General features: G+C 40.8%; 2 protein-coding genes, 1 long non-coding RNA gene and 1 pseudogene across 6 annotated transcripts; 2 read left to right on the forward strand and 2 right to left on the reverse strand.

Annotated features, from left to right (window-relative positions):
* The first annotated feature begins 18,120 nt into the window (after positions 1-18,120).
* Positions 18,121-19,754, forward strand: LOC112190876 (annotated as a pseudogene).
* A 1,071-nt stretch (positions 19,755-20,825) lies between these two features.
* LOC112183912 (elongator complex protein 4) lies at positions 20,826-22,489 on the reverse strand. Its single transcript, XM_040513306.1, has 5 exons — positions 22,323-22,489; positions 21,548-21,626; positions 21,206-21,365; positions 21,008-21,099; positions 20,826-20,918 (listed from the first exon to the last, which is right to left on the reverse strand). The coding sequence occupies exons 1-5, from the start codon at positions 22,487-22,489 to the stop codon at positions 20,826-20,828; spliced, it is 591 nt and encodes a 196-aa protein (XP_040369240.1).
* Positions 22,490-38,374: 15,885 nt separating this feature from the next.
* LOC112186412 (probable mannitol dehydrogenase) lies at positions 38,375-41,561 on the forward strand. 4 transcript variants are annotated; one of them, XM_024324843.2, is made up of 5 exons: positions 38,375-38,534; positions 38,623-38,736; positions 39,964-40,486; positions 40,864-41,017; positions 41,110-41,561. In XM_024324843.2, the coding sequence occupies exons 1-5, from the start codon at positions 38,437-38,439 to the stop codon at positions 41,316-41,318; spliced, it is 1,098 nt and encodes a 365-aa protein (XP_024180611.1). In that variant the 5' UTR covers positions 38,375-38,436; the 3' UTR covers positions 41,319-41,561. The 4 variants fall into 4 exon arrangements, with proteins under 4 accessions (XP_024180611.1, XP_040370415.1, XP_024180612.1 ...); XM_040514481.1 differs by lacking the exon at positions 38,375-38,534 and having other exon boundaries at positions 39,351-40,486; XM_024324844.2 differs by lacking the exons at positions 38,375-38,534; positions 38,623-38,736 and adding an exon at positions 39,139-39,276.
* Positions 41,562-42,804: 1,243 nt separating this feature from the next.
* On the reverse strand, positions 42,805-45,976 carry LOC112186413. The gene is made up of 5 exons (XR_002930784.2): positions 45,962-45,976; positions 45,013-45,073; positions 44,465-44,512; positions 44,150-44,227; positions 42,805-43,098 (listed from the first exon to the last, which is right to left on the reverse strand). It is a non-coding gene; the product is annotated as an uncharacterized LOC112186413 (long non-coding RNA).
* Between the last annotated feature and the right edge of the window lie 26,113 nt (positions 45,977-72,089).

Below are 72,089 nucleotides of genomic sequence, written 5' to 3' on the forward strand. Positions count from 1 at the left end.
ACGTGTACGGTTGTGGTGCGATGTCATTTTTTCAACGGATGGCCGAGATTAACTTGATGTGGACATAAAATGGGGGGAAATCCGTAGGTTTGATACTTTGTGACTTTTGCTTGTTATCGTCGTCTTCAAGCTTGGCCCTGTGTTTTGAGAAGCAGACTGCCAGTACGTCGTGAAATTGTCGATCGTCGAAGCACGAAAGTTATCTGAGGTAGAGATACCTTTTACTTCGCCACAGTCTTCATCTCTAAGGTTGGTACTCCGAATCTCACCCCTATTCCATTGAATCTGTGTTTTGTTTCGTCGATCGATTTTTTTTTTTGGATTTCGATTTTGGGGTGCTCTGTTGTTTTTGACATGATATGAGGGTGTGAGGTGGGTTTTGGGGCTGATTTTTGGTGTTTGATAGAGAGATGGGGTTTTAGGGATTTCCTGGGTGGTGGAATCTGGGCTATGTGCGAATGTGTTGTGTTCTTGTTTTGGTAGCTTCTGGGAAATTGTTCTTGATGTTCTTGGGTATAACTGACAAGGGGATGGCCTAGATCTTGTATACACTGACTGGCTGTGGGTTTTAGGGATTAGGATGGCTAGCGTCATAGAGATTTCGAGCAGTGAGGATTTCGGGTCTGACGTGTCGCTCGACGTGGCGGCTAGGGTGTTTATTGACTCGTTGCGTCCATCTACCCCTGCAGGAATCTCACTGTCCGAACCGCTAGACATCGTCCCGCTGCAGACCATACCCCGGGAAGTTGGCATGGGTCGCGCTGGTCGCCCCGAGAGTTCTAGGGTGAGAGAGGATGTCGCCGAGCATGACAGGCGGGAAGAGAGGCTGGCGAGCAACAGTGCTGCGAGCGGTTCCGGTGGTGGGATGAAGGAAACTGGTGAAGAAGTTGAGTCTGCGTGGGTTCTCAGTGACGGCACAGCAGTCGATGAGGCTGGAGGACCGATGACTGTGGCCGCCGTCGACAGCGTGAAGCGGGTGTTCCGTTTGCCTGTTGTGGTGAAGCTGCGTCCACCGCTGAAGGATGAGCGAGTGTAGATCCTAACTGCGGGGCATGCCGCCGTACACGAGGTAATCTTCCGCCAGGGTGTGACATTCCCGCTATTGCCCAACCTCCAAATCCTGGTTTGCGAGTTTGGCCTCGCTTTTGGGCAGATTTTCCCTAACATGTGGCGGTTGCTGTTGGCGCTCAACTCGCTATAGATCCTGAGTGGTTGCGAGGGTCCTACTGTGGCGGAGGTGCTGCACTTCTATGAGTTGGTGTATGTGAGGAGTCAAGGATGCAGCGGGCAAGTGAATCTGAGCTGCCGCCAGGGGGCGCCGAAGCTAATCGAGAATTTAAGGGATACCATGTCGCCCTAGCGGGGGACTTAGTGTGTTGCCACCGTCGGATGGGAATACCAGGCTGGGGCCAACGATGGAGAGCCGACCTTTAAGATTAAGTCAGAATTCCAACCTATCCGAGGTTGTAAGTCTGTCAGTGGCTATAGTTTATTTTGTTTGTGTAAGTGTTGTACTGACCACTTGAGTTTTTTTGTGTAGCGGGGCTGCGCTACAATCTGACGCGCGAAGAGGAATGTCGCTTGGCAAGGATCCGCGGCTGCTGGCAGAACCGTAACTTGCTAGATTTCTGCCTACTTACTGGTTGGGAGTTGCTGGTCGATCAACAATTGACATGAGCCCTTGGTAAGTAGCTTTCGCTGACAAGTGTTTTAGTCTGGTTACCGTCAGGCTGACTTGCCTTTCTTTTTTTTTTTTTTTTTTTTTTTTAGATTTTTCGCCAGGCAATAGAGCTAGTCGCGAGGCGTTCGAGACAGCCATGGACCGTGCTGAGATCAATAATTTTCTGGAGAGCATGTATCCCTCTGGGCTGGCGGCCCAACATATAGTTGTGGATCCAGAGACATTGGCGGTGAGCCAGTCCGAGACGTCGGTGGTTCTACCGATACCGCTTCACTCCCACCTCGGCCCGAACGGCTCGCCCGTGGTGCAAGCGGGAGCCTATGGAAGCAATGTCTCTGTTGCGCCAGTGCAGCAGGAGAGGATGCCAACCACTAGGCGTGGGTTGCGGAAGGAGAGGGTGGCGCCCTACGAGGAGCCAATGACCATTGCGGGGCTGGAGCCGCAGGTGGGAGATATCCATGTAGCCTTCGGTGTGACACGATTGATACCGCTAGGGAAGCGGCGGCAAAACGACCCGGTCGACGTGGATGAGGCAGCCGATGAGGATACCCTTGGGGTCCGCCAGCGGAAGAAGGCAAGGCAGGCCCTCCTGAAGGCAACTGTGGCTGCTGGGCCGGAGGTGCAAGCGAGTGACCTCGACTCGTTTGCCGCATATGCCGAATTCCTGATGGAGGCTGAGCGGGAGTTCATCTTTGATCTCTGCCAGCGGTTGGGTTTCGGCGGACTAGAGGGGATCGTACGCTCCACCGCCATTGAACAGTCATCCTACAACTCAGCCTTCGGGCACCTGTCGGTTGGGCTACATGAGATGTTGTTGGCAACCTCCAAGAAACCCCTGGTGGAGCGGCAGCTTAGGGAGGAGATGGCGGGTCTCCAGAGGGAGAGGGAGCTGGCGGAGACTAAGGACAGCTTGGCGGACGCGGAGCGGTGCCTGACCAAGGTAGAATGTGATGCCGCTGATGCTCGCGGCAAGCTCTCTTTGGCCGTTGCGCGGGACGTGGAGCGGAATGACCATGTCTCCAAGCTAGAGCAAGACATGGCCCTGTTGAAGGATCATGTAGCGGCCAAGGCAAAGAAAGTTGAGATCCTTCAGCGGGAATCTCCCGCCAAGTCTGCTGAGTTGAAAAAGTTAGAGGGTGAGGTTGGCCGTCTGCGGGCGGAGGGGAAGCGTGCTACTTCTGCGGCTGTGGAACAGTTCAAGCAGTTGGCAGAATATAAGAAAGCCATGACCGAGGCGGCGAAGGCCAGCGCCATGGCCAACGTGGAGCTGCTGAATCAGAAGGGTGCTATCAACTGGGTCAAGGCATCCCAGCCTGCCGGACCGCCAAGTCGTGATGCACCGCCCGCGAGGGATGTGGTTCCCGCTGAGGCTGAAGGTGCTTGCTCGGGTAGCGGTGAAAGTGGTATGCATCCGGCGGAAGATTCTCAGCGGACTCCTCCTACTCTGTCCGAGGTCTCCCGCGCTGGCTTTTTGGCTACCCACACTCGAGAAGACGGTACCGTTTTTACGCTGAGTCTTACTGCCCGTGGGTCCGACCAGACTAGTCGTCAGTCCGTGCAACAGCCGCCGGAGGGCGAGACTGTCGCTGAAGCCCCTAAGGAATGAAGATGACTTCCCCACCCGGAGTATTGCCGCTGAGGCCTTTGTCTTGCCCCCTATTTATATATATATATATATATATATATATATATATATATATATATGTTGCTACGGCTTATTGTAATTGAACAATATTTTTGGACGGGTAGTTCCGACCTCTAATACAATTTGTATTTTGCAAAGTGTGGATGTGTTTGCTGATTGCAATGTTTGCATTTGTTCGAACCGCTAAAGTGTTGACTGTTGTTTTGTGGCTCACTGAAACATTAAAGGGATTAAAATTGTTCCAAGTACACGTCGTAGCGGACGTAGTCTGCCGAATATTGTTGGCGTTGCCAGTTGATTCTTGTGTTTGGACTTGGCAACAATGGTTTGAATAATTCCTCGTTTCATTGATAGCTGATATGTCAACGTTTACAAAAAGCGGGGTTGTACCCGTTGGGTAGCTTCCCTCAGCTAAATATTTTGTCAAAAATTTAGCTAAGTCAAGATGCTCTAGGGTAGCGGTATGACTATTTATAGTAATACCGAAGGTGTTCGGTATTCCAAGGGTGGGTCGTTGTGACGCCATCCTTGTCCATCAGGTAGAATGTGCCGGGGCTAGCGATTTCCACTATATTGTATGGACCCTCCTAAGTTGGGCGGAGTGCCGTTGGCGGTGGAATGACTTCCTTCATTACCCAGTCCCCAGTTGGAGGTTCCGGGCCTTGACCTTGGCTTTATAGAAACGTGATACCCGCTGCTTGTTTTGCAAATTGTGCAGATGGGCCTTGTGTCATTTTTCCTCTAGGAGGTCTCTGTCAAGGTCGACTCCTTCGCCGTTGGTCTCGGGGCAGTAGCCTTCGACTCTAGCGGTGGGTTGAGTTACGGCCTCAGTTCCGAACATCATGCAGAATGGTGTTTCACCAGTGGCGGAAGTTGGGGTGGTTCTGATGGCCCATAACACTTCCGGCAGTTTTTTCGCCCATAATCCCTTAGCGTCGTTGAGCTTCTTTTTTAGCAATTTTTTGATTATTTTATTTGCTGCTTCGACCTGGCCTTTAGTTTAGGGGTGAGCGACAGATGCAAAACTCATCTTGGTGCCCAAGTTAGCGGTGAAAGATATAAGTTCTCTGTTGTTGAACTGCGTGCCGTTGTCTGTGATGATGGTGTGAGGGACACCATAGCGGCAGTAGATGTTCTTCCAGAGGAAGTGAGTTACCTTGGCGGTGGTTATTGCCGTTAGTGGTTCTGCCTCGATCCACTTGTTATTGTAGTCAATGGTAACAATGATATATTTGAACTGGCCTTTGGCAGTTTGGAATTTGCCCATCAAGTCAAGGTCCCAGGTCGAGTGGATCCATGGGCCGATGATGATCGACAGTGGTTCTGCTGGGGCGTGTGGGAGATCAGCATATTGTTGACATTTGTGGCAAGATTTTGATATCCTCCTGGCGTCGTCGCTGAGTGTAGGCCAAAAGTAGCCTTGTCACATTATGCAGTTGGCCAAGGACCTGGCGCCTGAGTGGTTGCCGCACTCTTCGCCGTGTATCCTTGTCAGCACGACCTTTCCCTCCTCTGGGGTTAGACACCGGAGGTTGGGGTGGGTGAACCCCTGGCGGTAAAACTTGTCATTTTGGATGTTGTAGCAGGTTGCTCTCCGCTTGAGCTGTCGGGCTTCGATCTTGTCTTCTGGCAATGTTCCATTACGTTTGTACTCGATGATCTCTTTCATCCAACCGGGATTGACCTCAATGTTGAAGATTTCCGCTAGGGTTTTTGTTATGCTAGGCCTGTCAAGATACTCCACCCTTGTGTCCGCCGGACTCTGGTGTGGTTGAGCGGTTGCTAGTCTTGCCAGTGAATCAGCCGTGGCGTTCTTTTCCCTGGGGATCTGTGTGATGGTGTGAAATTTGAATTTTTTTAGGAGCGTCTTGACGTATTCCAAATATGCCGCCAACTGTTGGACCTTGGCCTGGAAACTGTCGTTGACTTGGTTAACGACAAGCTGAGAGTTGTTGAATATATTAACACTGTCAGCTCCCGAGTCTATGGCGAGGAGTAAGCCGGCAATGAGGGCTTCATACTCCGTCATGTTGTTTGAGGCTTTGAAATTGAACTTCAACGCGTACTCCACGTCTAGCCCCCCGGTCCTGTCAGGATAACTCCGGCGCCGCTGGCCTTGGTGCAGGCGGAGCCGTCCACGTGTAGGTTCTAGTTTGATTGCTGGGGGGCTGGCTCCTCGGCGATTATCATTGCTGTGCTGGGCTGTGCTTCTATGTTGGGATCATCCTGCCGCTCAGTGAAGCCAGCAATGAAGTCCGCCACTGCTTGGCCCTTCATGGCGGCTCTTGGTTTGTAGTCAATGTCGAACTCGTTGAGCTAGATGGCCCATTTGCTGAGGCGCCCCGAGTGCTCCGGGTTCTGCATTACCTGCCTCAGCGGCTGGTTCGTTAAGACATGAATTGTGTGAACCTGAAAATACTGGCGGAGGCGCCTAGCTGTCGTGATGAGTGCAAGAGCGAGCTGTTCCAGGGGTGGATATCTTGTTTCGGCCTCATTCATGCCTCTGCCGGGGTAGAATACGGGGAGCTCATCCTGGCCTTCCCGCCTAACAATGGCGCAGCTTTCCGTTGTCTGTGATACCGCTAGGTATATGTATAGTGTCTCCCCCCGTACAGGAATGGAGAGGAGTGGTACTGCCACCAAGTACTCTTTCAAGCTCTGGAACGCCGCCTCACAGTTTGGGTTCCAGTCGATGACTTTCTTGTAGGTTGTTTTTAGGACTTTGAAAAATGAGAGACATCTGTCAGTGAATCTGGAGAAAACTGAGAGAGAGCGGTTAGCTTGCCCTGGAGACTCTGAACGTGCTTCTTCCATTCTGGAGCCTTCATGTTGAGGATGGCTTGTACCTTGTCAGGGTTAGCCTCTATGCCCCGCTCACTGACTATGTAACCTAGAAATTTACTTGCGGTGAAGCCGAAGAAGAATTTTTCTGGGTTGAGGCGCATACCGTAGGCCAAGAGAATGGCGAATATAATTCTGAGGTTTGCTACGTGTCCGCTGGCCTTTATGCTTTTCACTAGCATATCATCCACGTAGACCTCAATGATTTTGCCCAGATGTTCCGCAAACATAGCATTCATCAGCCGCTGGTAAGTTGCCCCAGCGTTCTTCAATCTGAATGGCATGACATTGTAGCAGTATAGGCCTTTGTCAGTAGTGAAGGATGTGTGCTCTTGGTCACCAGGGTGCATCTTGATCTGATTATAGCCGGAGAAGTCATCCATCATACTGAGTAGTTCGTGGCCAGCGGTTGCATCGACCAGTTGGTCTATGCGGGGTAGTGGCAAACTGTCCTTGGGGCATGCCTTGTTAAGGCCCTTAAAGTCGACACACATTCGCCACTTTCCGCTGGGTTTTTTTACCATGACCAAGTTGGAAATCCACTGCGGGTAATTTACCTGGCGGATGAATCCAATGGTTTGGAGATTGGCAACCTCCTTTCCTATAGCACTGTATCTTTCTTTATCAAAGGTCCTCCGCCGCTGCTTGGTAGGGTAGGCGGATGGTTTGATACTTAATTTATGAGTGATGATCTCGGGGGAGATGCCTGGCATGTCAGCGTAGGACCATGCAAAGACGGTGGCGTTGTCATGTAGAAACTGGGTGAGTTCAGCCGCTACCTCTGGGTCGAGCTGAGCACCGATGCGGACTGTTCGTTCAGGGTGCTCATCAGAGATGCTGATAACCCTTAAAGATGTCTCCGGGTTGACAGGCTCCTTTTTGACATACTTCTTCTCTTCGTCTCTGGGGTCCTCGAAGATGTCTGGCGCCGCTGCATGATTTCTCAATGTTAAGATTTTATGGTGGCGCGCTGATCGTGCTACGGTTGTGGAATAGCACTCTCGTGCCAGCTGTTGGCTTCCCCTTACACAGTCTGTTCCTTTGGGAGTGGGGAACTTCATGAGGAGCATGTACCCGGCGATGATGTACTTGAGCTTGTTAAGTGTCGATCGCCCGATGATGGCATTGTATGAGCTGAAACAATCCACAATGATGAATTCCGTGTGGATCTCTGCCGTTCGTGGACTGGCACGGATACAATGGTTGTGTGACGTCACCGGAGAAGCTAAGCAATGGCTCATGATCCTGCAGTAATTTTCTGCTCCGTTGGAGTTTGTTGTAGCACCTGTTGAAGATGACATTTACAACGGACAAGGATCCTCCCTACCGACCATCTATCGAGTATGGCGTCGATCAAGAGTGGATCGTCGTGGGGCAGATGTACTCCGCGTTCCTCCTCCTCTGAGAAGATAATGGGCTCCCAACCAGATTTGGGGAGCTTAGCGGATCTCTCATAGCGGATATTGCACACCTCCTTGGGGTGGTTGGCACGTGCGTAACGCTTCTTTGCCCTGTGAGACATATTGGTGATTGGAGCACCACCGTCGATGGTGTTGATGCGGCCCAAGGGGTCAATGTTAGCGATCACAAGTGGTGGCTGGTGTACCTTGAATTGCTCCATTTTACCGTCTTGATACAAGGTTTCAATGGCTGTTTTGAGGGCGTTACAATTGTTGGTGTTGTGGCCGCTGTCCTCGTGATATTTGCACCATTTGCCGGTATTTCTGGGCTTTCCCACCCGTGGGTATTTTCTTGGGGGTGGTGGCGGAATCTGGTCCTTGCACTGATCGTATATTTCCTCGTATGCGGCCTTGAGGACAGTGAACTCTGTGTACCGCTGGGATGACTCCGTTGGTTTATTACGGTTATCTCCCTAGAATGAGCGGTTACCCTTGGTGTAATGCTGATCCTTCTGCCGCTTGCTATGGCGGCTGCTCTGTTGCCACTCCCTCTTCTTATCAGTTGGCGGAGCAGCAGAGGTTTTGTTAGCGGTTTCCTGATGGCTGGCGGAGGGTTGGGTGGATTTTACAGGTGTTGGTGGTGATGGGAGGGTTTCTCCATATGTGATGAATTCTGCCTGTGCATGGATGACAGCCTCGCTCATGACATGGTCGTAAGCGGCGTTGGGATGGTTGTAATTGAGGTGATAGAGAAATAACCCCCTAAGGAGTCCCTGCTTGAAAGCTGCCAGCGCCATTGTTTTGTAGAGATCGCGGAACTGGGATGTTGTCTCTCGCCACCTGGTGACAAACGCCTTCAATGTTTCCTCTGCCCCCTGTTTGAGGCTGAAAAGCTGAGTTGTGTTGTGGTGGCCGGCAGCCAATAGGATTAACCGCGAAAGGAAAGCATTTTATAGGGCATGAAATGAGTCGATGGATCCCGGCGGACACTCAAAAAACCAACTCATCTCCTCATTATCAAGCGTTTCGCTGAACAAGTGACAGAGGGTGGCGTCATCGAACCCCTTGTTATTGGTGAATTTTTTGAAGGTGTCCATATGGATAAAGGGGTCAGTCATGCCGCCGTAATGGGACATCTTTGGTGTTTTTGCTTGTGCCGGACGGATGGCATGAAGGATCCTGGCGGTGAGTGGTCCTAGCCTGGATGCAAAGAGTGGATTTGTTATTGGCGCTGGGGCGCCTGCCTCGGCCCAGATTAGCCTTTGTTCTAATTGTTGCATTCGCTCTAGTATTATAGCGGTTGCGTCTCCATTGGGTCCCTTTTGGATGCTTCGCTCAACCAGCTCTCGCCTAGGGACAGGCATATTACCCTTGGTTCTGGGCCTGATTGTTGAGCAGTTGGTATGCTGTTATGACTCCGCCTCCTGCTCCAGCATTAGTCGGGGTTCAGGAGGTGGTCCCATTCCCCGTAGCTCTGGTGGGTTCAACGGTACTTGCATCTGCACTATTGGTCCGTGTACCAATCCGCCGGTGGTGGGCTGACTGCGCCTAGTGCTCCGCGACTGCTCGCTTTGCGCTGGGTTAGCGTTCTCCTCCAGCGCCTTTTTTAGTTCATCAAATTTTGACATCAACGTGGCTACCTGCTTTTGGGCCTCGGCCTTTTCTCTGCGTTCATGCTCGCGTTCTTTATTTCCCTTGTGAAGGTCCACTAGTGCCAGTTCATACATAGCGGCGAAGTCCTGTACCGCGGGACGGCTGCCACTCGGCTGAGCTTCCGCTGTAGTTTGAGTTAGTGGGGTCAGGTAACTGGCCTGGGGTTCCCCGCTGGGGTTGACTGGTGTGTTGAATAGTGCACGGTTAACGTTAATCGCTGGATTAACGCTGATCGTGGGGTTGGTGGTGTGGGGATTGGCAGGTTGGTTCGCTTGCTCCTCAGCGTTTCCCCCGCTACCGTTAGTCATGGTGGATGTGGTGGGATGGCCTTCTGTTCAAGGATTCCCACAGACGGCGCCAATGTTAACGTTCAATGTTCAACGGTAGCTAAACCTTTACTAACGCTGGTCCGATGGGCGGACCGCTATCAAGGATACTCCAAGTTCCCGCTACCTATCAAGTAAAATACAGAGGGCGTCAGAGGGGAGACCGCGTTGGGGGGTCTTCTCTTCTCCGATGCCTAAGTTAGTCAATGTATTTATGTTGACAAAGTAACAGTAGGTAAGTATTAATTGCGTAATCAATGAGGAGAGAGGAGAGAACCTTTTATAGGTGAAGAAGGAGTTGATCTTCTTCATGTTTTCGATGTGGGACTGAACATGCTTCAGTCCCCAGCTTCTGGAGCTTCTGATGCTATCTTGGCGTGGCGTGTGACGACGCGTTAGCGGTGATCTGGGGGCAAGCCGGGGCTCAGGCGGTAGCCTGCTTGGCTGTGTTCCCATAGGTCACTCCTTTGGCGGGAGTTGGTACAGCTAGTGATAGCATGAGCGTGGCTTATTATAGCTAATTATGCTTGCAAATGCCTATGTAAGTACACTTATCAAAGACCCAAGGTTGCATTCTATATCGCCTACGAAATATGTTTGGTTCATACCTACACGGATCCGTGAAGTATTGAGCTTTGAGTCGAAGATCCATAAGCTCTCGATCTCTGGCCTTATAAGTACGACCTTCCGAGGAACCACCCCATTCTGAATCTTCATCTTCCAGTTCTTGGATTTGCAAGGCAGCGGCAGACATCATCATGGCTCTTCGACGGTTTCTTGTGACGGCCACTTCTTGATCTTCCTGCAACCATTTCGTCAAACGATTTATTTCAGAAACGGTTTAACAAAATCAAAACGAAAAGAATATGGAGATTTGTAGGCTTCAGATATGAGAAGGTTTGTGAATTTGTGAGAGATGAGGATGACAATGACCTCATATTTATGGACGGTTTGAAATGATGTCATCAGATAAGATATGACACGTGGCGGTCAAAGACTCAACCGAAATTTGGACTGCCAATTAGGGATTGACACGTGGCTCATGAAATCACATCCAAATTCGATTGTTTGTCATATATGCCGACACAACACATCAAAATATCTTCTAAATAGTTCGCTCGTTTGTCATACATGCCGACACAACACGACAAAAATATTTATTAGGAATGTTTTTAAAAAAATAATAATTAAATGATAAGAATAATTTTTACATTTTATGATAAAAATTAAATTAAGATTTTTACCTTATTTAATTATTAACATATTTTTAATATAATATTCATAAACATTATAATCATATACTATTTTAATCAAGAATAGTGAAAATAACATCTCATATAGCACCTCATTGTTGGAGATGAGAATGAGTCTTATATGAATAGTACAAGAAGGGGGTGCTAAAATGAGAATAGCACCCCCAAATAGAACCTCCTTGTTGAAGTTGCCCTTATGTGAGAAAAAAATATTTGGTGGCCCTATGACTAAAAAAACATTCAAAAATGGCCTTACATGTAATTGGCCCTTGCGCATAACACCCCTTCCTTCTTCTCTTTCCTCTATTTGAATCCACTGCTCCACCTCAATCAAACCCACTTCAAATTCATATTAAGAGCATCAAAGCCACCGTCTTGGTCACATTCTTTGGTATAAATGCAATAGAGTAAAGCTTGAAAGTAGTCCACATACAAGATAAAGATCCAGATAGTCAAGTTGCAAATCTGGCAAAGTTTTATCAAATGCCTTTGGTACATCTTCTGGTTCATGATGAGTACACCTGCAAATAATCACAATTCTAACATCAGATAATCTTCCGCTTTCCATAAAGTAAGAAATTTCAATAAATTTTGGATGCTAGAAAATCTAAACAGAGTTTTACACCATTCTCTAAGTGTAAACAGACCAGAGTTTGGAAGTGACCCATAATTCCTCACGCTTCACTATCCCACCATTACATAGCTTCTTCAAAGCATCACCAATCTACAAAAACCAGAAACTGTCTGGGAACAATCAATATGGCGATATCCAATCTGCCCACAAAAAGGAACGAACCCAAATAAAGCCCAGCATTTCCTCAAAGCCTCTCAATACACAATCTGTATTGTCCAAGAGCCTCTCAATACAACCCATACTCTGTATTGTCCCAGATCTGAAAAACCCAATACCAATACCAATTCATAAACCAGTCAATACCCAGATCATTTACATCTAAATATCAACACTTAAGCTCCAAAATCTCTTATCAAAACTGATACAGTAATTTCTTCTCCTTCTTTCTCATTTTTTCTCTTTGTAATTTTTGGACTTAGTTTCCAAAAGGGGATTTGGGTTCGGATATGGATTCGTGGGTTTGGGACTTTGGGCGAGAGAGGGCTTTAGAGCGACGGCTCAATAGGGATTTGAAGTCACCGGCGAGGCACATCCCGGACGCGGTGCAGGTTTCCTCTGTGAAGCGAAATTGCCGCCATTTTTCTCAGTCGGGTTCTACTTCTCTGATTTGGGTTTCTGCGTTTTGTGGTTTTTTCAAATTTTTGTAAGTAAGAGAGAGAGAGAATTTGATATAAAAGGAAAAGAGAAATGAGGAGGAAGAAGAAGATAGAAATATAAAAAACTAAAATAGAAAGGTTATTTTGGTTATGTGTGCGGCTATTGCCATCCTACTAACTATTTTCTTTACCATACATTCTCTTCTCACCTTACATATATTTTTTTAATTTCAAGTTTACTTAGCTCACTCGTTTACAGTATCCAAAATACCATTTTCCAGTGTATGGTTTAACTTGAATTTTTTTTCTATTCTTCCACGCTTCGAATTCTTTTTGTTAGCATAACATGAGAACTATTGAAGATGATGAATGTTGAGAAAGCGTTAAGATTTAACAATCGATGAATGAAGAGATTAAGAATAAAGTTTAAGTACGTATTCTGTAGAGTTAAATAAGATAAACAAATTGTAATTTATATTAAAATATTGTTCTTTATTGTAATTTTATATTAGGATATTTTAGTCTTTTAATAAATCAGAAATATATAGGGTGACTACTTTCTTAGGGTGGCAATAGCCGCACCCTTTGGTTATTTGTTCTTTTTTCTCATCTTCACATCTTGCCACGTCATATTTTTAACGGAGCAGTAACGGAAAGTGAACGGAAGCATGTTATTGATATCAAAATATGAGTTCAGGTATCACATTGGTAGAGTTGTGAGTATGAGTATCAAATTAACCCCTTAGCACCTAAGTTCAGACACTAATAGCAAATTTTTCTCTTATATTTATACATCCATCAATTGATCAATTCTTGCATATTACTCCAAACCATTTGCTCTATATAGCAGCATATATAGTTTGTCGACTGATCAAAATCTCTCTCATTACTATTCCACTATCACCGATCTGTTGCTATATATCTCACTGATTGCCTCTTCTACACATTTGAAAACAAAACAAGTGAGACAATTTTATCATTTGCAGAGGGAGTGCAGGCATATGGCCCACTACTACAAAACTGAGCTATGAACACCATTGTGGATGGTGTGTATTGAAGTTAAAGACGACCATGATTGGTGTCTACTAGCAATAGGCACCCTCTTAGACACTAATTAAAGAATTGTTGGCTTTGCTGGCGTGACATATACTCAAAAAGGCACTATCACTTTTTTGGTGACTTTCAAACTGTGGGCCCCATCACCAGAAAACACACTTTCTAACAATGATGACTGTAATATTTCAAATTATAAAAAATTAAAGTTAATATACAAATTCAATGGTTCTTATCAAACATTCAAACCAAAGAAAAATTTTTGGCAGCCTTAATTCTAGGCATGATAGTGCAATTTCCTCTTCTCCTCCATGGATGACTACATTACATAAAATGAAAGCAATATTTAGAAAATATAAGACTTACATAGCCAAAATATAAAATATCAACTAAATATTTTTGTTGTGGAACAATTAAAATTCTGAACACACAAGCTTAAGGAAATGATTATATGATTACCTTATAATGTCTGATTTCCAGAAGAAACTGTCAAGCAAGTAATCTGTCCATGTGACAAAGTATGCTACCATACCATTTGCCTGCAAAATTCACAGGTTATATTAGAACATGAAACTTCGAATATACAAGTGCAACTATAGTACTAAAGTATGGCAGTCAAGTCAAACAAAGGAGAGCTCATGGCCTAGTCTCCTTGATTTTCCTGCACCAACAAATCGTTAAACTACTCAAGCATGCAAGAAAACACCAACTTCAATACACAGCTCCACTAGATTAAATAGAAAGCAATAGAACAGAATGGAGTCCCTAGCAGTAACGTGCATAATTCTATATAGGCACATGTGTGTTTTTTCTTGACTATTGCTTCAGAGTCAGAGCTTGAGGTCAGAACATACTAGAATTGCAAAACAACTCTCTTGCTTGTGTTTCCAAGAATTAGATAATTGAAAGTTTATAGTTAATACTTATCTTAATAATTCCACAACAAAAGATGATAAACAAGACTATGAGTTAAACATTTTGAAATCTATTGGCTTGTATAAAGGTAAAAAGTGTGAAGGCAAAGGTAAGAAATAAGGATTTTTGTAATCACTTTAGCAAAGCAATTTGAGAAAGGAATCAAGTGTCCAGCACCTTGTAGACAGGCCGATTCCCAGCCGGAAATATTGGAAAAGAGAGCCAACAACATGTACCATTATATACCATCTGCATCAGGTACAGAAAATTCCAATCAACATATAATAAGTTCTTTACTGAGTCAACTAATCGAAGTACAACACTTGATGTTTGAAGTCTAATTCTTTGCCAGCATTTTCTCATCAACCAAACACAGCATTTGAAAACAACATAAAATGAAACAAAAAGCCATCAAGTTCTCAATGGATCTGCATGAGACATAAGCTTCATATACAATTACAAGAATTTCTATAATCGAAACAGTAAACCATAAATTAAAGAGAGCATAATATCATCAAGGACGTATAAGCAAGAAATCCTGTCAACTTCAATCACATAAACTGTATCTTTCAATACCCAAATGCTGAATGGCATATAGTAGAATTCCCAGCTTATAGCACCTAATTGATTCATTCATCTTGTATTCATTTTAAAAGTTACAATCTCTAGTGCAGTAGATCTACCCACATATGAGCACATAACTCTGTAGACAACCCAAAATTGTCAAAGCAAATAGACATCTCAGAGAACTGAACTCACCACGTCAACAACATCAAAGGCTTTGCGGTAGCTATCAATAGAATTCTCAACATTGTCATGCCTGAAACAGCAGTAACAAGGTTAAGCAACCAAATCAATCTACGACGAATCACCACCATTCCTATATGTCTGGCGTGTTTAATATATTTAAATATAAATTTCACAGCTATTCAGTACAGAATCGTATTTCTCACTACTAGATAATTGAAAATAAAGACGTCATTGCAGGCAAAGAAGTTTATACAAATCTAGCACTGTCAAAAATAGAAGAAAGCTTAAATTACTCGGCTTAATATGTAAAAGAGATTAAAGATATAAAAGAGCTTATTCACCTTGTTTAGATTAATGAAAGCACATAAAACAACCAAGGTAACAATTTTGAATATTAGTTCTTCACATATTGTACATACATGTACATTTGCAAGCATAATTAGCTATAATGGGCCACGCTCATTGTACCGCCAGAGGTACTAATTCCAACCAAAGGAATGACATGCAAACACACTGCCAGACGGGCTACAGCCTCAACGTCGAACCACCTCCAGATCGCCGCCGACGCGCCGCCACGCGCCGCGCCAAGATGGCATCAGAGGCTTCTGAAAAGGGGAACTGAAGCATATCAGTCCCACATCGAAAACAAAGAGAAGGTCAACCTCTTCCTCACCCATAAAAGGTTCTCTCCTCTCTCCTCATTAATTAAGCATTCCACATTTACCTATTGTTACTCTGTCAACATAAATACATGGACTAACTTAGGCATCGGAGAGTCGAAGACCGCCCAGCGCGGTCTCCCTCTGACGTCCCAGTGTGTTTTATTTGGCAGATAGCGAAAGCTTTAAGAACATCGCAGGTATCGACCCGCCAGTCGGATCAGCGTTAACGAAGGTTCAGCTACCGCCGAACTTTTAGACATTAACACATATGTTGCACCCTCTGAGAATTATAAAAAGAAAGAAGAAAGATCAGGACCTGATACAACTGTGCTAGGCCAAATTGTTGAACATCCTCAATTATAATGGTGTTTGCATTATGAATGTCAAGCCCACTTTCTACTATATTAGTGCATGTGAGAATCTTGATTTCACCTTGTGAAAATGTCTCCATGGTTTCCTCTAGCTGCTTTGAATATTGCTGCAAAAAGACACATCTATGAATACAAACTGTAGAGAAAGAAACCCCATCTGATGGATCCCACCCTAAGTTAATGATGCATAACAGATTACATATAGCTTTCCTTTTTAGATCTCGATGCTCCCTCGATTTCCTGACAATTTTACAAAGTAATTTATAACTCATGGCACCAGGCTATCTAGAATACAGAGCACCAAGAAATCACAGGAGTGCTACGGGAAAACTAGTTCCTCCAGCAAGCTGTACAACAGTAATGGAATTTCTGTTGTCCTACTGACATACAGCATAACAGGTAGATGACCATGCATATAATTCCCCATTCATTTTTAAGCCTCAAAAACGTGTTACATACATTCGATTAGACTCAAAATGTATCTAACTGCAAAACTAATGCTACCAAGGAAACAACATGAGTACATGACAAAAGACTCTGCTTAACTTTTGTATAAATAACATATATAGTATATATCAATCAGAACACAAATTTCAATACTCAAACAACACAAGTCATCACAATTGAAGTTGTTGTAACACAAATTGCCTATTCACGACCCAGTAGCAATTCTCATGTTCTTGGAAAACCCAACACGAACATCTACTTTTTAAGAGAGTGAAGAATACTGATGAACCTATTATTTGATCCTGATAAATAATCTATTGCAGAAAGCAAAGGAGTTTAAGAATTGAAATGTAATTAGACACCAATAAGTTTGAGAAAAAATAAATAAATAAATAAAGCCAACCTAGAACAATTCCAATTTAAATCTAAGTAGATTGATAGATGAGCACTGCAACAACAATAGAATAGAGAGCTACCACAACAAACTTACCCAAGGCAAGTTGAGAGAGAACGAACATGCAAAGACAAAAAGAACTAGATCCAATTGTAAATTGACTTACCAATCGACGACGACATCCAGAACTATCGATCATAGCTGATCGAGTAACGCGCGTGTATAGTTTGTAGATCGTTGATTCCTACGGCAGATGGTCGGAGACCATAGTACCGGTAAAAGAGAAGGGATGAGAAGGGGAGAGAGAGTTCATCTCAACTTTCATTTTTATTCCTTAGGCCACGGCTTTGCCCTTGTTTTGATAGAGTCTAATACATAGAAGCCTGCACCAAATCCCTAAAGAAGGGCTTAAACCCAACCTAAACCACTATTAGTTTCGATGCTATGACTCGAAGATCAAAATTTCACAAGGTTAGAATTATATCCTGTCTATAATGCCCACTGAAACACAAATGATATATCAAGTAAATAGAAAAAGGAAACAAATTTAACGAGGACCAGTGGAAACTGTTGTATGGCGTCAAAATTGGGATTGGACAATTATGATACTACAGACACCCAAAAGTGGGAAAAGTTTCGGTTGAAGCTTTCATCTCCCATTCTCATTGTAATCTTCGTTTTTATTAATGAAGTTCTTATTCGATAAAAAAAAGAAAAAAAGATGAACACAGAAAATTGTGACCTAACTAGTGATGCTAGATCAGTAAGTACTGTGTACGAAAGAAGTTTCATCTCTTTTCTTCTCAATCGGAGTGAAGTCTGACCACCAAGTCAGCACCCTAATTTTCCAAACTACCCTCACCGCACCAACCACTACCACTACCGCCACACTCCGCGTCCTCCTCCACCCTACCCCCCACAGCTCTTCCCAAAATCCCCCTCCTCCGCCACCCTAGCCCTCACAGCTCTGCCTACCAATCACCGTCCGCCACCTCTCGATTCCGACCTGCCACGTCATCGCCTGTACCTCGATTCCGGTTAGGATTATCGGGACCGGTCCAGGATGGGAGCCTGGGAGGAGATATGAGGCGTATGAGATTCAAAATGGGATCTTGAGAGGCCCCAATCGGAGGCAAATTTGTACGATCCTTTGGAATTGGTACTATCTAACAAAATAGCCCAACAAGACCAGAAAACACAAGGAAGGACCCCTCTACAGTCCTACAGAGGCCAGATATATTATACTTGTTGTGAAAGCATAGTCACATTCAACAACCAAATTTTATTTCATCACTCCTCCAGTCCTCCTACCATTCTGTTGACCGCTGACGTCAGTTGAATCTCTTGAATTTTTTATTTGCTCACCCAATACGTCACCATCTCTTCCACAGTTCGACCTTCTATTTTCCTCACCCAGTACGTCACCCCAGCCCAGACCTAATTAAAATCTCCTCCCTTTATGTATAGCATTTAACTCCATTGAAGCTATCCATATCTGTATGTCTGTCACCTTTTACTACTCGGACTGCATTAAGCTTCAACACCAAAACCATCAGTTAAGAATCTGCAACAAAGAAAATAGTGATGTCTAACGAGCAAGAACGCCCCAGGATGGCATTTGGATGGGCTGCAAGAGATTCATCTGGTGTTCTCTCTCCCTTCAGTTTCTCCAGAAGGTAGATATATTGTCAACTAGTACAACACTTCTCTATTCTTCCTCTTCAGATTAAACCATAGTACATGCTTGTTTTATATATAGTTCTAAAGTTCAACGGATTTGACTGCAGGGAATCCGGAGACAAAGACGTGACATTCAAAGTGTTGTACTGTGGGATTTGCCATTCGGACCTTCACATGGTCAAGAATGAATGGGGCTTCTCTACCTATCCTCTGGTTCCCGGGTACGTTCGACCTTTTCCTGCACACTCTTTACTAGTATAACTAGTAAAGTTGTTTACCATTTTATTAATGCTTGAACCCTCTTCAGTAATCTAATATGAACACAATTTGCCAATGCAGGCATGAGATTGTCGGTGAAGTAACGGAAGTAGGGAGCAATGTACAAAAATTCAAAGTTGGAGACAAAGTCGATGTTGGAGGCATAGTGGGAGCTTGTCGATCTTGTGATAGCTGTACCGACCATATTGAGAACTACTGCCCCAAACTAATACTCACGTACAGTGCCAAGTACTATGACGGAACCACCACATATGGCGGTTACTCTGACATTATGGTTGCAGATGAACACTTCGTAGTCCGTATCCCGGACAACCTACCCCTTGATTGTGCTGCTCCTCTCCTATGTGCCGGAATCACAACCTACAGCCCGTTGAGATATTTTGGACTTGACAAGCCTGGCATGCATGTGGGCGTGGTTGGCCTAGGTGGTTTAGGCCACGTCGCAGTGAAGTTTGCCAAGGCAATGGGAGTGAAGGTTACAGTGATCAGTACGTCCCCTAATAAGAAGGAGGAAGCAGTTAAACACCTAGGAGCTGATTCGTTTTTGGTTAGTCGTGACCAAGATCAAATGCAGGTAATTGTTTGAACAAGTTACACCTTTTACGTCTTTTAAGTGGATTATTCAATGAACAAGTTACTTAATGTTTGTTTCATTGATTAATTTGTAGGCTGCCATTGGTACCATGGATGGGATCATTGACACATTCTGCCCAACATCCTCTCTTGCCTTTGATTGGTTTGTTGAAGTCTCATGGAAAGCTTGTTATGCTTGGTGTACCAGAAAAGCCTCTTGAGCTTCCGGTTTTTCCTCTACTCATGGGTAAGCATGTAACTACGAGTAGTTGGCTTTACCTGTTATCTTTTGGATTGTAGGGTTAATAAACAGAGTTAATGTTCGATTTAACAGGAAGGAAGATGGTAGCTAGTAGCGGCGGTGGACGTATGAAGGAGACACAAGAGATGATTGATTTTGCAGCCAAGCACAACATAACAGCAGACATCGAGGTTATCCCAATTGACTACTTGAACACTGCCATGGAGCGCCTTGCCAAAGCAGACGTCAGATACCGTTTTGTCATTGACATTGGAAACACACTGAAGGCTAGCTCTTAAATTCTCCAACCCAGACTGTATCACCGAAGCCCAGACTGATCTGGTGTCATAATTATTGTTGTTCTTTGGCCAGAGCATTTTTAGTTGTTCACAACATTCATTCTTTTTCTTCTTTTAAACTCTCTTATCCTCATCAGATTATAAGCAGAATGTAATGTGATGATTCGAAATAAATGATTACATGAATAATGTACTGCCTTCTTTAATGATTTGATATAAATGAATATTTGAATAATGTTATTTTGCTATATAATCACTTCAAAGTGTTTTGCTATATCTCTGATCCCTACTGCTAATGCAAATTCATCAAAAACCAAAATTAAGAACTGAAAACTAGTATCTGGTACAAACAGAAATGAAGTTATCTGCATTAAATTTGTACTGCATTAACTACTCAAAAGGTAGCAAAACTAGTGGCATATCGGTAACTATACTGACCAGTGGCGGATCCAGGATACAAAAGTCGTCTAGGCTAATTAGAAGTACACCATTGCAGAGTACTTAAAAAAATAAAAGTGCAGAGTAAAGGAAACTTGACATCAACAGCATGACTTGAAAGTTGGAACCATCCTAAGCTAAGCTAGACACGTACGTTAATAGTAGTACTCTGCAAAATATATAATACTCTGCAAACTTGTTTTACTCTCATTTTAGCCACTAGAGGTTTATATTTCCTATATATAGACGAGGGCAAAGTGTCATATTTGAACAAACAAATAGACAGATTGATAGGAGATGGATCTTAACGGTGCAGTTAATCCTCAGAATCAACCAGAGTAAGTAGCTCGGTGTTTTTGTCTTTGCCGTTTATCTTCTTTCTCACTAGTTTCTGCTTGTTTAGTAGAAGGTCAAGGCAGTCATCGGGGAGTCCATCGATCAAAGATGACCAGATCATCGAGCTCGTCTCCAACTGGTGCCGCACTGCCGTCAAGGAGACGAGGACACGAGGGCTCGAGTTAGTCGAGTAGCTGCATATATATATATATATATATATATATATATATTTTTAGGCTAGTATGGATTGAAGGGAAATATACTTGAGAGTTTTTGGACCAAAATTCTTTCTAAGCTGCAGCCCAGACAGCCTTCCATGTGGTTCTGCCACTGGTACTGACAGAGAAATGTAATAGTATTAAAGGGCCTCTAAGGATGACTGAGTGAATGGGTCGGTAATGTAGTTGCATATTTGCACATTCGTATCAAGTAGCCTAGCAGAATTGATAACCTTTGTACAAACGTCATGCACATAAAAGGAAAGACAGCAAACTTGATTCAATCAGTGTTTGATTTGGGTGAAGCAAACTTTTGCACTACCTGTGTGTTAATCTGCGCTACTTTCTGCACATTAAGAAGGCCAACCATGTCCTGGTAACCAGTAAGGAGCGTTGCCAATTCCTTGTCCTCATCTGAATCAATCATTCGCTAGCTATAGGTTAGTATTGGCAGAAGAAAAAGAAAAAAGAACAAAAAAAGGGTAAGAGTGCAAAGAACAATGTGAAAGCTTATATAAACCGGGAATTGCTTTAACTGACAGCAAGGTGTCTGCCATGTGCTGCCATCTTATAGAGGAGGATGATGAAAGAAGACTAGGCGGAAATGTCACAACAACAACTGCATTTGAAGATCGTAGCATACTTTTTAGAGATCTAAGGAAGGAAAGCATGTCCCATTCCTGCAATGCAACAGTATCAACTATATTATGCTTGATTCAGTAATACAATGTATTGATTTGAGTAAGGAAAAGACATACACAACCCATATGAATCACCAAAACAGTAGAGAAAAGAATAAGAGGCAGCTGCAAAGCAAAGGCTCAGAATAACAGTTGAAGACCAACTAACAATTGCCACTCACCAGGCTGGAATATCCACACTGTGGAGCACAGAATGATTGAATGGCAATACGACCAACACAAGAAATGTTGCTGTCACTTCTGCAGAATAGTCAGAAGAAGGTTAAAAACATGATTGTTGGAAAGAAAAGATCTCACATTGGAAAAGTGACAAATAAAATATAGCTTATAAGTAGGTGAATTGCACCCAATTGTACCGATGCCTTTTGTAATTAAAAACCCAACACCTAACAGGTGGTTAAGTTGAGACAGTATCGGTACAATGATAGGTCACGGGCCACGCTTGTCCCTGTTTAACATGCATGGTATCAGAGCGGGTCCCTCTCTAATTACGTTTCCAATTATCATAGGCCCGAATTTATATGCCATCAAAAAATTCCGATTGGATTGTTACCAAGTGTTCGATGTGGGCCTTGGATTGTATATGAGGGGGAGGAAAGATCTCACATTGGAAAAGTGACAAATAAAATATAACTTATAAGTAGGTGAATCACACCTAATTGTACCGATGCCTTTTGTAATTAAAACCCAACACCTAACAGGTGGTTAAGTTGGGACAGTATCGGTACAATGGTGGGTCACGGGCCACGCTTGTCGCTGTTTAACAATGATAACATAAACAAAAATAAAATTAAAGGATAAACAAAAAGAACACTAACCATTAGAACATTGCCACCTAAAGTTCTTATTAATAACATTGCCACCTAATATTTCTGCATATTAAACATAATCAAATCAAACTGCTATACATTGCACAAAAAATACACATAAAATAACGATATTTCCAATACTTTATTAGTTAGAAGATTACTGTCAAGGTCTGGAATCCCAGATGACACAAACATTGTCCCATTGGGTCCATGCTTGAGTCCTGGGATTTGAGGTGAGCTTGCACCCGAAAAACTGCGAGAGAAGCTACTCCTCCTAGTCTTGGTCGCAGCCATGGCTGCCAAAAAATTTGAAGCTCAAAACCACACAATGAGAGACCATTTTCCAATACAAAGGCCGCAGACTTTAACCTTTCGTAACTCAGGACTTGTAACCCACTGTGTCGCTCTATGGGTTCAGTGTTACTTTGGGGTTTTGCTGCGCCGTTCGGCCAGCTCCAGCCGTTTTCAGAAATAAAATAGCCAGAAACAATCGCACAATTGAGATTTTGCAACGGAGCCCATGTCATTCAGGCCCAAGTCCATTTGACGTTTTTGTGACAAACTAGCACCAATTTTCTTTTCTGTTTTTTTTTTTGTCAAAATCTTTAGCCTGTTAATTATTTGGATCCTAATTTTTTTTATAAAAAAAAGGCGTTTGGAACTCAGTCCTGAGAGGCTCAACCCCACGTCCGTTATCTATATTATTATTAAGAGAAGAGGCTTTGTTAGCCAAAATCTAAAATTTTGACAGAATTGACCCTAGAAGATTAATAAACTTTGAGAATTAATTAAATAACAAGGATAATTAAGACATTTACAAAATATATTTTTATTAGAAAAATTTTAAAAAAAGCACCCACAACCCACTTTTCTCTCTCCCATTTTCTTTTCTCTTCAATAACAACTCTTTTCTTTTTTATTTTCTGAAAAAAATTAATAACTTGCACATGCTCTGCATGTGTGGAGAAATGCTAGTTATTATTAATACTAGAAGGAAAACACACACTATGTGTGTGCATTTAGTTTTGAAAAAAAAAAAGCATTTTAAAATAATGAAACCAATTTTTAAGCAGTTGAATAGGGGAAACAGTTGAAATTAGTGGGTGATAGTTTGGGGAGCAGATGGATAATACTTATATTTTGTTTTAGAGAAACTGAAATTGGGAGATAATATATAGAGTTGTGATTTCATTGATAATAAGGGCCTCTTTATATAGAGGATTACAAGCATAGAGATAGAGTTGTACATGGAAACATAATCGTACATTGATTGGATATCTCCTAAGATTCTCTGAGAATATCTTTAATATAAACCCTATTTCAACTAGAGCAAGTAACCTCGTGTTTGGGCCAGACACATATTCTGGATTTACTTGAACACTCCCCCTTGTGTCGCCCAAACGTGGTGCTCCTCTCGTTGCCTCATTAAAAACCTTGCCGAGTAACAAAAACCCAGTGGGACAAAAATAACCTTGGTCGAAGGGGAAAAAGAGCACAACACACCCTTCACGTTTCTAGACCATACATGTAGACATCTCCCCCTGATGACTACGGTCATGCGAGTTCGGATAACTTCCGCAGACGATGTTACCAACATGTTTCTCGAAAGTAGAATTTAGCAATGACTTAGTGAGTAAGTCTGCCATACTGTCCTCAAATCGTACCTAGTTCGCTTTGATCTTGAGGAGAGTCTGTTGTTGCTGATTAGTCTTAGTGTTGTCGCTTTTGATGTAGCCTTGCTTTTTTTGTTCAAAATAAGCAGCATTATCCTAAATGCTCGTAGACTCATCTGTGGTAGACTTCAAACCACAATTGTTCGAACATGTGTAATTATGGATCCAATCCATATAGATTCAAGAACCACTTCGTGAAGAGCAATAATCTCTACATTGTTCGAAGATATAGGTACTAGGGTCTATTTTGTAGACCTCCAAGATATCATGGTCTTTACCCATGGTGAACACTTAACCAGTTTGGGAATGACCTTTGTATGGGTTAGAGAGATACCCAATATCAGTAAAACCTTCCAAAACACATGTCGTTTTAGGATGGGGATAGTGGACGCAGACTAGTGTTGGTGACGTTCTTGGTGTGTGATGGGTCCAAATCCATCATCTCTCTATAGGGATAAAGCATGCCCATATCAATTGTACATCTCAAGTACTGAAAGATATCTTTTACATCAATCCAATGGCGTCGCGTTGGCGCAGAGCTATATCTAGCTAACAAGTTCATGGCAAATGAGATGTCCAGTCTTGTGCATTGAGCTAAGTACAATAATGCACCTATTGTACTTATGTAGGGCACTTCTGCCTCTAGCACATCTTCGCCATCATCCTTTTGACGAAAAGGATCCTTTTCAGGATCAAGACTACAGGCGATCATGGGGATGCTTGAAGGCTTGACCTTGTCAAAATGCCTAAGCGCTTGACCTTGTCAAAATGCCTAAGCATCTATCAACACGATGCCCAAGTTCCAAACTGAGACGTAACCGTGTTCTCCCAAAATCCTTCATCTCAAACTCGGATTTCAAGTGTTTAGCGGTTTCCCTTAACTCTTTAAGGGCTTCCAATGAAGATCATGTCCAACATGAACCACAATAGAATCCGAAACTTGTTATGAAAACGCGTGGGCATATCCCTTCCCAATCAAGTAGTCATCTTAGTGAGCGTTTCAACCTTATTGTAAACGCGCTCCATGTTCTAGAGCCACTTGACTTGGGTAAATGAAGTTCACCATGAACCTTCATGTATATTTCGTATCTAGATCCCCTTAGAGATACGTAGTGACCACAATTGTAAGCTGCATTTTCAGTTATTCGGAAACTACCAAACTGACAGGGTAGTGAAGTGTAATGACTTCCATTACGAGAGAATATGTCTCTTCGTAGTCGATTCCAGGGCGTTTTGTGAGAAGCCTTGAGCCATAAGGCGAGATTACCATCTCTTTTTCTTATCACGCTTTCTAACGAAGACCCATTAGTAAATAGGTTTTATGTTAGGAGGTGTTGGCATCATTGGTTCAAAAACCTTCCTCTTCGTTAGAGAATCTAACTTAACCTGGATCGCATCTTTCCATTTAGGCCAAATTTCTCTACATTGGTATTCATTCATCAACGGAGCGTGGTTCGATGTCATCGGACTCAACAAACTCATGCGCAATGAAATGCGCAACTACATCATCAATTACGATGGATTTTCTATCCCACGTCTCATGTACACTAGTGTAATTTTCATAGAGCTCTATATTCTCAGGAATTAGCTCTATATTCTCAGGAATTGGTTCTAACGTTGAGGCGTCCCCCAACGATAACCATAACCAGGAAGATTCTCATGAGGCCGATTTTGAGTGTCGATGATCAAAGGATTGAGTTGTGCCAAAGTATCCTTCGAACCCACGGGCCTCCCACGCATCCTAGCTGGGGCCATGGCCTATAACGCCAGAGTACCACTCTCTTTGGCATTGGCGCCGTGCCTACCTCAGTGTAGGGTGGCGCTACGTCCTCTTGTAGGGACGTCCTTCCTTGCAGGCATATTTGCAGCAGATGTGTGATCTCGTCACTTTAACAGGGATTAAGATGAGACATAATGGGGACAGGCCACGACAATTCATGTCGTTCCTGCTGAACATCCGTGCTCTTATCTCCCCCTAACGACGGGAAGACTGTCTCATCAAAGTGACAACCTGTAAATCTAGCGGTAAGGAGATCGCCTTGCAAGGGTATGAAGTGGCGGACGATTGTTGGCGTCGCAAATCCAATGTAGTTGCCCATTTGTCTATAAGAACCCATCATAGAGCGTGGTGGCGGCGCAATTGGCACATAAACGGCACACTCAAAGATGCGTAAGTACGATACTTGTACCCAGTCACTATCTGTAACGCAGAGGTAGATTGAATGGCGGTAGGCGAATTAGCATAGCTGCATGTGATATTGCATCACCCCAAGCGGACATAAGGAGATTGGTACGCATTACCAATGTCCGAACTACTATCGTAGTCATTTTCGTGAGACCATTTGGGTGTGTACACGAGAATATGATGTCCAACATCAGTCCCAATGCAATACCCATAGAAAGTCTTCGATGTAAACTCTCTAGCATAGTCAAATCCAATTGACTGAATAGGATGATTCGGGGAGTGAGCCGGTTGTTGTATGATATGTGCTAGGAGTGTAGCATAAGCAGCATTTACAGGTGGACAATGGCATAACACGTGACGAACGTGTTTGCGTGTCAACCAACATTATGAGATATTTAAACGTCCGCAAGTTAGTTGAATCAGTCCACAAAATCCCTACGGATTCTATGTAAGAACAGAATTAGTATTGTCATATCCTTTGCATAGGATGGTCTCAGTTCTAATTTCCCTAAGGAACAGGCTTTGTAAAACGAGCGAGAGGCCTTAGAATCGACCAATGAGGATTTTGGTTGGGGCTAAGCGTCTGAAACACTATTTGAAGCAAAGTTGGTGATTGCAACATCACCTGGGGCGTCATCGCCTTGATTGACGCCATCCATGGCGTCATGGATAGGGACTGTGCCAGCCTTAGGCTGGTGGTGGATGACGGCGGTGCCAGAGGCAGCAGCGGCGGTCACACTTAGTCAAGGAATCAACTTTTGATTCATGCTTCATTTCGCTCGAGAGAAAGGATGTCCATGTGAAGGTTTTAGTAGACGGATCATCATATCATGACTAGGATGACCTATCATGTCGTGGGAAAGCCAATATGTGTCTAAATCCAAGAGATCTTCTCTCATAACTTCATTGGATTTAATAGCTCGAATAGTGACATAGAGTCCACTAGAGAGACACATAAACTTCTCTAAGATGCACTTTGTTCGCAATCATTAGAGGTATTGCAAAGGAACTCATTTCCGTTCTCTACATGCGTTTTCGCACGGAATTCGTTGGCTATTCATAGGGTATGATTTGCCCTAAGAGCGTAGAGAGTTTCTGTGACAGTAATCAAGGTGTCATTTGGCAAGTGGAACTTGGGCTATTCCATGTCCTTGAATTAATACTGATGGCCCAGCCATCGTAGTCACAAAGTCATATTGTAACGCCCCGTACCTCAATTTACTAGTTTACTAGTCATTTGGACGGTAAATAACGATTACTTCCACTTTTTACTTTGTTGAATACTTTTAGTGACCCTAAAAGTTGACTTTTTGTTCGGGTCAAAATTTGACAAAATTTTCTTCATAAAAGTTGTAGAGAACGTTAAACCGAGAGCGTGCATATGTGGTACACTTAAATCGGAGTTCGTATAGGAAAGTTATGGCCAAAATACTAAAATTACTGTTCATAGTAACTTGCTATATATAGAGAAAGTACTGTGGTACGTTTCCATATTTTTCTAGAAACTTACCGACTCCTCTCCACTCCCCATTGCGTTTTTTTTCTGGGGTCTTCTTTGTCCGGCCATATCTTCCTCCACAGGTCTCCAATCGACTTGATTCCAAAAGCAATTTTTCTCATCTTGACGTCGTCTATAACTTCTCAGAAGACATCAGGGTGAAAATGGAACTGTGGAGGGCGCTGTAAGGCCGAGAAGCTGCACAGCTCTAGTTGGAAATCACCTCCCTTCACCGGCTGATATCTTCCGATTCCGGCCACCTCCAGTGATAAACCTTAGTCCATTGGAAGCGTCTTGGGACGTAGATGATGCTCCCCGAAGCTTTTGCTGAGATTTGAAGCGTGGAGGAAGAATTGACGGTTTGAAGTTGGAGGTTACTATTCACGATTCGGGTTCAACCTTCCCCTTAATTGTTGAGGTACTTCCGCTCATTTTCTAACTTGGTCACAGTTGAAAGAATTAATGGGTGTGTTGAGAAGGTGCTACTGCCAAATTTTGGTGGCCATTGGAGTTGGTGGCAGTGGCGGCGGCGCCGCCACTGTGGGCGGCGGTAGCGGCGGCTAGGGTAGCTTTTTAATTTCAATTTCTGGCTAGTTAAATGTTATAATTATCATAGAGCTTAGATATGAAGTTTGGTGAGGATTGGTGAAGTTTTGAATCGGTTATAAATTTCTAAAGATTTGGATTTCGGTTAATGTTAATCGTGAATCCGATTGTCGGATTTCCTCCATAGTTGTTATATAGTCTGAAATCGACGAGTGGGCAGTGTTGGTGAAGTTTAGTTGGATGTGGAAGAGGATTGGAGAAGTTGAGGTTATGGGTTTTGAGATTTAATTATTGATTATCGTAAAATTATTTTTCCGTCTGGTAATTATTTATGTACGAATAATTGTGTACAGGGCGATGTACCGAGCTATTGCTCGACGAAGGAACTCGTATGCGTGATCGCCTGAATAGTATTGTGAGTGGACTTTTGTTTTTAAATAATGATGCATGCATTTATTTCTTAAAGTAATGCTCTAGTTATTTATTATATTACATTTTGAGCATATAATTGTTTTCGGATTCCTGATTTTGATTTATCACGAGGAATTACTTTCATTGATGAGTTTCATGAAGTGATTATGAATTATTTCGGTTGTGATTTTTGGATATTAATTTTGTTATGCCCGGATTCGAAACTTTGAATTATGTTGTTTTTCAACAAAATATTTTCCATGGTATTTTCCAAAATGGAATATTAGTTCATTATTGAACTTCCTTGCTTATTCATTATTGACCCGAGAATATTTTGGCGTGTGGGACACGCCGTTGATTTATTGATCTTTCCTATTTATTTATCGACTTTCGATTTTGGCATTGGGAATGCCTTGATGATGATTTTAGAATTGGTTTTGTTTCGGTTTACGGGGATTACGATTTATTATTATTTCTCGCCTTTTTGCTATTGATTTGGAGATACTTTTGGCGTGTGGGACACGTCGTTGGAAATTCTTTTACGAGAGATGGGGGAAGCCTTATGTATTTTGGAGTTACTGGATTTTCGGTTATGTTTCCCTGTGCCATACTGAGGGGTGATTTTATCATGCTAGCATTGATTTTTCCGCCTTTGTGGCGCGGTGATGGGATCACCGTAGCCCTCCGCCTTTGTGGCGCAGGTTACTGTCTCTGTGACAGTAATTCTGTAGCCCGGTATCCTATCGCTACACTTAGTGGCGTAAGGGTATATTACGGGAGTAATGGGAGTACTTTAGCCTGGGAGGCTATCACCCGAGTCTGGGAGGCTCATTCGTATGGCTATCATCTTCCCCTACTTATACTATTTTTGACTAGCGGGGACTAGTCTGAGTTTTCTTAACCAGTGGGGCTGGTCTTATATTTTCGAGTATTGAAATTTCAATCTTTTACTCTATTGTTGTGGCTAGCGGGGCTAGTCGGTTTTCTGGAGTTCAACGTTTTTCAGATTATTTTCTTAAGTGTTTTATAAATGTTGCATGCATCCAGATTTTATACATATCGAAAAATGTGGGAAAGTATGAAGTTTTATTTTGTTTTATTCATATTAAATTATTTATTTTTGTCCACTCACGCTAACGTTTCAATTACTTTCCCCTGGGCCCTTCGGTTTCAAATGCCCAGTTTGCAGGCGAAATTAGTTGAGGGGCGTACATTGGAGTTGAGGCATAGACAACAGCGTGGCTTTCGCGTTTTTATTTGATTTAGGTTTTCCTTGATCAACCTTGCTATTAGATTTGCTCTGATTACCTGAGGAAATTAATGTTATTTAAGTTGTGTTTTGTGTCATATGATTTTGGTTGATGTTGTTTGGGGGAGCAGGGTGGCTCCAGGAGAATAAGGATGGGTGATTTAGAAGTGTAAATTTTCTTTCTACAGGTTTTGGGTTGTCCACTTTAGGGGAAGTTCTGCCAAATTTTTGGCAAAAATTTCTTCTAAGGTGGGCCCCGCAGGTCCACTTCGGATTTCAGGATGAAATCCGGGGCGGGTCCTGTCACATATGCTCATAATCAAAATGGAGTCATAAAAAAAAGAACTCGAAATTTTATTCATAAGCCAACGAAGTTACATCATTGTCTCTTTGACCAAAGAAAATCTAATCCAAAATGCTAGCTAATGCAAGACAATGATAGTCGTCTAACTTCTTTCGGTAATTCCAAAATAAATATGACCAGGTGAGTAGAGAGATGTCGGTGGAGCAAGGCTCGCTTAAGTTCCACTAATCTCATAACCTTCCTAGACATCACACTTTGGGTGAGCCTACTGACTAAACCATTGGCATTTATTACAAAGTATATGGCAATTGCATATTAAATCTCTTGGAAAAATAAAGACTTAAACAGAATTGGCGATCTATTGATCCCAGCCAGATTTGTAGTCTTTAACCCTTCAATCTAGATCATCTTCATGATATTCTTGTTCCACATAGTGAGTTTCTCTTGCTTCACAATATGCTTTGTAGGCGGTGACAATTTTTTCACTAGCTCTACAAATGTGTGCCCAATGACCAGATACTCCACATTGAGAACATACATTTCTTTGCTCAGACTTCATTGATTGAGGCTCTTTGAAAGCGTCATTTAGATGGCTCTTAATGTTGGTGGCGCCACCAACATGGCCAGAGGCGTTGCCTCCCTCTCTTTCCACGTTAACCTCTTCGGTTCAGCGTTCGCCTATTTTAGCGGTTACCTTCCAAAGTAGACCGATTATTTGAACCAGAACGTCCAGAAGTATCCCTAAGATTAGGGTTTCGCTCTTGGCACCATCTCTTAGGGGCGCGACTATAATTGGATTTAGGATGACGGCTTTCTGGGGTATTCTTCATTCATACACTCGTACTGGAGTGAATCATCCATATGACTAGTCATTAGGATGATGGCTTTTGCCTTATTTTAAGGCTGCTCTATTTGCTTCCAAAGCTTGAGCTTGCTCAACAGTTAGCACGTCCTGGCTAGGCTCGAGAATCGTATCCAGGATTCCATCGACCTTGAGATGCTGCGGACATCACGAACCCATCTGTGATATCCAGAGCCAGTTGTTCCCAATGGAGCAAAGTCCAATTTGTTTAGGTTACTCATCCTGAAAGAGAACAAGAAATTAGGGTTAGTTTCGGAGTGTAAAAAGGCTACCACGAAAATATATAAAATTTCTGACCGTAGTTGCTTCCAAGAAATTGTTAATTTCTGAGCGTAATCGCTTCCAAGAAATTCAATTCAAGAGGTATTGGATTAGATCGAAACAATGACGTAAGTGGTCGATCATAAATTCTCTACAAACTCTAAGTTTGGAGATCTCAACAAACTCTAAGTTTGGAGTGAGCATGAACCCCCACAGTTCGGCTTAATTTGGTCTCCCTTATGATGAAGAAAGGGGGGTAGAAGAAGGGAGGTTGCAAGTCCCTAAAAAAGAAGAGAAATTGAATTTTTTTAAAAAAAAACTCTAAAAAAAAGGGAACTTTTAGTAAAAAATACCTTGAAATAGTTCGCCGGAAATTTGGCCGGAAAAGTGCCCGGAATGTGGCTGGAAAAGTCGCCGGAAAGTGTACCGAAATTGGTCAACCGTAGTTGACCGGTGCTGACCGTCGCTGACATGGCTCTGGGTCCACTGCTGACGTGGCAGTGGGGTCCTGATGTTGACGCGGCAGCGGGTCCCTGGGAGCTGACATGGCAGTGGGGTCTGAAGCTGACATGGCACTGGGCCGTGTTAGTGGGCCTCTGGGCTTTTGGACTTCTGGGCTTCCTTCTTTTCCCTTTTTTTTTTTGCTCTTCTCCTCTCTGCCTGTTTTTCTGGACTAGGATCAGTCGACCGATTCTGTACTTTTTAGATCGGTTTTTGTGATTTTTCTTCTGATTCTTGAAATTTCAGATTGAGGGACTTCTGCTGAAAAAATTTGATGTGAATTGGAAGTCGGGAAGATGGTGAACAGGTGGAATATTTGCTGCGGATTGTATGGAGCTTCCGGTGGCCGGTTTGGTAGGTTGCCGGCCGGTTCTGGTGGTTCTGTTGCCAGTTCTGGATTCCTGGTATCGAGGGCTTCAAGTTGTGTGGCGGTGGCAAAAAAGGGTTCAAGGTTTTGTATTCCGATTTAAGGTTTTAGCTTCTTGAATCAGGGTTAGGGCTTCGTGCTGATAACGTGTTTTAGACAAACTGAAATTGGGAGAGAATATAATCGTGCTTTCATTGATAATAGGGGTCTCTTTATATAAAGGATTACAAGCATAGAGATAGAGTTGTACATGGAAACATAATCCTATTTCAACTAGATATGAGCAAGTAACCTCGTGTTTGGACCAGACACATATTCTGGATTTACTTGAACATATTTATATTTTTCTTTATCTTTTTTTTTTCCTTTTGTAATTACAACTTTATCCTTGTACGTTTAAACTTTCTTAAACTTTTTTAATATTTGAAGGCTATTTCAGTAAAAAAATTCTGTTTTGGCTATCAAACCCTCTTCTCTTAATATTTATTAATAATTAATATAAGAATGATGATTGTACAACGAGGAGGACATGTTACCTTCACCTCAAATAATAGTATAAGAATCATCATAAAGTACATCCTCGTTATTATTATTAATATAAGAAGGATAATTGTACAGTGAGGGGGACATAGTATCTACACCTCGAGTACTAGTACAAAAATCATCATAAAGTACGTCTTCATTATTATCTATACTATTATTAAAATAAGAGGGTTTGTTAGCTAAAACTGAAATTTTGACAGACTTAACCCTGAAAGATTAAAAAAAATTGAGAATAAATTAAATAACAAGGATAAATAGAACAATTATAATATAGACTATACTATTATTAAGAGAAGAGACTTTGTTAGCCAAAACTAAAAATTTTGACAAATTTAACCCTGAAAGATTAAAAAACTTTGAGAATAAATTAAATCACAAAGATAAATAGGACAATTATAAAATAGAGTTTTATTAAGAAAATTGAAAAGAAATGATTCCACAATCCCCACTTTTCTCTCCCACTATTTTCTCTCTGCAATAACTACCAGTGAATCTATTTCTTTTGCAATAACTACCCACCTTTTTTCTTCTTTTTTTAAACGAAAATTTTTTGTATTATAGACTAGTTATTGTAGATATAAGGTTGACACTTGATGTGTTGGCATCCCTATACAAAGCACTGAAGAAACCTACAAAGTTCATCAAAGCACCTCTCTAGTGAGTTTAGATATTGTAGCCGCGTAGAGAGATATGTGTTTGTAAAGAACCATATTCTTCATCAATAAGTTGATTGATTTTATTTGGGTTCTCAAGAGTAAGAGTCCTGCAGTGTTTTTAATCTCAAAATTGTGGTTTTTACCGCGTAACCAAAATTGTGCTTTCTGTGTGAATTTTTTTATTTCTGTCCAATAAGGATTGCAACGTGTCAATCAATCCCCGAAACTCAGAAAAACGTTTCATCCAAGTATTTTCAGTTATTAATTTAAGAAGGATAATTGTACATGTTACCTACACCTCGAGTACTAATACAAGAATCCTCATAGAGTACATCTTGGATAATCACATAAGCCTCACCTAACTAATAATTATTTAAAAAAGAGACACAAGCAAGATGACCAATCTAATTATTTTGTGACTGTAGATTGTCCTCTGCTTCTTATCTCCTCTTAGAAATTACAGAAACACGACAAGTTCCGAGTCCCCACAAATTTTGGTGGTGGGTGTGGCTGGTGGTGTGGATTTGAAATCAAATCAGAACATACATGCCTACGAGTACGCCTAACCAATTTCTCTCTCTTTATCTTGAAAAGTTTTCATGGCTGTCAACAATTCCTTTTAATCATTTTGCTTCAGTTTGCTTTTTCAATTTGTCTACGAGCTAATCATTGCTAACTATGTGCTTAATTTCTTACTAGGTTTTTTTTTTTTCTCTTTCCTTCGTTCATATTGATCTCATCATTAAGGTGGGCATGACATGATATCAGTTGAATCAGCCTCCACACATCCGAACTTGCGTACATCGGTCGTGTTATGTGTGTAGTACGGCTGATTAATCAATGTATATGCATGATGTGTTTTGGGTATTTTATTTTAATAAAATATGGGTAATTTCATAAAAGAATTAAAGTTTTGTGAGTTTTAATTGGGCTTACGTACTAGTCACGTGACACGTATGTCGTATGCAAGACTTTATCTAATTATATATCATGTAAAATTGGATTCCTAGCCAATTCCTACTTGATCGTTTAGTGAGAAAAGAGTTGCAAAATATAATTTGAGGTAGAGTTTGTATATGCTTATAAATTCTTGAATATATAATTGTAAGGAGTTCGCTCGAAGTTTTAGCAAAAGAAATTGAATTAAGGTAACAAACAAGCCTCACCAAGTTTGTTTGCAGGGTTGACACCCCATCGGGCATAGGCCTCATACTGTTTAGCTCAATTTTTAACTCATGACACCTAATTGAATTTCTTAAATTTCTTTTTTATTCCATTTGGTTATGCTCCATTATGTTTTTTTTTATATATAAAAAAGGGTTATCATCATAACCCTCTTTTTTTTTTTTTTTTTTGAAAAGGGGTTTGGAACCCAGCCTAACTGAGCGGCTCAGCCCCACGCCCGTTATTATTATTAATATAAGAGGGATGATTGTACAGCGAGGGGGACATGTTACCTACATCTCGAGTACTAGTACAAGAATCCTCATAGAGTACATCCTGGATAATCACAGGAGTCTCATCTAACCAATAATCATCTAGGTAAGAGACACTAGCAAGATGTGCCAATCTATGGGCCACACCATTTGCTTCACGAAAAATAGGTTGTAAAGAAAAAGAAGTAATAGCACTTAAGTATGCCTTGCAATCTTCAACTATACACCCTACCTCAGAGAAGTCCTCCATGCTCCCATTTAGGGCAGTAATCACCGCAGCACAATCAGTCTCGATGTCGACACCAACCATACCTTGGTGAATAAGTAAGAGGAGTCCTGCTCTCATAGCCTCGCACTCCATATGGAATGCAGATCTAACCCGGGAAAAGGGGCGTGCAATTGCTGCTAGACACATACCATACTCATCTCTGATGACAGCCCCAATTGCACCTTGTCCTGTAGCCTCCAAGAAAGCCCCGTCTGTGTTCAGCTTGAGCCTTCCACTTGGGGGAAGCTGCCATTTAGTCTTCAGTCTAGTCTTCTTCTTCACCGTCAAGGGGTGCAAAGATTGGTAGTCCTCGAGCATTTTGGACGCCCAAGCTGCAGTATTAAGTGGGTGGAAAACACTTCCCTTCCAAAGGACATTGTTCCTTTCGACCCATAAGGCCCACAGTAACATAAGGAACAAGTCTCTCTTAGTGGGAGACAAAGAGTCATGCATAAATAATAGCCAATCATTAATACTACCACTCTGAGTACATACCTTTAGATTTAGAGGTCCATGCAGCCAAAAGTCCACCACTCTCTTACATCCCATAAACACATGCATGTCATCACAGCAAAATACACATCGGACATCCGGAATTGGACACTTCTTAATCAAAGCAGCCTTCGTAGGAATTATACCTCTATTCAACCTCCAAATAAAAGACCGCACCTTCGGAGGAACACGTGCACCCCAAATACCCTTCCAAAGCATGCATGTAGTGCCTCTTGAGTTTCCAGAAGACGTAGAAGCCATACTTGCTAGACTTTCTGTCATTCGATAGACATGGTACCCACTTCTCACACTATAAAGACCCTTATTATCAAAGTGCCACACCCACTTATCTGTAGAAGCACGAAGACTCAACGGGATACTAGCAATAAGGTCCACCTCTGTTTCAGTAAATAATTCTTCGATCATGGGTAGAACCCATTCCTTCTCTTCATTATCAATCAGGTCCTGTACCATCAGATTATCAAACCCCTCCATAGGGCAAGTGAAAGGCTTGAAATTGTATGGTAAAGGCAGCCATGGGTTGTCCCAGACCCTGATCGAGGCACCATCACCCACTTTGTACCGTAGGCCCCTCTTCAACACCTCCTGCCCTCTCACAATGCTCCGCCAAGCAAAAGACACATCACCCCAAATGGTGGCCTTCTTGAAATCCGTATCCGGATAGTATCTAGCCTTCATAACCCTCTTTCTACATGTTCTCTTCTTCGTTTCTTTTTAATTTCAATAAAATTCCTCTTGCTTAAAAAAAAATTAGAAGTACGTTCAAAAAATTAAAAATTATAAGTTAAGATGAGATTTCAAATCTAAATTATATCCATGTTTGTCGAGAGAAAGAAAATAAGGTAAGTTCGAAGTTTTGGTAGATAACATAAAATCCTCAGCCTTCTTCTCACATCCGTGCTTAGAATAACCCACCAAAACAATTATTCTAGGACAATTGGTGTGAATATTCTTTTGGGACATGTGAGGTTTTGTCTGTCTCTGCAATGTGCCATACTCAAAACATAAGGCCCACGAAATCGGTGGTAACCGATAACATTTTACGTTGATCATGCTTAATAAAATCAGTACCTACATATAGATATACAGGTAGCATCATCTACCCCCAACTCACATTGCCCAAGCGCTAGTACTGGCAACAGCTGCAGACCTATACACCGAGAACTAGTTTGTTCGGTAAAACTACTCAATGGAGGGGGATCTTCCTCCCAGACGATCGACTTACCTTCCGGGGTGCATGATGTCGCCGTTGTGCTTCCCGGTGCAGGAAGAAATGGGATACACTCGCATGGAGAGCTGTGGCGAAAACAAGAGAAGCCGGAGATGGCGAAACTTTCTCAAGAGGTTGGTGAGCGATAGGCGCAGAAGCAGAAGCATATATGGATGCAGTGTCATTTCAGTATGATGCGGCCATCACACATGATATTTTGTGAGATTGTCAATTAATTGAGAATTTTTCCCTCAAAATTTGACCTCATCAATGCATATGTAACGTAATCAGGTCATAATGGGTACAATTGACTTATACACGGCATCACCGATACAGGTTCAGGCCTCACACTCTCGTGCCATTTTTGATGGACTGGTTGAAGACTAGCGGAAAGCTAAGTTGGGTGTTCCACGAGAAATTTTTCTGTCCTCCCGTAGACCCAATGTCAGCCTGACATATGGTCTACCAACCCAATAGAATAACGCCACGTGGATTTTTTGACACCTCATATCATAGCAAATTACCCTACATCCTACTGCAGTAAAACCAAAAAAACAAAAAAAAATCTTAAACGGGACGTTAACTATTGCCATTAACTGATGCAAACACTATCAAAACACAAAAAACTGAAAATATATTCATCCTCTGTTGTCATAGTTCTAAACTCGAATTTGGGTGATTTGCTAACCCTGCGATTTTCCCCATCAGTTTTATCAATTCTCTTTTGGGTAGATTATGTGCTTAGATGGATGATTGTTCTTGGGCGTTAGTTTTACATCCATACTTCCAACCCCGATCCTTATAAACATAGAGAGAATGGGAGAACCAAATTCACAGAAATAGAAAGAGAAACTAAATTCGCAGGAATCGAGCAATCGAGCCGACCATGACAAAGGTGAGTTCAATCTTTATAGAAAGATAACAAGATTGTAGCAGCGAATTCTCTGGTTGATGAGATAAACAAATTTCTCTAGGGTTCCTTTGAGATTGTTTGTATAGTTAACGATAGTTGCTAACGGAAGGTTTAGGAGTTTTTTTTTTTTTTCTTTCACGTTTGTCTAGTTTACTGCAGTAGGATGTAGGGTATTTTGCTATGATATGAGGTGTCAAAAAATCCACGTGGCGTTATTCTATTGGGTTGGTAGACCATGTGTCAGGCTGACATGGTTCTACTGGAGGACAGAAAAATTTCTCGTGTTCCACTTCAACCTGCTGAGCTGCCAGTTTTTCCCCTAATTATGGGTAATTAATATTTTTTTTTTCCCTATTTTTGATCATATTTATCTTTCATGCATGAAAGCATTTATCCAAACTATTCCTAATATTTGTATCAAAAAAAAAAAAAAAAAACTATTCCTAATATAGAAAAGGACGAAGCTAATTGCTAGAAGTGTTTGTGGGGGAATGAAAGAGACCCAAGAGATGATAGACGCCTTAATACAACTAAAGATAAGGTTTATTACTTTTCAATGTAAGCCTACATTTCAAGACCATTTACCTCAAGAAAAGAGAGTGACTTTTCACCTATCGATCCTAATATTACACTTGTCCAAAGATAAATGGTTTTGAAAAGTATGTGTAGGGAGAAAATTAAAAATCGCAACGTCCCTCTCATATGTATAAATCATCGTCAGTGCTGACTCTACTCGTCCAGCCATCAACTATGAAAGCAAGAACTTATTATCCCATAAACATGCTATAAATACATGGCAATGAAGACATATAACACATACATGTGTACACAAATACAAAGAGAAAATGTCTAAAGCACCAGCTCAAGAAGAAGCAGTGCATGCTTATGGATGGGCTGCTAGAGATTCCTCAGGAATTCTTTCCCCCTACCATTTCACTAGAAGGTACTTTCTCTTTTGGCTAGCTAGCTTCTACTTTTCCTCATGATCGATCTTAGTAAGGTGCCTCAAAGTAATTTTCTCTACCTTTCAGGGCTAACGGGGATAATGATATCACCATCAAGATACAATATTGCGGAATTTGCCATGGAGACATTCACCTCGTAAAGAACAAAGTATGGTCGACCATTTATCCGACTGTGCCCGGGTAAATTTTCATTTCAACGAAAGCTGGTTTGGTTTGTTTTCAATAGGTGTTTGAAAATATGGATCAAACCCAGGTTTAGATTGTCTTTTTTTTTTTTTTGAATAAAAGGCTGGTGCGGCTGCCCTCAAGCCTTGATTAATGAAACTGTTGAATACAAAGGGGGACATTAAGCCTAAATCTCTGATTACAATAGGCACCTAGAGAACATCCTGACATGAGAGTGTCATGACTCTCTACTAAACAACTGTATTCAAATACGCACCAACTAACAAAGAGCGCTCTACAAGCAACTTTATTTGCTTTACAGTGGTGACACAACAAAAATATATTTGAGCAGGCAAAAAAGAAATAAAAGAAGTGGGATTCCGACCATTTATAACTAATGGCATTTTCTTTGGCATATAACTAGAGTAAGATTTTGTATGATCTGAGATTTTGCTCAGGCGATGGCCTGTTTATGAGGCATCTTGCCTTCGTTTTTCAATTATGTTTCTTAATTTCGTGTTTCCCTTTCGCTTTGGTCCGTTCTCATCGACTCGGGTATTTCCCTTTCCCGATCAAAATTTCGATTAACTCACAGATCCAATTTCTTGTTTGGGTGTTGCTGTTTCCAGTGACTCTCCTCGGATTCCTTCAGTCGCCGTTTTAAACGGGGTTTGCCCGTTATCGCACATGGGTTGGATCCCAATTGTGCAACACAGGATTGTTCATCCTTCGGGTGGCTGTCCAGTTGATCCCTGTGTGGATCTGTTTACCTTTCGTCCTGCTTTGACTTTTCTGGCTTCTACTTTGGCGATGGAAGATGTTCTCCGTTTCGGAGATGATCTGACATTTGTGGCTTCTTGTGGGTCTGGAATCGGGATATTCCGGTGCTCTCGTTTGAGTTCGTTGTTGGCTTTTTTCAAACTTTTCGACTCTGGCCTGATGGTGTTCTTCATACTTGGTGCGAATTTTATTCGCTTTGGCGCTACCGCTGTGACAGCGTCCTTCTCTTGGCCAGATTGGGGTTTGGGTGGCCTAGACTCGCCTGGTTTGAGTCTGTGTTTTCATTTTTTCTTTGTCTGGGTTTGGTTTCTTACCCTCTGTTTAGGTTGCTTCGTTTGTTGTTGTTTTTGTACATGTTGCACCCAGTTTCTGGGTTTTGTAACTTTCCTCTAGTTTAATGTCACTTGATTGCTGTTTGCTGTTTGCTGGGAAAAAAAATAAATTGTATGATCATTTTTGTAGGCATGAAATTGTTGGCCAAGTGACCAAGGTTGGGCTCAACGTCAAAAAATTCAAAGTTGGAGATGTAGCCGGAGTAGGGTGCATGATGGGTTCATGTGGCTCATGCGAGAACTGCAAACAAGACTTGGAAAATTACTGCCCCAAAATGTTATGGACCTTCAGTGGACAATATGAAGATGGAACAAGAGCCTTTGGTGGATATTCCAATAAGTTTGTTGTGGAAGAGCACTTTGCCGTCCGAATCCCAAATGACATACCACTAGCAGGTGTCGCCCCGCTATTGTGTGCTGGGATTACCGTGTATAGCCCCCTGAAATATTTCGGACTAGTCCCCCAGCCCGGTAGCAAGAAACATTTGGGTGTTGTTGGGCTTGGAGGTGTAGGTCATATGGCCGTGAAGTTTGCCAAAGCTTTCGGAGCAAAGGTCACTGTCATTAGTTCCTCTCCGAGTAAGGAAAAGGAAGCAGTGGAACAACTTGGTGCAGATTCATTTTTGATCAGTCATGACCATGAGAAATTGGAGGTAATTAAGTACCGAGTTTAATTTGTCGCCCTTCATTATATATTATCTACATACAAAGAGAGCATCATGTGAATAAGAAGTTTATGGTCACCTATCATTCAATTTAAGTTCGATGATTGAGATTAAAACGCTCAAAATATTTTTATTTAATCTAAATCTTTAGATCTAAATCCAATAGTAAGTGACACTAAGATACTAAAAATACCACTAATTTCTTATATTAATCAATATATTAGGCCTTTCTAGTTTGCCCAAATGGTGAGAGTAGGTCGAGAATTATGAAAGGCTAGGTCAAACGTTCGATGGCCTTCAATGTAACTCAAGAAAACCCGGCTGATGAAAATCAAAATGTGATGATAATATTTTCATGGTATTAGGCTGCCTTGGGCACCATGGATGGTATCATCGACACTGTTTCTGCTTCTCACTCTCTCCTCCCATTGATTGGCTTGCTAAAAACTAGTGGAAAACTAGTTTTGGTGGGTGCTCCAGTGGAGCCACCTGAGCTTCCCGTCTTCCCTTTAATTATGGGTAATTTCCCTACTTCTCTTCCACAATCATATTTTTTTAAAGGGCGGAATACTAATTAACACTTCTTCTTCTTCTATTTTTGGAAATAATAGGGAGGAAAGTTATTGCTGGTAGTGCAATTGGGGGGATGAAAGAGACTCAAGAGATGATAGATTTTGCAGCAAAGCACAACATCATAGCAGATGTCGAAGTTATTCCAATGGATTATGTGAACACTGCTCTTGAACGACTTGAGAAAGGCGACAATGTTAAATATCGCTTTGTCATCGATGTTGCCAACACAATAAAATGTGCAAACTAGTTCGATCAAGTTGTAAAGCTTTAAGCCTTTAGTATCTGACTAGATAGAAAGGGCCGCACAATGCTGCGGGGCTTTTAGTAGCAGTAATAATTGGTGTATTGTTGCAAAAAAAGGGAATGAGAAAACAAAGAAGAATAGCCAAAAAGCTTTTATGTACATTGATTGTTAGATGTACAAACTATCTGCTATTTTGGTTGATTGGTTTTCAGGCATTACAGAAAACATAGAGAATGGTCCTGACAACCAGTGCTTATATGTACATAGCATGACATTGTTTTTTAAGCACCGTTAGCATTACCAAAAAACCATAAGAGATTGGTCTTTATCACAAAGAGTTGCACAGCATAACAAAAAGCATAAGATTGCAGAGCAGAAGTGGCTAGGTAAGGTCTTCTGTGTCAGATTGAACCGATGTATTTGTTCTGGTTTGATCTGATGGTTCAAAGTTGTCACTGAAATATACAAAGCACATAAAGGTTATATATAAAAGATTGGGCCATTAATTAAGGGATGTCTAAATTGAACGGACAGAGTAGATAAAATGCTAAAAATAAGTGGAAAGAAAAGTAACAGAACAATTCATGAACTTCATAAAGCTCAGTGAAATCTGCAACAAAATTCAAAAAAAACAAAAAAAAAGGTGCAGAATCAAACTATGCTCATTCCCTTATTTCCTTCTCTTGGTCTCAGTATCTTAAGCAAAAATAGGCAATTCTAGTATGTACAGAATGGCACAGATTAATTATCTCTGACTAGTTCAACTTGGTGTGTTCATGAACTTATTTTAGTTCAATCTGTAATTCTGTGTATAACCCTGGAATGATGTAAACTGTAGAATAAGCAAAGCAGATATGATGGAAAAGGCTTCAACTTCAACTTTAACTGAATCGGTTCTTTCTCAGAAGGCTCTATAGTTCAAAGAGTGTCCAAATTGTAGGAAGCTCTAGCATTTTCTTCAAGAGCACGAACTATCACTTTCCATGAACAAGTGAAGATGACTACTAGAAACGCAAAAACGTACAAAAAGAAAATGTATCCTCCCACATCAATGAGGGACTTTTCATCATTGTTCACACACTGTGAACATTGTAATATATCAAAGAGTTGAAAGTAGTTTCAAAATTTTACAACAGGAAGTACAAAAATAGAATTCATTATCTCTGCCCCCTCAAATACCATGGATTCCTCCCTCTCTGGTGAATTTATATTGTTATCGCTTTCTCATTTGTTTAATTATAATATGCAATCATATAACAAAAACAGAAGAAGAGAAATCTTAATTAAATTTGGAAACAAAAAGAAAACAATCCAAACACTGCACTAATTAACTTAAGTCCTTATACGTTAAGGACAATGAGTCCTTAATCCAAACTAAGAGAAAAGAAGGGGTGTGACCTCATTGCATTTTGTGTATAAAACTCTCTCCTTTATCTCATACTGCAATTGCACTCATCTGAAAACAGCTTAGGAAATTTGGGGATTTTTGTTGAAGTTGAGGAGTTCTTCAAATGACAATTAATAGAGGATGCAAATTCTTTAAGGCAAACATGAAAATTTTGGTTACTGGAGAAGCTGGGTTCATTGGCTCTCACCTAACTCTTAATTTTAAAATACCCTAAACATTGGCAGAGATACTTTATACAGAGAGAGACAATACAATGTAATTGATCAAGATACTTGAGATATATATACATATGGAGGAAATAAGGATGTAGATCATTTACCTTTGCAGCTATCAGATACATTAAAGGACCAATCTTTTACTCTATCACACAATTACCTGCAAACAAAAATGGAAGGAAATAGTGAACTTAAGTGTGAGCCAGGTATGTAGATGGGGGATGATATATTCCTCTAGTTTCTTTTTTCTATGCAAGTGGTAGTTAAAGTTGCACTCCAACGGGTGGTATTTGTGAAGCAACAATGTTGGGAACAATTCTTCGATTTATTCAAAGTTCAACGTCTACCTTCAGGGTTCAGAAAAAAAAAATTGAAAAACAAAAAAATATGCAATTCCAGACTAATAGTCAAAATAGTGGAGAGCAATTATAACTCTCGCATATGGATCAACTGATAATTTAATTGGAAAACCTATATATAAGGACCACTTTTGTTCACTTGAACTTACAAATACAAAAACATATACAACTTCCACCAAATTGTTTCTTGAAAAGCAAACAAAAACAAAAGAAATCATAAAGTGCACCACACAGGCACACATGACATGCATATTAACCCCAAAAAATAGGCTCTTGCCTATGACTTGATCCATGCCATGCAACACAAAGTTAAGCTAAGATCGATACATCTAACTATAAGTCCTGCCAGTCCATACCCAGGGGCTTAAATCACACTACACTGTATCTGTTCAAAGTAAAGCCCCAAACAACCTATAACACCCAAAAGCCAGAAAGTAAAATTTGTAGAATCGACATATCGATAAAAGCATTAGGCACACGACAATATCAAAAGAAAATAAGTTTAAGTGAATTTGATGCTAATCCTAAGTCTTGTGACAACAATGTCATTTACGAAGGAGTTGTGATAATCTGAAATGTGAGTGGCATTATTTCCATTCATTCATAATGAAATGTGCGAGCTAGGCATTTCATCGTACACCTTATGTGCAATTTTTAAGCTCATGGATGAACCTCTAGCTTGTCTAACCCTTTCAGTGGGGGCAATCATTAAGTTCAAATTCTAACATAACACTGTGCCTAAAACCAATTTGCTATGAGAACTACAAAACCAATTTGCTATGACAACTGTACAGTGTTCAGTGATCATACCAATATTTCCCAGAGATTAACAATTAAAACAGAAACACGTACTTGTTTCTTGTTATAAACTTCCATGTTGTTCTATTCAACCTTTCTCTTCTCTGCCTTGGCCTGGTAGGGCGCTCTCTCCTGTATAATTTTTATCCAAAAAGCGATAATCAAAGAACTACTGGAGAATATTCCAGCAATTAACAAAAAGAAAAGCCTAAAAACCCATCACCAGTTTTACCAACCTGGTCAATACCGTAAAAGAAGATATATAACAATTAAAATCATTCAAAATTTGACTAAAAAAATCACAGCAAGGAGAAGTCAAGAGAATTGAGCATGTAGATCTGGGAAATGAGATTCACTTATAGTACTGACCGATTTGTTGTTGGGATGTTCATTCTTGTACTTCTCTCTAAACTCCACCTATTCAAAATCGAAATAAAAGTCAGCGAAATAAATTCACACCAAAAAAAAAAAAAAAATTCACAGATCCAAAAAATTCATGAACATGCTCAAAGGTCACTTTTTCCTCTACTCAATCAAATGAATCCACAACCCCAGCTGAAATGTAAATAAATAAACGGAGACAGGACCTTGAACATGGCATCAAATCTGACTTGAAAAAATTGTTGGGGGACTAAGAATCAAAATGTAGGAGCTGTAGTTTACCAAAAATAAATAAAAAGACAAAATAAAACAGTGTAAAAGCTACAAAGAATAAAGAGAACTGCATAGACTGACAAAATACCACGTATGAGCAATACATTGTGAAAATACTATATGAACCAAGGTCCAAAAACAATAAAGAGCCTGCATATCTTCATTGAGAATAAAATAGAATTGTACATGAATATCCAATAACGGATTTCGGAACCGGAGAAGCCAACACCATATTATCTAAGAGCATCAAAGGAGGGTTTTACCTGCAACCAGTTTTTATAAATCCTTCAATGTAGACCCTCTTTGAGTTTCTCTAGTACATACCTGAATAAAAATAAGAGATTCAGATAGTGCAAAATAACTAACAAAGCAGCAGTAGAAGAACAGAGGCATATATGAATATAGTGTGAAGAATCCATGCTCAGAGGCATATATGAATAACTAACAAAGAAGCAGCAAAATATGCTCAATTGTTAAAGAAGTTTTAAGCTTTTGCATATATGAATCCAACCGCACCCGATTAATTTCTCTCCAATAGTTTTTTGATTGTCGCTTTGTGGTCGGTTTGTTTAAAGAGGAAATATGCAAAAACTTAACATTGTTTAAAAATTTGTATCACAATCTCAACAGAGGCATATAATCCATCTCATCTCATCCCTCAACCCATCAAAACTTAAACTGACAGCATATAGTACATTTAGAAAGGGGCAACAAAAACCCCCCAATTCGAGAGCATAGTTACTTAATGAGGCCACAACAACTACATATGATTAATTAACCTCCCAGACCCAAATATCTACATTTGAAAGGAAACACCTCACTAGGTTTCTCACTATATCTTTCTACTATGCATCCTCTTCCCTTAAACAACTTCAAAGTTACTGAAAGCATCATCCATCTTGCTTGAAGAATTATGCAAAGCAAGAACTTAAAATTATTAGGTCTATATAATTATATACCATGTGTGTTTGAGTGTCCATATTTCATAGACTGGAAAGTCCACATTGGTGAATCCAATCGCACCCGGTTAGTAAAATTTCAAACCCAAGTTAATGTATCGACAACGGAAATGAATTTCATTCAACTCATTCATATCACACACAAACCCAATTCATAACAACACAATAAGTAACAATTAATCGTCTTAAAATACAAAACCAATTGTGGAAAAGAGCAAGAACCCAATTTAGAAGAGCAAAAATGAAGTAATACCTCTTAAAATCAAGATCGCCACGTTCAGAAAGCCTGTGCATTGTCTTTCTTCAAGGCAGCTCAATCACCTTGTGCCCAGATGACCAGAAGCGAATTCACTTGGGTCAGGGGCTGGATATCAAATCTGAAATCTGATAGTTAAAAATGCTAACCGGGTGACCTGATCTCCATGGATACAAATTTACTTGGACATTTGCCTAGCTCACATAAAAAAGTCACCTGAAAAAAAATATTTTTTTTTTCCTTTTTCCTTTTCCTTTGCTACCAAAACCCACTTTATAGCTGGACAGATGCGACCTTATGCTCTATTTACATCACCTTTTCATGCTGAGCTGATGGCTCTTAGGGATGGCATCCTATTAGCCCGATCTTTGCAGCAGTTGTGTTTGAAAGTGATTGCTCAGTTTTGGTCCAAGCCATTAAGTCTCCTTCACAAGATTTGCATCTAGTCATTAATTGCTAGATGCACCACTAATATTCAATCAATATTAATTATTTCAGGGATATGAAGAAGAAAAGAACCAAACGATGACAAAAAACTTGTACTATGGATGGAACCGTTGATTGGAATGGCCACCTTGCAATCCGAGGGAGAACTGGTTCTTGGGTTGCTGCAATTCTCATATTAGGTACATAATTAACCCTAGCTAATTAAGCTCCATGTATAACACACTAATTACAACATGAATTTATCTATTTAATCTCGACATTTTTATGTAATTATACCAAAAGCCACGTCTGTACTAAATTTGCAAATTTCGGTCTCGGTTCGACCTTGCCCAAAGGAAAGTGATGCCAGCAGTCACGGGAGGGGCGACCCCGTGCTAGACCAAAGCAAAGCTCGAGAGCGGCGTGCCAACATGTAAGGCGGCACGCCCGCTTGAGGTTTGGCCTACGGGCAGGAACAGCCCTTAGTGCCATGACAGTCATCAAGAAGAGAACATGGTTAGCCTCGTTAGAAGGGAAAGGCCACATGGCCAAGATGTTGCCCATGAGCCGAGTGAGTTGTCTGACTGGTGCCCACAAGGCAAATGAGTTGTGCACGATGAACATCTTAATTGAGGAAGTAAGACAACTATTACAAGGCCAGATGGGGTTTAGTGTTGATCATGTGCGTCGAGAAGCTAATGTCGTCGCTCATACTTTGGCTTCTCGTGCTCTTCGGGGTAGTGATAGTCGAGTGTGGTTTGTACTAACTCCCAACTTTATAAGGGATGTCATTCAAAACGATGTAATTGTTATCTGATTCAATGAAATTATCTTTCAAAAAAGAAAAACCTAATAACTATTGTAGAGAAACTGAAATTGAGAGGAAATCGCTGTGTATTCTCATTGATAATAGGGACCTCTTTATATAGAGCATTACAATGCATAGAATCTCAATCATACAAGGAAAGTAACCATACATTCAATAGGAATCTACATCCTTCTAATTTAACCCTATTACCACTAGGTCAAGTAACCTAGAGTTTGAGCCAAACACAAATTAGGGTTTACTTGAACACTCCCCCTTATGTTGCCCAAACGCGGTGCTTCTCTCGTTGCCTCGTTAAAAAACTTGCCAAGTAACAAAAACCCAGTGGGACAAAAATAACCTCGGTCGAAGGGGAAAAAGAGCACAACACACCCTTCACGTTTCGAGGTGAACATGTAGACATCTCCCCCTGATGTCTGCGTCTCCCCCTGATGACTACGATCATGGGAGTTCAGATAATTTCCGCAAGCCAATTCTTACCACATGTTTCTCGAACGTGGATTTGGGCAATGACTTAGTAAACAAGTCTGCCACATTATCCTCATATCTAACCTAGTTCACTTTGGTATTTGAGGAGAGTCTGTTGTTGCTGATTATGTTTGGTGTTGTCGCTTTTGACGTAGCCTTGCTTCATTTGTTCAAAACGAACAGCATTATCCTAAATGCTCGTAGGCTCATCTTGTGGTAGACTTCAAACCACAATTGTTCAAACATGCGTGATTATGGATCCAATTCATAAACCAATACGAACCACTTCGTGAAGAGCAATAATCTCTGCATGGTTCGAAGATATAGCGACTACGGTCTGTTCTGTAGACCTCTAAGATATCACGGTCTTTTCTCATGGTGAACACTTAACCAGTTTGGGAGCGACCTTTGTGTGGGTCAGAGAGGTACCCACCATCAGCAAAATCTTCCAAAACACTTATATCGTTTTGGGATGGGGATAGAGAACGCATGCCAGCATTGGCGGCGTTTCTGGTGTGTGATGGGTCCGAATCCATCTTCTCTCTGTATGGATAGAACAAGCTCATATCAATCATACATCTCAAATACTGAAAGATATATTTTACACCAATCAAAATGGTGTCGCGTTGGCACAGAGCTATACCTTAGCTAACAAGTTCACCGCAAACGAGATGTCTGGTCCTGTGCATTGAGCTAAGTACAATAATGCGCCTATTGTACTGGCACTTCTGCCTCTAGCACTTCTTCGTCATCATCCTTCAGACGAAGAGGGACCTTTTTAGGATCAAGACTACGGACGATCAAGGGGGTGCTTGAAGGTTTGACCTTGTCAAAATGCCTAAGCATCTATCGACACGATGCTCAAGTTCCAAACTAAGACATAATCGTGTTCTCCCATAATCCTTCATCTCAAAATCGGATTTCAAGTGTTCAGCGGTTTCCCTTAACTCTTTAAGGGATTCTAATGAAGATCATGTCCAACATGAACCGCGATGGAATCTGAAACTTGTTATGGAAACGCGTGGGCATATCCCTTCCCAATCAAGTAGTCATTTTAGCGAGTGTTTCAACCTCTTTGTAAACGCGCTCCGTGGTCTAGAGCCACTTGACTTGGGTAAATGAAGTTCACCATGAACCTTCATGTATATTCCGTATCTAGATCCCTATAGAGATACGTAGTGACCACATTTGTAAGCTGCATGTTCAGTTATTCTGAAACTACCAAACTGACAGGGTAGTGGAGTGCAATGACATCCATTACGAGAGAATATATCTCATCGTAGTCGATTTCAGGGCGTTTTATGAGAAGCATTGCGCCATAAGGAGAGATTACCATCTCTTTTTCTCACTACACTTTATAATGAAGATCCATTAGTCAACAGGTTTTATGTTAGGAGGTGTTGGCATCACTAGCTCGAAAACCTTCCTCTTCGTTAGGGAATCCATCTTAACCTGGATCACATCTTTCCATTTAAGCCAAATTTCTCTACGTTGGCATTCATTCATCAACAGAGCGTGGTTCGATATCATCTGACTCAACAAACTCATGCGCAACGAAATGCGCAACTACATCATCAATTATAATGGAGTTTCTATCCCACGTCTCAAGTACACTAGTGTAAGTTTCATAGAGCTCTATATCCTCAGGAATAGGTTCTGACATTGAGGCGTCCCCCAACGATAACCCTAACCCGGAAGATTCTCATGAGACAGATTTTGAGTCTTGATGATCAAAAGATTGGAATGTGCCAAAGTGTTCTTCGAACCTACCGGCCTCCCACGCATCCTAGCTGGGGCCATGGCCTGTAACGCCAGAGTGCCACTTTCTTTGGCGTTGTCGCCATGCCTACCTCCGTGTAGGGTGGCGCTATGTCCTCTCGTAGGGACGTCCTTCCTTGCAGGCTTGTTTGCAGCATATTTGTGTGATCTCGTCAATTATGAGACATAGTGGGGACAGGCCATGACAATTCCTGTCGTTCCTACTGAACATCCGTGTTCTTATCTCCCCCTAACGACGGGAAGACTGTCTCATCAAAGTGACAACCCGCAAATCTAGCGGTAATGAGATCGCCTTACAAGGGCATTAAGTGGCGGATGATTGTTAAAGTCTCAAATCCAACATAGTTGCTCATTTGTCTGTAAGAACCCATCATAGAGTGCTGTGGCGACGCAATTGGTACATAAATGGCTCACTCAAATATGCGTAAGTACGATACTTGTACCCAGGCACTAGCTGTAACGCAGAGGTACATTGAGTGGCGGTGGGTCGTTGACGAATTAGCATAGCTACATGCGATATTGCATCACCCTAAGCGGATATAAGGAGATTGGTGCGTATTACCAATGTCCGGACTATCATCGTAGTCGTTTCCGCAAGACCATTTGGGTGTGTACATGAGAACATGATGTCCAACATTAGTCCCATTGCATTATCCAGCGAAAGTCTTTTGATGTAAACTCTCTAGCATAGTCAAATCCAATTGACTGAATAGGATGATCTGGGGAGTGAGCCCGTTGTCATATGATTTGTGCTAGGAGTGTAGCATAAGCAGCATTTATAGGTGGACAATGACACAACACGTGACCAGCGTGTTTGTGTGTCAACCAACATCATGAAATATTTAAGTGTCCGTGAGTTGGTTGAATCAATCCACAAAATCCCCATGGATTCTATGTAAGAACAGAATGAGTTTGTTCATTTCCTTTGCATAGGACGGTCTTAGTCCTAATTTCCCTAAGGAACGGGATTTGTAAAACGAGCGAGAGGCTTTAGAAGCAACCAATGAGTATTTTGGTTAGGCCTGAGCGTCTGAAACGCTATTTGAAGAAAGTTGGTGATTGCAACATCACCTGGGGCACCATCACCATGATGGACGCTATCCATGGTGTTATGGATAGGGACTGCGCCAGCTCTAGGCTGGTGGTGGACGGAGGCGGTGCCCTAGGCACCGGCGTCGGTCACACTTAGTCCAGAAATCAACTTTTGATTCATGCTTCGTTTCGCTCGAAATAAATGATGTCCATGTGAAGTCTTTAGTAGACGGATCATCATATCATGACCAGGATGACTTATCCTGTCGTGACAAAGCCAATATGTGTCTAAATCCAAGAGATCTTCTCTCGTAACTTTATTGGATTTAATAGCTCGAATAGTGACATAAAATCCACTAGAGAGACGCATAAACTTCTCTAAGATGCGCCTTTATTCGCAATCATTAGAGGTATTGCAAAGGAACTCATTTCTTTTCTCTACATGCATTTTCGCATGGAATTCGTTGGCTATACATAGGTGTGATTTGCCCTAGAAGCGTAGAGAGTTTCTGTGACAGTAATTAAGGTGTCATTTGGCAAGTGGAACTTGGGCTATTCTATGTCCTTGAATTAATACTGATGGCCCAGCCATCGTAGTCACAAAAGTCATATGCTCAGAATCAAAATGGATTCATAAAGAACTCGAAATTTTATTCATAAGCCAATGGAGTTACATCATTGTCTTTTTGACTAAACAAAATCTAATCCAAAATGATAGCTAATGCAAAACAATGGTAGTCGTCTAACTTCTTTCGGTAATTCCAAAATAAATGTGACCAGGTGAGTAGAGAGATGTCGGTGGAGCAAGGCTCGCTTAAGTACCACTAATCTCATAACCTTCCTAGACATCACACTTACTTTGAGTGAGCCTACTTTGAAGAAAAGCTAAACCATTGGCATTTACTACAAAAATATATGGCAATTGCCTATTACATCTCTTGGAAAAATAAAGACTTAAACAGAATTGGCGATCTATTGATCCCAGCCAGATTTGTAGTCTTCAACCCTTCACTCTAGATCATCTTCTTGATCTTCTTGTTCCATATAGTGAGCTTCTCTTGCTTCACAATATACTTTGTAGGCGGTGACAATTTCTTCACGAGCTCTACAAATGTGTGCCCAATGATTAGACACTCCACATCGAGAACATACATCTCTTTGCTCAAACTCCATTGATTGAGGTGCTTTGAAAGCGTCATTTAGATGGCTCTTAGTGTTGGTGGCGCCACCAACATGGCCAGAGGCGTTGCCTCCCTCTCTCTTTCCACGTTTACCTCTTCGGTTCCGTGTTCGCCTATTTTGGCGATTACCTTCTCAAGTAGAGCGATTATATGGACCAGAACGTCCAAATGTATTCCTAAGATTAGGGTTTCGCTCTTGGCGCCCTCTCTTTGGGGCGCAACTATAATTGGATTCTGGAATATGCTCTGTTCCCACGGATCTCAAATTATAGTTCTTCACAAGGATGTTGTCATGCTTTTCAGCAACATTCATAGCTCTAATGAGCTCTTGAAACCTTGTGATTCGTCTTGCAGTTACATCGATTCGATAGTTCTTAGCAACCATCAATGCAGAGATGGGGAAAGTAGAGAGAATCTTCTCAATCAACGTCGCATTTGTGATCTCTTTACCACAGAATTCCATTAAGGATTTAATGCAAAGTGCTTCAGAGTTGTAGTTAAGAACTGACTTGAAATCATAGAAGCGGAGGTTATGTCATCTCACTTCTAGGTCAGAAAGCAGAGAGTCACGGACGTTGCCAAATCTATCTTCGAGTGAGACCCACAGCCTTCTGGGGTCTTCTTCATTCATACACTCGTACTGGAGCGAATCATCCATATGACGAGTCATTAGGATGATGGCTTTCGCCTTATTTGCCTCTAAGGCTGCTCTATTTTCTTCCAAAGCTTGAGCTTGCTCAACAGTTAGCACGTCCTGGCTAGGCTCGAGAATCATATCCAAGATTCCATTGGCCTTGAGATGCTGGCGGATATCACGAACCCACCTGTGATATTCAGAGCCAGTTGTTCCCAATGGAGCAAAATCCAATTTTTTTAGGTTACTCATCCTAAAAGAGAACAAGAAATTAGGGTTAGTTTCGGAGCGAAAAAGGCTACCACGAAAACAAATAAAATTTCTGAGCGTAGTCGCTTCCAAGAAATTAGGAATTTCCGAGCGTAGTCACTTCCAAGAAATTCGATTCCAAGAGGGGTTGGATTAGATCGAAACAATGATGTTTGCGGTCTATCTTTTTATCTCAACAAACTCTAAGTTTGGAGAACTCTACAAGCTCCAAGCTTGGAGTGAGCATGAACCCCTACAATTCGGCTTAATTTGGTCTCCCCTATGATAAAGAAAGGGGGGTAGAAGAAGGGATGTTGCAAGTCCCCGAAAAAGAAGAGAAATTAGATTTAAAAACTCTAAAAAAAAGGGGAATGTTTAGTAAAAAATACCTCGAAATAGGTCGCCGGGAAATTTGACTGGAAAAGTGGTAGGAAAAAGTCGCTGGAAATGGCCGGAAAAGTCACCGGAAAGTGGCTGGAAAAGTCGCCGAAAAAGTGGTTAACCGGTCGTTGACCGTTGACTGTTGACCAGGGGCTGACCGAGCTGATGTGGCTGTGGGTCAGGTGTATCAGTGGGCCAGGTCAGGTCAGTGGGCTTCTGGGCTCTTCTTCTTTGGGCTTGACTTCTTTCCCCCTTTTTTTTTTGGGCTGGGCTTCCTTTCTTCTCTTTTTCTTTTCTTCTTTTCTTCTTTGCTCAGGTGGCCGGTTCACGTCTTTTTAGGCCGGTTTTTGGACTTTTTCTTCCTGTTCCTGAAACTTCTAATCAAAGGGCTTCTACTATCAAAATTTGGTAGAAATTGGAGGTCCGGAAGATGGTGAACCGGTGGAATATTTGCTGCGAGTTGTATGGAGCTTCCGGTGGCCGGTTCGGTAGGTTTCCGGCCAGTTCTTGGGGTGCCGCCTCCGGTTCTGGACTCCTGGAATCGAGTTCTTCAAGGTGTGATGTGGGGCAGAAAAGGCTTCAAGGTTTTGTATTCGGATTCAAGGTTTTTAGCTTCTTGAATCAGGGTTTGGCTATTTGTTTGAGGGTTAGGGCTTCGTGCTGATAAGGTGTTGTAGAGAAACTGAAATTGAGAGCAAATTGCTGTGTATTCTCATTGATAATAGGGGCCTCTTTATATAGAGGATTACAATGCATAGAATCTCAATCATACAAGGAAAGTAATCGTACATTGAATAAGAATCTAGATCCTTCTAATTGAACCTTATTACCACTAGGTCAAGTAACCTAGAGTTTGGGCCAAACACAAATTAGGGTTTACTTGAACACAACTAATACTCTTATTATTTTCCATCTTCATACAAACCCCAAAACACCCAAGAAGAAATTGACAGAAACTCATTTCAAGTCCGAAGAAGCTGCAATCCAATCTTGAGAGATGATTCTCTAATTTGATTGACAATCTGTAGCAGCTCTCTAAGAACCCGGTGATGAACTGGCAATCCAAGCCTCGACAACTCAAAGTTTCTGAATTTATAACTCCACCAAAATAACAACCCGTCAACAACGTAACAACAATCACAATTCACCAAAGCCGAGAGTAACTCAATTAACCTTATTTTGATCCTCAACGTTTTCCGGACACTCGACGAAGCTCAACTAGTGATGAAGTACGATATGACAGTCACCAACTCGAAATTTCCAGACTTTAACTTCAATCAAGGTCAGTCCTCGCCTATAGATGCAGTCTAACTAGAAACCCCAAGAAGTGCCGGAAAACCACCGATGTCGAAGAACGGTGTTGGAGCCGAGAGTAACCCACAAATGAAAATCATCAGAACTTAATCTAATTCGAAAACTAAGTACACCAACGTGTAGAGCATGATGAGAGGAGTGAATTTCATACCACATGCACCCCAAACGGTGGTCGGAGTCGCCGGAGGTTCTTCAAGCTTTGGATCGTCGATTCTCCGTTCACAGTCGCTGCATTTATGATCCAAGGCCACAAGAACATAGGCGACAGCGAGACAAAGATGATGGTGCTCGTGCGCCGGCCTGAAGATGGAGCGTCGGTCGGGTTAGGGGATCGGGTTGCTGGCTCTCGGTTTCGAGTCAGGAGACCTCGAAGCCTCTGGACGTGATCTCGATCCTTAATCTGATCAAGGGTATTTATAACCCCAAGTTCAATCTATTTCAATGGCTAGGATGAAGCGGTGGTGGAAGGCCATGATCGCGCCGTTGATTTTCTATGATTTTCTAAAGGGTTTTTGTCCATTTACCCCATTTCTAGGGATTTTTTTCCCACTTACCCCATTAAATTTTTTTAATTCCCTCTTACCCAATACACTCTAAGGGAGTCTTCCCTAATACCCCATTAAGATTTTTTTTTTTTTTTTATAAATTTTTTTTTAATACCATTTTACTCCCCACCCTTTGTTACTCAGAGAGAGAGAGAGAGAGAGAAACCATAGGAGACTTCGCCGGAGCCCGTCACCGGTCATCGATGGCCAAAATCATGTCACCGGTCGCCGAATTCGGGCCAACTTTCGCCGGATTCAGGTTACCGGCCGCCGCCCATCGAACCTTTCAGAAAACCTCACCGGAAATTTTTATTACCCCAATAGACATTTATTGCCCCTCAATAGACGACTATCAGCCATGTATTTCCCCCAATAGACGTCTATTGCCCCATCCCATAGGACTTTCAGTCGCCAGAATAAGAACTAATCTTCCTAGATTTAGACAAATAAAACTTTGATTAAAGAAAAAAAATGAGAATATTACATCAATTCAAAACGTCTATTGCCCCCCAATAGACCCTTAACACACTTCTTTTGGCCAAATAAAACCTTTTTTTTTCCTTCATTTTTTCTTCCATTTTGGGCCTTCTGCCCCATTTTACAAAAAAAAAAGGGAAAAAAAGCTAGAAATTCACTAAATATTCCTCTGATACAACACCACACTAAATCAAAACCCAACACACAAAACCAAGCAAACCAATCCAAAACACCCGAAAATTCAAAAACAAATACACACAATTATAAACAAGAACATTCTTATTCAAACCTATCAATGGTGGAACTACTGGGTTCACTCCCCTGAGCTGCAAAGTAGCTCCAAAAAAGTGCATATAAGGTGTTCGACCATTTACCGCAAAGAAGCTGTTGCTGAACTCCTCCTCTACTCCAGACACGATTTCGAAACCTGATGAATGAAGAAGAAGAAGCTTCCTGCTACCTAAGCTATTTGGGCCCCTCCGCCGTCGTCAATCATTTCCTGGCCAAACTGTTTCACATCTTCGCAGATCTTCTCCACTCTCTGCCATCGAAATTCTTCGTTGCGAATCGTCAGCGGCTCTGCGTCGGCCATGGAGTCCTCCGTTTCAATTTCATATTCGGCGAGGCGTCCAGAGGCCATCGATAACATCTTCTGGTCATCCTTGTCAGCATGACGGCGGTTGGACACGGCCGAGCTCACCGATGAGCTACAGCGGAATCTGGGCTAGATGTCGAACCGCGCCGGAGCTGGAGATCTGGGAGTAAATCAACGCCGACTGGAGGTGGAGAGAGAGAGAGAGAGAGAGAGAGAGAGAGAGAGAGAGAGAGAGAGAGAGTTTCAGATCAGGAGGAGAAAGAGAGAGAGAGGTTGATGTTGATGACGTCATTGTAATTCTTTAATTAGTTTGAGGGCAAAATGGTCATTTTCTATTAATTTGGGTAGGTGGGAACAAAAATCTCTTGTTGGGGTAAATGAGATCATTTTCCCTCATTTTGGGGCTTTGGGTCAATAACCCTTTTCTAAAATCTCATAACTTCGGAAAATCACAATAAATAGCTCGGGTATCCTAAAAATTCCCCAAAAATTTTCACAAACTTGTCGTGTCGTGTACTTTATTATTCAATCCTTAAATCGAGAATTTCACTTTATGAAAATTTCTAAAAATATTCTCGAGCACTTTGACATTTATCGAGATCGTTAAATTTTCTCATACAATCTCTACTAAGCTCGATACATTTTTCCAGGGCTCACATCCGCCATCATATCGACATGAAATAAACCGGTCAACCCTTTAAAAGCTTCTACTTCCCTAAGGGGAGCCGACCCTTAAGGAGATAAAATTCCTGAAATTTTCACATTGGTTGATATAGCTCCAACCTACGGGAGCGTGAGAGCTGACAGATCGAAAAAATAAGTTGTGAATGAGCGGTTATGAGCATATTAATTTTATGTGGTATTTAAAGTTTAGGGTTGACCTACTAGATCGAGACCCAAACGACGATGAAAATAGCTGAAATTTTAACCATAACCATTTCTTCTTATCATGATAACATCCTACGGTCAATTTTAATAAAGTCTATTTCCTCCACATTGTTGCTCATGGAAGGTATGGTATTTGATACAACTAATCAACAAGTTATATCACATTCGTAGACGTATAAGGATTTTGTGTGATCTAAAAAATTGAAATTAGAAATTGATAAATTTTAAATTACCGGTCTATTTATAGCGTATTAATAGGTATTATGTAAAAAAATTAATCCCATCCGCCGTCATTTCGACATGAAATAAACCGGTCAACCCTTTAAAAGCTTCTACTTCCCTAAGGGGAGCCAACTCTTGATGAGATAAAATTTCTGAAATTTTTATATTATTGATATATCTCCTACCCACGAGAGCGTGAGAGCTGACAGATTAAAAAAAAAAGTTACGAGTGAGCGGTTATGACCATATTAGTTTTATGTGGTATTTAAGGTTTAGGGTTGACCTACTAGATCAAGACCCAAACGACGACGAAAATAGCTGAAATTTTAACCATAACCATTTCTTCTTATCATGATAACATCCTACAGTCGATTTTGATAAAGTCTATTTCTTACACATTGTTGCTCATTGAATGTATACTTTTCGTTATTACTAACAAGCTAGTTATACCACATTAGAGGAGATATAAGAACTTTGTGCGATCCAAAAAAATCGAAATTAAAATTTGATAAATTTGATATTACCCATCTATTTACAGCGTATTAGTAGGTATTGTGTAAAAAAATTAACTAAATCTACCGTCATTTTGACATGAAATAAACCGGTCAACCCTTTAAAAGCTTTTACTTCCCTAAGGGGAGCCTACCATTGAGGAGATAAAATTTCTAAAATTTTTACATTATTTGATATAGCTCCTACCCACGAGAGCGTGAAAGTTGAGTGAGCGGTTATGAGCATATTAGTTTTATGTGATATTTAAGGTCTAGGGTTGACCTACTAAATCGAGACCCAAATGAAGACGAAAATAGTTGAAATTCTGAACATAACCATTTCTTCTTATCATGATAGCATCCTACGGTCGATTTTGATAAATTATATTTCCTCCACCTTATTGCTTATGGAAGGTACACTTTTTAATATAGCTAATAAACAAGCTAGACCGCCTTAGTAGGCATATAAGGATTTTGTGCAATAAAAAAAATGGAAACTTGAAATCGATAAATTTGACATTACTCATCTATTTATAGCGTATTAATAGGTACTGTGAAAAAAAATTAATTCATCTGTCGTCATTTCTACATTAAATAAAGCGGTCAACCCTTAACATACTTACACGTCCCTAAGGAGAGCTGAACCACGAGGAGATAAATCCTGAAATTTTTACATTAGTTGATATAGGTCATACCCACGAGAGTATGAGAGCTGACAGATCGAAAAATTAAGTTACGAGTGAGTGGTTATGACCATATTAGCTTTATGTGGTATTTAAAGTTTAGAGTTGACCTACTAGATCGAGACTCAAACGACGACGAAAATAGTTGAAATTTTGAGCATAACCATTTCTTCTTATCATGATAACATCCTACAGTCGATTTTGATAAATTATATTTCCTCCACCTTATTGCTTATGGAATGTATACTTTTTAATACAGCTAATAAACAAGCTAGACCACATTAGTAGGCATATAAGGATTTTGTACGATAAAAAAAATAAAAATCTGAAATCGATAAATTTGATATTACTCATCTATTTATAGCGTATTAATAGGTACCGTGCAAAAAAATTAACCCAATCCATCGTCATTTCTACATCAAATAAAGCAGTCAACCCTTAACATACTTATATGTCCCTAAGGGGAGCTGAACCACGAGGAGATAAAATTCCTGAAATTTTTACATTAGTTGATATAGGTCATACTCACGAGAGTGTGAGAACTGACAGATCAAAAAAAAAAATTGCGAGTGAGTGGTTATGAGCATATTAGTTCTATGTGGTATTTAGGGTTTAAGGTTGACCTAGAAGATTGAGACCCAAACAACTTCGAAAATAGCTGAAATTTTGATCATAATTATATCTGCTTATCATGATGACATCCAACGGCCGATTTTGATAAAGTCTATTTTCTCCACATTGATCCTCATGGAAGGTATAATATTTGTTACAACTAATAAACAAGTTAGACCACATTAGTAGGCACATTAGTTAGCCCTCACACTCTCGTGGGTAGGGGTCTAGTAACCTATGTCAAAATTTCTAAATATTTATCTCCTTGTGCTATAGCTCCCCTTAAGGAAGTTTACGTCTACAAAGGGTTGACCTCTTTGACCACTGTCGAATTGACGTCGGATTGGCCTCATTTTTTTTACAGAATACATACTTATATGCTATAAATAGATGAGTAATGTCAAATTTATCGATTTCCATTTCAGAATTTTTGGATCGCACCAATTTCTTATATGTCTAGTAATGTAGTATAACTTGTTTATTAGGGGTATTAAAAACTTAAACCCTCCAACACCATCATGATGGAGGAAATTGAATTTATGAAAATCCACCGTTGGATGTTATCATCATCACAATATATGGTTATGGTCAAAATTTCAGCTTTTATCGTCGTCATTTGGGTCTCGATCTACTATGTCAACCCTAAACCCCAAATACCACATAACACTAATATGCTCATAACTGATCATTCACAATTTATTTTTTCGATCTGTCAGCCCTCACACTCTCGTTGGTAGGGGGTCTAGTAACCTATGTCAAAATTTCTAGATTTTTATCTCCTTGTGCTATAGCTTTCCTTAGGGAAGTTTACGTCTACAAACGGTTGACTAAATGAATCGAAATCAAAACAATAAGTGATGCTATGAGAAATCTGAAATTTAAATATTTGAAATTACATTACGTGATGTAATGATTTCATGAAAATTTTTCGGACGCCTGACCTATTTACAATTAATGTATGAAGTTTTGAATTATAAAAATTCATTTAAAAAAAATTCGAATTATAGAAATTCATTTTTAAAAAATTTAAAAGGCAATAGAACTCGGAACATATTTTTCGGAACTTTGTTGAATGAGAATGTCCAATTTAAAAACTCGATAATCAAGTATGCATTGCGCCAAGTCCGTAGTAAATTTCCTGACATTTTTCGGCCAGCTCTAAGCTCTTTATTATGAATTTCGGAAGTTTGAAAATACATGATTTTTTTTTGTGTGTGGCTTTTTTAGAAAGGAACTCAATGAATTCATTTAAAACCTATGGAGATTACATGGTGCAATCAGAGCCGTTGATTTCAGTCACCGACTGATCTGGACCGTGTATCATTAATTACATTTAGGGCACGTTTACTTACTTGGAATGGAAAATAATCATGAATCGGAGACAAGTGGAATGGGAGAAGAAAGGAATCGGTATTGATTCAGGAGGAATGATTCCTAAACCCATCTCCCCTCTTCATAATCGAATTCCTGAGTATTCAGTAATCGATTCCTGATAAGGAGGTGGGACCTGCATCCATTCTGATTCCTTCATGTGTTAGTAAACGCATGAATTCTTTTACCCGGAATCATTCCGATTCATTTATGTGTTAGTAAACGCAAGAATGTTTTTACCCTGTAATCATTCAATTCCATTCCAAGTAAGTAAACATGCCCTTAGGGATTGTTTACTTACTTGGAATGGGAGTGAATGATTACGGGGTAAATTTATTCCTGCGTTTACTAACACATAAAGGAATTGGAATGATTCTGGGTAAAAGTATTCATGTGTTTACTAACGCATGAAGGAATCAGAATGGGTGTAGGTCTCACCTCTTTATAAGGAATCGATTCCTGAATACTCTGGAATTTGATTTTGAAGGGGGGAGATGGGTTTAGGAATCAACTCATCTGGAATCAATACCGATTCCTTTCTTCTCTCATTCCAGTTATCTCTTATTCATGATTATTTCCATTCCAAGTAAGTAAATGTGCCATTAGAGCATAAATATTGAGACGGCGTAGAAGAAGCCAGATTGGTCAACCCTGTTCCTCAACCCCAAAACCCATAATGGTGACCCGATTCCTCCTTTCGATTCTGGCGACCTCTGTTCGGCGGACTGGTGACTATGGAATTGTCTCGGAGGTGCAAAGCGGGGCTTTGTCCTCTTTGGTTCAAATGGGTGAGCTGTGACGGCAGCTTGAGGCTCAAAAGTTTCCACTGTGCATGGCGGTTTCCAGTCAGATTTTCTGACTTCGACCACGACTGCTGACGAGACTGGTAGTGGTTGCTGCGTCTCGGTGAGGTGAAGGATCATATGGTCTGTATTTTGGATCCTCAACTTTGGACAGAGAATAAAAACTTGGAAGGTTCGGACCTGCCGGCGGGTTTTCTGCAATTTCCGGCGAATTTGGTCGCAATCGGCGAAGACCCAGGTAAGAGGTTTGATGTGCTCTTACGATTATGTGTTCATTTACGAGTTTTGGTTAAGTGTTGGAGGAATTGGTATTTTGGGTCCATCCGCCACCAGTGAGGGAGAGATGAGTACATGACTACATGGTGAGGCAGAGGCCAACATGCCTTGGCACCGAGTCAAGCCCTCCATTCCCAAAATGCATATCAGCCACCTGCAATATATATCTCAACAAATTAAAACCTACTAATCAAAATTGCTCGAGATCAATGACTTTCCATGCTCCAGTAATCAAAAACAAGCAAGCGAGTGATATATATACCTGGACAATCTTGAAAGTCCCATCGGAGCGGAAGTGAACAGGGAGATTTGGGTTGTTCTTCATCGAAATTTTACCCACCCATTTCTTTCTACCTCTTTATGGAACCGGACACCGTCTATGCCTTTTCCATATATATATTTCCCCTTAATTAATTGACACGTGCAGTTCACATGTGTGGACCCAGACAAGACGAGCATAGGAAGCTTGGAGCAGGGAAGACGTTCCTGGGAAGGGCAAAATGAAACTATAAATCGTACTTTTTTATTTGAACTGTTCATATAATTAATTAAGTTGTACTTTTTTCTAAGCTAGAACTATCTTAAGCTTAGAAGACGATTGCAGCGTACTTTCTTTTAGATTACAAGGGAAGGTCGAACGGGGTTGACAATGAAATATAGGTTATTTTACACTTTTTCGGACGAAGTATTCATCGGCGTAAGGTCAATCTGCAATTTTATTTTTAGTTTCTCATAATCTAATCAGACTCTAGATGTAATTACTAGGGCTGGGCATCCAAAACCGAAGACCCGATCCCGTCCCGAAAATTGATGAAACGGGCCGGTATCAAAATCTGAAATTCACTGTTTAGGCCCGTCCCGTCCCTAAAAAATAGGACGAGTTTCGGTTCTCATTTTCTATGTCTCGTTTGGGCCCGTCTCGTACTGATTTATATATTTATATATATATATATATATATATAATATGTATAATTTATATTATCTTCACTCCTACTTTCTTTTCTGTCTTGGTCTTGTCTCCCTCACCCTTTATTAGTTTATTCCTCCCAGTCAGTTTCTTTTCTTTCTTCTCCCTTCTCCCTCTCTCTTCCCCACCCCACGCCTTCACCTCTCTCTGGCCCTCTCTCTCCTCGTCCGTTTTCAGCCCTCTCTGGCTCTCTCTCCCTCACCCTTTATTCAGCCCTTCTCACCCTTTGTTTAGCCTCTATTTTTCAAAGACATCACCACTACACCACTGCACTCCGGCATCCTCGGCCCACAACCATCTTCAGTCAATCTCGGGGCTCAGGGGCACCACAATCGTCGCACCACCCACAAGGAACGCCTTCCAGATTTGTTCCTATCGATTTTAATTATCTTTTTTAAGATCTGGGTTTTGTCAATTTGTGCATGTTCTATGCAAGAAGTGGTAGCTGAGGTTAATTTTATTTTCTTCTTTTCTTGAGATGTAGGTTTGTAAAAGTTAAGATCTGGATGTGTAAAAATTGATATTTGAGTTGTATTTGGATTTTGATATGGAAGAAACACTTCTTCTTTTATTTTATTTTTGATCTGGTCACAGAAACACTTTTTTTTTTTCCTTAATTCACTTGGAAGATGATCTCTCAATACTTAATCTACTTGGTTTCTTATGTTTCAATGTCCTCTACACTTGAAATTAGTGTCACGCAATATAGATATTTTCATATGTCATCTCTTCAGCTGCATCTTGAATGATTGAAATCTGGGAATTTGGATACTGAAGTGTAGGGGAAAAAAAAGAGTCGGGTATCCCGAATTGGGCCCGGGCCCGACCCAATCCCGATCGGTTTTGGTACCTTCGGTACCAACTTTGAAAAACAGTAATCCCGTCCCGACCCGTCCCGAATAATATTTTCGGTATCAGTCAGTCACCGGCCCGTCCCGGCCTGTGCCCAGCCCGCCCTAGTAATTACTTCCTGTTCTCAAAGAGAGAACTATGTGCAATATGCTTCCTTGATATGATGCATTTTCGTCCACACATGTTCAAAGAGACTCGAAAAATTATCAAAATATATAAGGGGTGCTACAATAAGCACTTTAATGTTCAGAACTTGGCAATTTAAGCATCAAAACCGAGTTACAGAGTGCTTAACCAAAACTTGTTTTAGAAACTCAAGAAGTGTCCTCTACAATTTGTAATCAAAATCTCTTGCTTCCAAGAACATTCTCCCGTGAAAACGCTTTTGTTGACAATTTTCCACTCAAGACGAATAGTCTCATAAGCCAAGAACGTGTTTAAGATGCTTTAAGTGGGCTACTTAATTTAATTGTCATATTTTCTCCTTTTTTTTTTTTTTTTTTTTTTGAAGGGGAAGACGACAAGCTTTATTAAGTGAAACTGAGGAGTATATGGAGTGATGCAAACACATAAAAAGAAAGCAATAAAACATAACAAGATGCACAAGAGCATCTAATTTTGAAAAGTAACCAGGGTATGACTAAATGCCTTTCGAACATGATTAGAAGCTGAAAAGCCAAGAGCTGCACTGCCTATATCAATTCAGCAGCGAAACTATAGTAGCAACCGTGACTAGGATCGTAACCGTAACTTGGGAGATACACTTCAAGAGAGTGAGGTGAGGCTCCCGAGAGTGCGAAGGCGACCAAGGGTGTCAAAAACTTGGACGTTAGCAATCGAACTCTCAAGAACAAGAACTATGAGACAGAGTCTCTACCCCAAAATTGAATTAGAGCCCGGATTAAACAATAGCAACCACCTGGGTCCCAAACATGAGCCCAAGAATGCGTAGGCCTAGGGAAAGCTGCCCAATACCCTGCAAGGCCCAACATACATGCCCAGGCCCACAGAGAAATACTATGGACACCCAGACCACTCAAACCACTCCGATCGGTGTCCCCAACCCTTCATCGACACCACCCGACCACTGCTGCTAGTACACCAAAGCACGAGGGCAATGAACAGCCTCCACTAGAGGAAACATAAGGGCGCTAGAAGAAAGAAACGGCGCTCTGAAGACCACCAGCCCAAATCAACCTTGCAACCCGGATCGGACCCCTATAACAACCAAATTCCTTCAGCCTCTGCGATCGGATATCATCTAGACCTTCACCATCACCGATTGCCACCATTAGCCTACCCGATCCCCATCGTACCCACTTCTCCATCCCCGTGAAAGAGACGAAATAGATCCAGGATTCCAAAGTCGGATTTTCTCTCATAAACCCACTTTGGAGAAGCACCTCCGACGACGAGAATCCCTCGAGCAAATGATCTCCTGAGTAGACTACCCACGAGCACCGCTGTATAGTTTAGAACGAAAATCCATCAAGAATCGGGTGCCATAACCCAGTGGTTGAGCACAGGATACAGACGACCTCAAAGAGGACAACAAACAGGCTTCACGAAAGGGATCATCGTAAGCCAAAGATCTCGATGAGCAAAACCCTAAAACTAGGGTTTGTCGCCGCCAATAGAGAGAGAACAGAAGAGCTCTCATAAGTTTTGTGACTGTCATATTTTCTCTTGTAAACCGAAATAAAAATCATTTCTGTTTTCCCAAGCAAATTTTAATTGTGCCATATTTCCTACCAGTTTACACTAGGCCAATAATTCAATCAGACGATAGTTTTTCACTATCGTCTGATTATAAGGCTGTTGTTGTCTATCTCAATGCCGTCTGATACATGAATCAGACAATACTAGAAAACTGTCGTCTGATAAAATTTAGTACAATAGCATCTACTACCCTGTCCGTTGTCTAAACACCACGAAGAACAACAGAGTTGGTTCTTTCACTCTTGTGCAAAGCAAGTCATACAATTGTAGCTTTTCAATTCTCTGTGGTCTTCCTTTTCATCAGACAACAATACATATTAATTCTCTGTGGTCTTCCTTTTCATCAGACAGCAGAACATATTACTTTTTTGTTGTGTTATATCTTGTTGGACAATTGAATATGTTTAATAACTATTGTAGATAGATGATTCAGACAACAATTTTTTCTTTCTTTTTTCTGCATGCTCATTTGTTAGACAATAGAATGCAATGTCTGGTCGAGTACATTGGGCTAAGTACAATAATGCGCCTATTGCACTTAGATAGGGAATTTCAGCTCCCAACACCTCTTCGTCATCTTCCTTTAGACGAAATGGATCTTTCTTTGTATCCAAACTTTGACCGATCATCGGAGTGATAGCAGGATGTGCTTTGTCCATATTAAATCGCCTGAGCATCTTTTGGACATACGCAGAGTGGTGGATTAGTATTCCAGAAACTCGGTGTTTTAGTTCAAGGCCTAGACAGAATCGAGTTTTCTCAAGATTCTTCATCTCAAATTCGGACTTCAAGTAGCTCGCGGTTTCTCTTATTTCATCAAGAGTACCTATTATGTTCATATCATCGACATATACAGCTACAATTGCAAATCCGAAACTTGTTTTCTTTATAAATACGCATGGGCATAATTCATCGTTCTAATATCCCTTCCCAATCAAGTAGTCACTTAGACGGGTATACTACATCCACCCGGATTGTTTCAATCTGTAAAGTGAGCGTTTCAACCTAATTGCAAACGCACTCCATGGTTTAGAGTCACTTGATTTGGATAATGTAAGGCCATCAGGCACTTTCATACACTAGGCCAATAACCTCAATATACAACACTTTTTACACAGCCAAAAAAAAAAATTGTGTGATGATGGAAAGTCAATCATACAACACAATTAAGGACCTTACATTGTATAAGACCATAAAAATTTTGAAGTTTTTATGTAGAAATTGATTGCACAACACTAACAACAATATTTTGTTGTGTGAATGATAAAAAGAAGAGCGACAAATTTTCCTCCTAGCTTGACTCAAATTTGGCTCCAAATTAGTACTACATAGTACAACAGAATAGTTATATCTGTTGTATGAGAGTAGCGTGGAAAATATCATACAACCGTTTTTTACTTTGTGTTGTCCAAGTGAAAACGATATATTGGGAAGGTTTGGATGTGCTCAAAAATGACACTCATTCCCCACCCCCAAAGCGAACAAATTTTGATTGACATGTATGTGATGATACTAAGCTCCTAGCCTCCTACAACCAAATTATTTATTTGTGTTGTCTGAATGAGAAATGTCTACTCTACCGCCAAAATTGATACTTTGATTGCACATATATAGGCGGAAACTTTCCCTCTTTGGTCCCGCAGCTCAAATAAGTGTAAATAATCACACAACATAACTTGATCTATGTGTTGCACGTCTTTGAAAACTTAATTAGGGCTATTGACTTTGTCTCCAGTCACTTTGACAAAAAAGCCATTTCCAACACTTGCCAAAATAACCATTCTTTTCTTCGAGCTGTCGAGCAAATCCTCAAAGCACCTTCTCTTGAAAATGGCCAATCTCCTCGAACCATCACCCAAACAGCCGTCACTCATCTCACTCAAACCATCACTCAGTTGAGATTAGGGTTCTATTATCTCGACTCAAATTATCACTCAGTCGAGATTAGGGTTCCATTTGTGGAATTTGTACACTAGGAAAAAGGAGGAGGCTAAAGATTAGGGTTCTTCACTCTCTGGGTTATTCCATTTGTGGGCTTCTTGGTATGGGGGTTTTATGGCTAATCAATTCTTCACTTCGACAATTCAATCTTGATTAGATCCATTCACTGTACTTCGACATCCATAGTTGGTGAGTTAAATTCGAGATTTTAGATTAGGGTTTCGATTATTTGCCAAAATTGTTTTTGTTTGTGTTTTATCCGAGAGTGGACATTGGGGTTTGCTAAATGATAAAATCAAATAAATTTTGTCGGGGTTGTAAAGGATGGCACTGCTTCGGCTACTGCATGAATGGGTAATCCTTCTCTCATTCTTAATTTTTCTATCTTTTGTGCATAATGGGTAAAACCAAATTGGTGTTTCTTTCTGATTTTGATTTTGGGTTTTCATTTTGATTTTGATTTTGGGGTTTCTTTTTTATTTTGATTTTGGGGGTCCTTACTATGAGGATGAACACGCACGAGGTGTTCTAGAGCCATGGGACTCACCATCGTCAGGCTTGTCGTTTTTTCTCAGAGGCTTTCAGGCTCGAGCACTTCCGCCACCACAACTTGATTGATTAATCAACCCAGATGCGAGATTTAAAGGGCGAGATTTATAGGTTAGGCCCTTGATTCCACTTTTTCATTAATTTCAATACGAACAGGAATCAGTTGATGCAATTTTCTAATTCGTAGGGGTTCTGGTGAAATAACAAAGAGCCTTCAAAGACGAACAAGGGCTTCTCTTGGTGTTTTGAAAGGTTTGTTTTAGGGAGATCAGACTTTCAGCTTTGCATCACATCTGCCTTGTTTTTATTTTTCTCTGACTTTGGGATCCATAGTATGGTAGGCCTCATGTGAGCTGTACCCGTCCCAAGCCTCCTAGAAAGGTCCCCAAGTCACCTCATAAGGTAATTTTTTTTCCCAGATCTTTTACCTTTTTACTTTCGTGTTATGAATCTGTGCATAGATTTGTGGAGAAAACCCATTAGGATTCACTAGGAATGCAAATAAGTTAATTTGTTTGTGTATATGAAGATCAAAGTAGCTGAATCTAAGGATCAAGTTTGTTCCTTTTGCACATTTTTATGGTGGAAACCCATTAGGAGTCACAAGGAATGAAAATAAGTTATTCTATTTGTTGAGCAAAGTAGCTGAATTAGCTGAATCTGAGGGCATAGTCATGTCTTTTTAGATGTAGTATCTGAGGAAAAACACAGAGGGCAAGTAGTTTTGATTTGATTGCTCTTGAGTGGTTTTGTTTTTAGTTTGGGATTTTCGGCAATTGGGCTTGTGCTTATTTTTTTAATACTATCAAGCAATTGGCAAGGGATTTGTAGTCCGGCATACTAAGTTTACAGAGAATTACAGGCTTTACTTCCGCAGTCATTTTATCCAAGGGTGTGATTCCTGTTCTTTCTCTTCGCTCTTCTCTTTTTGACAAGTTGCACTATATAATGGTGAATTATGAAATTCTATATTGCTATAGCATCTGGGAAGGTTGGGAAGTAATAAAATTTGGCAGATATGTTGGGATATTTCTAATTTTTTACTTTCAAGTTTATTCAAATATAATCTCCCAGCAATGTTGTTTCACAACATAGACATGATCAATTATCATGTGCAGTTTAGTGATATATCAAGAGATAATGCATTAAAAAAAAAGGTATAATCCATATTTTTCTTTGTTGGCAAAGAAATATGTGCTTCCTATAAAAGAAAATTGATTTGGAGGTTTTGTACGTGTACTGATCATTTATTTTCCTTCTGGTTTGCAGGTTGGAAGTAGTTCTTTTGTTGATAGTGTACCTTGCATGCATTCTTCTTACAATGACTAGTTGGTTCATGGCACTTTCTTGGCTTTTTGCTCCCTATTTGTTCAACCCATCTGGGTTTGAGTGGCAGAAGTAAGTGTCTTAAGAGGATTCCTATCATTTTAAGGGTTTCAAAAGAATCCCATTTTGGGCAGTTTGGTGAGTACTAATGGAATTGATATATTTGTCTTAAGCTGAAAGATTGGTGGGCATTTGGGTGGAGTTTGCTTAGTCTACGTTATGTGTAAGTGATCTTCATCGTAGTTGGTGTTTGCTTTTCAATTACTGATCTTGGTTTATTGAATAGCTCTATGTATTTCTGTATCTATAATTAAGCATACATATATATAATTGTATATACCCGTTTATATATGAACAAATGCACAGCAATGATTTGGCCTCGTGAGGTCCATAGTTTGCGGAAATTCTTATTCAAATGGACATGCAAAGATCTGAGACAGACTCGTAATAATGGGGAGGAGCATGAATGGGTCTATTTTGATTTGGGCAACACATGATACTGCTATCCTTGAAATTTAAATTAAATGTGATTATTTATTTACAAGTAGTTGAGCATATCTGGGAGGCACATGCAGTTGTAGATTTTTTTTGGGTTTTTTTTCTATTTGTAATCTGTCGAATTGTCCTAATAATGAATGATTGAGATGCATTTGGAGTTCACCAAAAGATGGATTCTTTTGGTTTTGGTTTTTTGTCGTTTTGTTCTCTTTGTTCTGTTGATTGATGAAAAGGCTACCTATGACTCTTTCTATCTATTTTGGAACTTGGTTCTATTTAACTGGTTTGGTGATCCTTGCTTTTGATCAGAGTAAGTAAATTGGACGCTGAAACCGGTTGTTCATAGTTGAGATTGGTTGGTTTATTACCTGAACTTGCATCCCAAGTCTTACGGCCCTGATCTCGCACTTGGTATGAATTTCTCGGCCAATCTTATTTTTTCTTATTCCCTTAAATTGATTGAGATATGCCTAATACTAATGTATTATATGTGATTTTGTGCTTTGTTTGTTGTTTATGGTTCTATTCTACCTTTGTATTCACTTGAGTGTTTACCTCGTGAAGATACTTTTATTTGCTACCAATTTTCTTTGTTTTTGCACCTCTGATGTAAGAATCTATTTGACTGCATTTATAATACCTAAAATTACAACATGTTTGGTGTCTACATATAAGGTAAACAGTGGCATTGAAGAAAATAACAAGCTTAATTCACTTTCCTTAGTTATTGTTTGGTACTATAGATGATGAGGTAAGTAAACTGCAAATAGTTGTGGATATTAGTTTGTGCCTTCTTTCATTGCTTGGATTATAATTGAAACGGTGAATAACTGAATCAATCTATTGTGTAGGTTGGAGCTGCATGCGTTTTCCATTTACATATTTGGATCTCCGGTCATGTTTGTTGGGTATGGGCAATGCTGCACAGACCTCAAGAAGTTGAATGTGAAATCAATTGTGAAGACTCCTTTGGGTAGAATGCTTATATTAGAATGCATTTGTTCTTTTAATGTTGGTCTGGCTGATTAGGAAATGTTCCCTTTTTACATTTGAAGTTTATAGTACGACTTCGATTAATCATTTGATGTTTGCAATCAGTTTTGTTTCCAATTGATCACTGTTCATTAGGTAAAATTGAGCATTAATAATGCACAAAGTTCAAAAATGAAAATGATCATACAATCGATTTTAATAAATGACAATCCAACATTGTCTCAATACACAAAATTTGGGTATATATATAATGCAGTTTTATATATCACACAATGGTTTTACAAAAATTATGTGTTCTCATTAACAATCACACAACTATAAAAATTGAAAGACGTTGTCCAAAACTAAGTCACACAACAACCATACTCTATAACTGAAGTGTGACAACAAATCAGAAGACACTGAATTTCAAAAAAAGTGGTCTGAAAATGCTTTCCAACAACAGCTTCAAACAAGTTTTGTTGTCTGACGCATGCACCAGCCGTGCACAGCAGCTCTGCCTAGCATCTGTCGAGGGAAGGCACAACACTTATAACAAAAATATGTTGACTGTTTTTATGTCATACAACGATGCTGCACCGTTGTGTCATTTTTCATCACACAACGGAGATCGTCCAAATCACACAACGATTTTACTCCGTTGTCTGTTAGCTTTTTGGCCTAGTGATATATATCTCTGAATTAAGATCTCCATAGAGATATGCAGTAACCACATCCATGAGCTGCATTTCCAGTCCTTCGAAAACTACTAAGCTAACTAAGTAGTAGAAAGTTATAACGTCCATTACGGGAGAGTATGTCTCCTCGTAGTCAATTTTAGGGCGTTGTGAGAAACCTTGCGCGACAAGGCTAGCCTTGTACCTTAAGACTTCATTTTTCTCATTACGCATTCTGACAAAGACCCATTTATGTCCTACAAGCTTTACAGTACTTGGTGGGGTTAGCACTACCGGACCAAATACATGTCTCTTTGCCAGAGAATCTAATTCTGCCTAGATTGCTTCTTTCCATTTAGGCCAATCTGCTCTTTGTTGACATTCTGCAATAGAGCGTGGTTCGATATCATTGTGCTCTATGATTTCTTGAGCAATAGTGTATGCAAATACATCATCAATGTATATGGAAGATCTTTCCGTCAACTCATACGCACTCTCATAATCCATTGAGATTTCTTTGTTCTCTGGAATCATTTCAAACATCGGAGCATCCTCCAGTATTGATTCATGGACATAACTATAGTCAGAGACAATCTCATGAGAGAGATTCTCTACATTGATGATTAATGGATTAGTTTGTGCCTTACTAGCCCTCTTCTTCCTTGGGTGAGTGTAAGTCGAACCAAGTGGCATCCCCCTCTTCCTTTGGGGAGCCACGGCCTCAACCACACCTCCACTAAGTGTGGTTGCAGCTCCTCTATCTGCGGCGCCGTGCCCCTTATTGGGGACTTCTAACCTTGCAAGCACATTGCAGCTGGTATATGTGATCTTGTTACTTTTACGATATTAGTAAACACATCAGGCATCGAATCTGCTACGTTCTGAAGATCGATTATTCTTTTCACTTCACTTTCACATTGTGAAGTGCGGGGATCCAAATAAGACAGAGTGGGGACAAACCACGATAATTCCTGTCATTCCCTTGGAAAATCATTTTTCCTATCTCCTCCTAATGACGGGAAGACTGTCTTATCAAAGTGACAATCCGCAATTCTAGCGGTAAAGAGATCGCACGTCAAGGGTTCCAAGTAGCGGATAATTGTTGGAGATTCAAATTTAACATAAATACCTAATCGTCTCTGATGACCCATTTTGGTGCGTTGTGAGGGCGCAATAGGCACATATATTGTGCAACCAAATATGCGTAAGTGTGAAATGTCAGACTCATATCTAGCTACCAACTAGTACGCAGAAAATGGTTGGCTAGCAGTGGGCCTGAAACAAATAAGTAAATCTACGTGCAATATTGCATAGCCCAAGGTAGAGGTGGAAAACGGGCCGCTAAGCACGAGCACGGCACGGGCCCGACAC

Source organism: Rosa chinensis, chromosome 2 (genome assembly GCF_002994745.2).
Source record: "Rosa chinensis cultivar Old Blush chromosome 2, RchiOBHm-V2, whole genome shotgun sequence".
In the NCBI taxonomy this organism is placed as follows: Eukaryota; Viridiplantae; Streptophyta; class Magnoliopsida; order Rosales; family Rosaceae; genus Rosa; species Rosa chinensis.

Coding starts and splice junctions, on each gene's coding strand:
- LOC112183912 (XM_040513306.1), bottom strand. CDS start 22,489: ATGGCTGCGACCAAGACTAGGAGGAGTAGCTTCTCTCGCAGTTTTTCG. Junction 21,366..21,547: donor AGTGTGGATATTCCAGCCTG/GTGAGTGGCAAT, acceptor GTTGCATTGCAG/GAATGGGACATGCTTTCCTT. Junction 21,100..21,205: donor GTCAGTTAAAGCAATTCCCG/GTTTATATAAGC, acceptor TGATTGATTCAG/ATGAGGACAAGGAATTGGCA.
- LOC112186412 (XM_024324843.2), top strand. CDS start 38,437: ATGTCTAAAGCACCAGCTCAAGAAGAAGCAGTGCATGCTTATGGATGG. Junction 38,535..38,622: donor CCCTACCATTTCACTAGAAG/GTACTTTCTCTT, acceptor TCTACCTTTCAG/GGCTAACGGGGATAATGATA. Junction 41,018..41,109: donor CGTCTTCCCTTTAATTATGG/GTAATTTCCCTA, acceptor TGGAAATAATAG/GGAGGAAAGTTATTGCTGGT.